At 45.0% G+C, this 60,948-nt stretch overlaps 1 protein-coding gene across 1 annotated transcript; it reads right to left on the bottom strand.

Moving 5' to 3' along the window:
- Positions 1-33,216: 33,216 nt before the first annotated feature.
- On the bottom strand, positions 33,217-41,297 carry LOC109745923 (uncharacterized). The gene is made up of 13 exons (XM_073509709.1): positions 41,113-41,297; positions 40,769-40,914; positions 38,974-39,142; positions 38,640-38,776; positions 36,563-36,594; positions 36,273-36,450; positions 35,976-36,185; positions 35,877-35,932; positions 35,514-35,554; positions 35,264-35,409; positions 34,536-34,704; positions 34,190-34,335; positions 33,217-33,588 (listed from the first exon to the last, which is right to left on the bottom strand). The coding sequence occupies exons 1-13, from the start codon at positions 41,263-41,265 to the stop codon at positions 33,372-33,374; spliced, it is 1,800 nt and encodes a 599-aa protein (XP_073365810.1). The 5' UTR covers positions 41,266-41,297; the 3' UTR covers positions 33,217-33,371.
- Positions 41,298-60,948: the final 19,651 nt, after the last annotated feature.

Consider the following 60,948-nt stretch of genomic DNA (forward strand, 5'->3'; position numbering starts at 1 on the left):
GTAGGTCGACCCATCCGGAGATTATGCTGTCACCCATGTTGGGTAGAAACTTCCCAAGCCACCCATTTCAACCACATACACACCGTGTTGAACATCAATTGGTACTCCGTTCGATGCAGCGTGGACCACATACGAACCTAGTGCAGTAAATAACATGCATAGGAGAAGAGATTTTTTCCATTAAAAACACAATAATTTTTCTACATAGCCAAAGCGACATATATAGTAAGGTAGACACTCCCACCCGTATTAACATACTAAACATACTAGATGATCCCCGCGCATTGCTGCGGTAACTTTGTTAAAAGATGCGTTAATAGTTACTAAAGAATAACTAAATCTAATGAAAAGAAAATATAAGCCTGAAAACATTAAAAGATAGTCTCTAATAATTGAATATAAACTTTTGAATTACTGTAAAAATATCATTTCGGACAAAAATGTGAAGGGTGACTAAATGCATGTATGATGTGGCAGCGTTACATGCATAGGCTAATGCAAAAATAATTGTAATAAGTTCGCTTATGTGGCAGATTTTGCATGGCTTAGTGAGTTCACTTATGTGAAAGATTTTACATGGCTTAGTGGGAGAGAGGACTTAAAAACATGGCCTTAGTGGGGACGATGAGGTGGACACTTTGCATGTATAGAGAATTGAGACCAACTTCTTAAGAATGTAAGATGTGGTATTCCGTCAAGTCAGAGACCATACATATTAGCAACACTTGTAGGCGGATACAAATTTGACGCTATTTGGATGACTGACCATGTAGAACACGCAAACTTGCATTGGAAGAAGACGTGTTTGATTGTCTCATCATGAGTACAAAAGCTGCATTTCTTGTTTCCCTTACAGTCGCGTCGAGCGAGATTGTCTTTACTTAGCACAACTTCTCTCCTCGCCGGAGATACCACATGAAGATCTTAACTTTTAATGGCATCTTCGATTTCCATATTAGTTTATTATTATTCACTGGAATATCTGAGTGCGATAGTGCACGATACGTAGAATCGACTGTGAAGGACCCAGATGTAGTTAGATTCCAGTGAAACACATCCCGCCCTTGTGTCAAGTTAATCGAACCCAAACGGGATAGAAGATGTTGCCATGACACAAGGCGGGGGGCAATCAAATCCCTCCTAAATGATACAATCGGCGGGGAGGAGCTGAGCACATGTTCAGGAGTATCATTTTTTATCGCGGACAATGCGGTACAAGACTGGTTACTGTTCTCAGAGAGTGGCATTTCCTAGCCACTTGTCCTCCTAGAAATGTATCTCAAATACGTCCTTTATCGTGAAAGATCCAAAGCGTAAAAGATATTTCTTTACCGCCATCACACCAGACCAAAAATACGAGTCACCAAAAATTGACGTATCAACTTCCTCCGAGAAAATTGGGACATCTTGGCCTGACATCCTTTCGATATGTCAGAGATCCCAAGGGAGTGTGCGAAGGACAGCCTGAATATCCTTCCCAGCTCTAAGCCGGTGAAACAGGCCTTGCAAAGGTTCTTGGAACCCAAGCATAAAGCTATGGCCGAGAAACTGGCTAAGCTTGTGGGGGCCATCTTTATCTGGGAAGTCAAGCACCCGGACTGGTTTTCAAACCTGCTCATGGTGCCAAAAAAGGACCAATATTTGCATTTTTGTGTCAACTTCAAGGACGTCAACAAGGTGTGCTGAAATGACTTGTTTTCTCTGCCACACATCGACCAGATCGTCGACACAATGGCGAGTCACAACCTCCTATGTTTTATGGACGCGTACTCTAGGTACCACCAGATTAAGATGGAGGTGGACGATCAAGTGGCCGCCACATTTAATATACCCTACGGCGCCTTCTGCTTCATCACAATGCATTTCGGGTCAAAGAGTGTAGGAGCCAGATACCAACGAATGATCCAAATGTGTCTGCAGTCACAGATCGGAACAACGCAGAGGCATATGGATGACGTGGTCTTCAAGACCAAGAAAACCACTCTTCTTCATGACAAACTTGCCCTTTTTATCGAAAGAAATATTACCATATATTTTCACAAGGAGTGCTAGATCTTCATTGAAATCATCTGGCCATTATTCATCAAAGACATCATCATGTTCTTCTTCTTCTTATTCCACCACACAAACATGCTTGGCTTTCAATGCTAGATTTTTCTATGTCAAACACCTTGTCACTACCATGAAATGCTTCCCATTGGTTATCTATTCCTCATGTTACACGAAGGTAGTCCAAACATCTTTGGGATTCATCTCCGAAAATGTTGTCGTGTCTTATGTCAAAAACCATGTCTCTAGAGTGGGGAGTAAGAGCAATGAACAACTTGTCCTCAAGAAACCTCTTCGTGATAGTGAATCCATCACTGTCCTTGTTACACTCAAAACTTTGAAGATTCACAATAAGATCCCTGGGCTAGGCAAGGAGAGATTGGGGCTTCTCACTTGGTTCCAATACAAATAAGTGCATCTCACTTTCATCCATTTCTTATCTATAGAGTTCAAGATGTGGTTCCAACATTTATGAACAATAAGCTATCCCACAACACCTTGGAAGAAGTGATATGAAGGTAGGGCCCATTGTCTTCATTGGAGAGCCCCTTTCTAGTCATGGTGCATGCAAAGGAGTTGAGTTGATCATCAAAATATTCTAGTGAAGTGAGGTTTTTGGGGTCAACGGGCTTGAAACCTCCAAGCACAACCCTCCATATTCCCACAGACTTGTAAGATGATCGTACATGTCATACTTTCAAAGTGAGATACACTTCCCGTTGAAAACAGGAGGGACGCCTTCATAATTTTGCTTGGGTTTTCATGGAAGTGATTTTAGGTAGTTCCAATCAATCTCGGCATGATTTCCACCCGAAGGGGAGGGGTGGTAAATAGCAAAAATAAGTCTAGTCGTCGGTGGTGCTCCCGTCACTCCTGGAGTGATGGAGGAACCACTAGAACTCACTTTTGCCAATCTTTCAGACATCTTAATTCAAGCATTTCCTTCATATTGGTGATGCGATCTCCCAACAACTTACTGATATCCAAGGTTCGGCCCATTTTGAGGTCAACAAGCTCTGCGGGTTTGATAAGATTTTGATTACCCTCTTTAGTCATCTCGTACTAGGCTCTGGTGCCAATTGAATTGAGATGGATCTACAGGAGATGAATAGGGACAACTACAAATTTTACATAGAGTATTAGCATGTTTAGGCTATGCAAATATATGGTGTGAGATTAAACAATGCTACGATGAGATATACAACCTATATGATTCTTGTAAGGTCAAGTGACCAAAGTAAACCACAAGTAAATGAGCAAGTGTTAGGAATAACATAACAACACAAAGAAAAAGATGTATCCCAGTGTTCACTTCCTTGGAGGAAATCTAATCACCGTTGAAGGGCTGGGTGTTACCAGGAAGTCACAAAACACCACGAAGTCTCACCCTATTCGCCTTGAGATATCAAGATGAAAGCGATTCTGTACCACTGGTGGTAGACCTTGAGGCAGCCTCCAAACCTTCACAAACTTTGAGGGGTAAATTGCATATTAGTTCCTTACCAAGACTCCTACTGTGCATAAATCTCCAAGTTCCATCAGTAAAAAGATCAAAGGGTAAAATTTGGAACTTGCTCTAGCACGATAAGCTTAGGTTAAAAGAGGGAGAGTACGTGCAGATCTATGCTTGTGAGAAATATCTCTCAAACCTCTTAAGAAACCTTTGATTAGGGTGGGGTCAAATAGAGGCACCTTAAATTGATCTACTCAAAGTGTCTCAAGTGTGTCCTCCATGCTGTGGGCGACTTCAGTCCCAACAACCATGGACAAAGCCAGGGCGAAGAGGAATGCGAAGATTGGAATTGGTTTGCTGGACAAAAAATCCATCAAAATGTATTCAAAAGAGAAATCAAGACATACCTCCACCTCCTCCTCATGGGCCTTTGGAGCTACCACAGAAGGGCAAGGAGAAAGGCCAAGGAGAGTAACAATGTGGAATGTTTCTAGGGGGAAGATGAAGTGACGGAGAAAATCTACAAGAGGGGAAATCTCCCTTTGTGATGCTTGTAGGTGTTGGGAAACATAGTACAAAACAAAAGAAAATTCTCTCTAGGATCACCCATGAATAATATGAAGATGAATAAGAGGTTTCAATCATGATTGTTACCAACTCCGAGTAGCAGCGGAAGTAGACGAGTCGGCGTAGATGGTACTTGGAGTCCCTCGAACCATAGATGAACAATCCCATGAATCGCTCACGAACAGTCCCTCGTACAGAAGACCGAAAGCAAGGCCTCTCTACAGATTGCAAACATACGGTCTTCACGATCTGGCAGCGCTTCGCCATCCAGAACTAATCGCCATCAGAGAATTAGAGGAGAAGATTAGAGCCACACGGGGCTTCTAATTATGAGGATTAGAGGAACAAGAACTAGCTTGTAACGCCCACGATGCGGCTATATCTCCCACGTGTCGAGGCATGACTTAGAGGCATAACCGCATAGTGGTTTTGTCGCAAGAAGGGTCATCTTCACACAATCCCATGTAATGAACAAGAATGGGATAAAGAGTTGGCTTACAATCGCCACTTCACACAATACATAAATATTATCCATACATCATCCAAAATACAAACATATAGACCGGCTACGGTCAAGATCCAAATGAAATAAGACAACCCCAAATGCTAGATCCCCGATCGTCCCAACTGGGCTCCACTACTGATCATCAGGAAAAGACACATAATAACGACCACGTTCCTCGTCGAACTCCCACTTGAGATCGACCCCATCATCTGCACTGGCATCGTCGGCACCTGCAACTGTTTTGGTAGAATCTGTGAGTCACGAGGACTCAGCAATCTCACACCCGCGAGATCAAGACTATTTAAGCTTATAGGAAAGGATGGTTTACTGAGGTGGAGCTGCAGCGGCAATAAGCATATATGGTGGCTAACTTGCGCAAAAGAGATCGAGAAGAGAAGCAACGGAACGGTCGTCATCTAGCAATGACCAAGAAGTGATCCTGAACACCTACTTACGTCATACATAACTCAGACCGTGTTCACTTCCCGGACTCCGCCGAGAAGAGACCATCACGGCTACACACGCAGTTGATGTATTTTAATTGGGTCAAATGACAAGTTCTCTACAACTGGACATTAACAAATTCCCATCTGCCTCATAACCGCGGGCACGGCTTTCGAAAGATAATACCCTGCAGGGGTGTCCCAACTTAGCCCATCATAAGCTCTCACGGTCAACGAAGGATAAACCTTCTCCCGGAAAGACCCGATCAGTCTCGGAATCCCGGTTTACAAGACATTTCGACAATGGTAAAACAAGACCAGCAAAGCCGCCCGATGCGCCGACAAATCCCGATAGGAGCTGCACATATCTTGTTCTCAGGGCACACCGGATGAGACATCCTACGAGTAAAACCAGACCTCGAGTTTCCAGGAGGGGGCCCCGCAGTCTACTCAGTTCGGACCAACACTCGAAGGAGCACTGGCCCGGGGGGGTTAAAATAAGATGACCCTCGGGCTCGCGAAAACCCGGGGGAAAAGGCTTAGGTAGCAAATGGTAAAACCAAGGTTGGGCCTTGCTGGAGGAGTTTTATTCAAGGCGAACTGTCAAGGGGGTCCCATAAATCACCCGACCGCGTAAGGAACGCAAACTCAAGGAACATAATCCCGGTATATCAGTAACTAGGGCGGCAAGAGTGGAACAAAACACCAGGCATAAGGCCGAGCCTTCCACCCTTTACCAAATATATAGATGCATTAATTAAATAAGAGATATTGTGATATCCCAACATATCCATGTTCCGACATGGAACCATCTTCAACTTCACCTGCAACTAGCAACTCTATAAGAGGGGCTGAGCAAAAGCGGTAACCTAGCCAAACCACGGTTTGCTAGGAAAGGATGGTTAGAGGCTGACATGCCAATATGGGAGGCATGATATAGCAAGTGATAGGTAGCGCAGGATGGCAATAGAGCGAACAACTAGCAAAGCAAAGATAGAAGTGATTTCGAAGGGTGGTCATCTTGCCTGCAAGGTTCTCAGAGTTGTCGAAAGCTTGATCCTCGTAAGCGTACTCAACAGGTTCCTCGTTCACGAACTCGTCTCCCGGCTCTACCCAAGACAAGAACACAAACAAACGGAACCACAATCAACCACGAGAAATGCACAAGCAACATGATGCAAAACATGTATGATATGCAAGATATGATATGCGATGCATATGCGTGCTCCGGAAGGAAAATGATGAACAAGGCAGTAACTTGGCAAACCAAACATGCCACTGGAAAGATGAGATGATTTTGGTCGAAATCGAGATAAAGATCACCGGAATCGGATGCACGGTTTGCAAATGGCAAGCAAAACAAGAATGACACGAATCTGCGATTAACTGCATGATAGCACTTAAAATACAACAAGTAACAATGCTACAGCACTCCAATATACCAACAAAGCACATGGCAGTAATCTACAGGAGATGCTTGACAAAAGATGAACACTGAGCTACGGCTAGATCACAACATATCAAGCTCAAACAAGCATGGCAAAAGTGCAAAAGATAACAGGATCACACACGGTGAAAAACTGGACATGGCAGAAAACAGCATCAGGTAGCAATGTTCAGAGCACGAAATCAACATGCTACAGGAAGTTAACATAGCAAAACAAGGCATGGCAGTGTTCTACTAAATGCACATGACAAAAGTCCCTTACTGACCATAAGCCAAAAAGGACCAGAAGATATGATGGCAAGCATGTAAACATAGCAAGTTTCGTTATCAGGTTTCAGACTTAGCAGAAAACAGAGCATGGCAGAAATAATAATATGTAGGCCTCTTTCTGAGCTTGGTGTACTCACTACAGAGCAATTCATGGCAAAAAGAGCATACGTACAGCAAGATGGCATGTTTATGAAGCTATCCATGGCAAGAACAAAAGAATAGCATGGATGGATCAACTACAATAAGCTTGGCAAAATTGCATATCATGTTAAGAATCTGCCAGAAATATTTTATAGCAAAAGTAGAGCAAGATTGATTCATGCTATGGTACTCCATAATTGCAAACAAGGGCAGGAATGGATCAACTACAACTATACCTACAAAACATCCTTACTGAACATCTCCAAAATATGCATAGATCTCTCTGTAGCATCAAGTTTACATGGCAACAAAATAACAGCAGACAAAGACTTAGAGAAATCACTAAGTCCCTGAAATTAGAAACATTACGGGGCCTAGTTTGCATGCTTGTGCTAGTCAGCACAGAGATCACAAAAATACATGGACTACACCACTTGAACGATGGCATGGCATACTTCAAAACAGATGTAGAGCTCATGCTCATAAGATGCACAGATTAAATGATACAAAAATGACAATTCTCCAAGTTCTGATAAGAACCAGAGAATAACAGCAACTAGCCCTCTTCCAACAGAGATTTTGGCATCAAGATGACCTCTAATGAACATGGTGCAATTGAACAAAATGAAGAGCATCACGAGGAGAACAATTTGACATATTACACGCGCGAATCGGAGCTACATGCAAGAAGTTATGGAGCTGTGAACAGGGGCAAATGCTGTGAAAAATCAGTGACTTGGAGAAAAAAAGGGGTTCGGGAAGTCAACCTCTACAGTGTCTTCTCGATCGGATCTGAGGATGGAGCTCGGGGAGCTCGCCGGTGGCGGTTGCCGACGGCGGCGCGGAGAAGGAGGAGGTGCCGGGGAAGAAGGGCGGCGGGGCGCGGCGGCACAGGGCGGCGGGCTCCGCCGGAGTTCGTCGCCGGCGGCAGGAGGCGAGGCGGCAGGCACGGCGGGGAGCGGGCGGCCGTGGCGGCGGTGACGCCGACAGAGAGCGCGGCGGTGCCGGCGACGGCGACCGGAGGCGCGCGGCCTCGGGCGCGAGGAGGAGGGCGGCGGCGGGCGCGCGGGCCGCGCGGGCCAGCTGCGGGCCGGGCGGGCCGCGGCGTATGGCCCGGGCGACGGCAACACGTGGCGGCGGCGGAGCAGGAGTTTCGTCCGGCGCCGGGCGGACGTGTCCGGCGTGTGGAGGGACGAAGCTAGGGTTTGGACTGAGATTCGTTTCGAGAGGGGATGGAGTTTTATAGGTAGAGGGAGCTAGGAGACTCCAAATGAGGTGCGGTTTTCGCCCACACGATCGTGATCGAACGACCTAGAGCATGGAGATGACTTGGAGGGGTTTTGGGCTGGTTTTTAGGGGGGTTTTGCTGGACACTCAAATGGACTTTGCGGATGCCCGGTGAACCGTTGGAGTACCAAACGACCTCCAAATGGAACGAAACTTGACCGGTGGTCTCCAGGTGGTGTAATAAGGCCACTTGACAAGCCTCGGTCCATTCCGAGAAAGTTTGACACCTGCACACGAAAGAAAACAAGAGGGATGCGCCAGAGGAGATAGGAGCGCCGGATTGCAAAACGGACAACGGGGAAAATGCTCGGATGCATGAGACGAACACGTATGCAAATGCAATGCGCATGATGACATGATATGAAATGCATGACATGACAAAATGCAAAATGCAAAACAAAAAACAAAACCCGACCACGGAGGGAATATCATAACACATAGCCGAAAATGGCAAGAGTCGGAGTTACAAATATGGCAAGTTACATACGGGGTGTTACAACACTCCACCACCACTCCACCACATACTGAAAGAACTCCGGATATTCGGAACGGAGATGGTCCTCGCGTTCCTAGGTGGCTTCCCGGTCGGAATGGTGCGACCACTTCACTTTCAGGAATTTGATTGACTTGTTGTGAGTCTTGCGCTCAGTTTCTTCAAGAATAGCAACGGGGTGCTCATAATAAGACAAATCTTCTTGGAGGTCAATCTCTTCGAAGTTGATAGTGCGCTCAGGCGTCTTGAAGCACTTGCGGAGCTGTGACACGTGGAACACATCGTGCACGTTCGCGAAGTTGGAAGGAAGCTCAAGTTGATAGGCGAGGTCGCCTCTTTTGCCAATGATCTTGAAAGGACCCACGTATCTAGGGGCAAGCTTCCCTTTGATACCGAAGCGACGAGTGCCTTTCATCGGAGAGACGCGGAGGTAGACATGGTCTCAGATCTCGAAAGCCAAATCACGATGCTTACTATCATAGTAACTCTTCTGGCGCGATTGCGCGGCTTTGAGATTTTCACGGATGACTTTACACATTTCTTCAGCTTCAGTGATTAAGTCATTGCCAAGAAGTTGGCGTTCACCGGTCTCTAACCAATTGAGAGGAGTACGGCACTTTCTGCCATAGAGAATCTCGAATGGGGCCTTGCCCGAACTCGCTTGGAAGCTGTTGTTGTAGGAGAATTCAGCATATGGGAGACAATCTTCCCATTTCATGCCAAAAGAAATGACACAAGCCCTGAGCATATCTTCAAGAATTTGATTGACTCGCTCGACTTGGCCACTAGTTTGAGGATGGAAAGCTGTGCTGAAGCGAATGTTAGTGCCCATGGCCTTCTGGAAGGAGTCCCGGAACTTAGAGGTGAAGATGCTTCCACGATCAGAAGAAATCAATTGTGGAATGCCATGCAAGGAGACAATTCTGGAGGTGTAAAGCTCTGCCAGCTGAGCTGCTGTGATGGATTCTTTGATTGGAAGGAAATGAGCCACTTTAGAGAGCTTGTCAATGACAACGAAGATAGCATCATTTCCGCGCTTGGACTTTGGAAATCCAGTCACGAAGTCCATTTCGATGTGATCAAACTTCCATTCTGGGATAGCAAGAGGTTGGAGGAGACCAGCTGGTCGTTGGTGTTCTGCTTTCACCCTTCGACAGACATCACATTCATTCACGAATTGAGCGATCTCTCGCTTCATTCGAGTCCACCAATACGACTGCTTGAGGTCATGATACATCTTCTTACTTCCAGGATGAATGGACAGGAGAGAATTGTGCGCCTCGTTCATTATGACTTTCCTTAGATCACCTTTAGGAACCACAATCCGGTCCTCGAAGAATAAAGTGTCTCTGTCATCAATGCGATAGCACTTGTATTTGGAAAGACCCTTGTCGATACCACGTTTCACCTTCTTCACCATGGCATCAAGGAGTTGTGCCTCACGAATCTGATCTTCCAAAGTAGGAGATACTATGAGGTTGGCAAGAAAGCCTTGAGGAACAACTTGGAGATTCAGCTTGCGGAAAGCTTCACAAAGATCCGGTTGGAAAGGCTTGAGAATTAAGCCGTTGCAATAAGCCTTCCTGCTTAAAGCGTCTGCAATGACATTTGCTTTGCCTGGAGTATATTCGATACTCGGATTGTACTCTTGAATCATCTCGACCCATCGAGTCTGCTTGAGGTTGAGGTTGGGCTGAGTGAAGATGTACTTGAGACTCTTGTGATCGGTGAAAATGTCCACTTGTCTTCCCAACAAGAGATGTCTCCACGTTATTAATGCATGGACAACTGCCGCCAACTCAAGATCGTGAGTGGGGTAGTTCTTCTCGTTGGGCTTCAACTGACGAGAGGTATAGGCCACAATTTTCTTCTCTTGCATTAACACAGCATCGAGACCTTGGAGAGAAGCATCACAGAAAACTTCAAACGGCTTGGATTCATCAGGAGGAGTCAAGACAGGAGCTGTGACTAGTTTCTCTTTGAGAGTGTTGAAAGCAACGTCACACTCAGGAGACCAGACATACTTCACATGCTTCTGGAGGAGGTTGGAAAGAGGCTTTGCAATCTTGGAGAAATTCTCAACGAATCTTCGACAATAGCTTGCAAGACCAAGAAAACTGCGGAGCTGCTTGACATTCTGAGGAGGTTCCCAATTCACAATTGCGGACACCTTCTCGGGGTTAACAGCGATGCCCTTGGCAGAGATGATGTGACCAAGGAAAAGAACTTCATCGAGCCAAAACTCACATTTGGAGAACTTCGCATAGAATTGATACTCTCTAAGCTTGTCGAGCACCAATCGCAAATGTCTGGCATGGTCCTTCTTATTCTTGGAGAAGACCAAGATATCATCGAGATACACCAGAACGAATTCATTGGTATAGGGGTTGAAGATGTAATTCATCATCCGAGAGAAAACTGGAGGAGCATTGACAAGGCCGGAAGACACGACAGTATATTCATAAGAACCAAAGCTTGTTCTGAATGCTGTCTTGGGAATATCTTCTTCACGAATGCGAATCTGATGATAACCCATACGAAGGTCAAGCTTCGAGAATACTTTAGCACCTTTGAGTTGCTCAAATAGCTCATTGATGTTGGGAAGTGGATACTTGTTCTTGATTGTCTTTTTGTTCAATGGACGGTAGTCGACACAAAGTCGGTCTGTGCCATCCTTCTTCTTGACAAAAAGAACACCACAACCCCATGGAGAAGAACTCGGTCTGATCAAACCCAGACGCTCTTGTTCATCGAGCTGTTTCTTCAATTCCTTCAGCTCGTTAGGTCCAAGCTTGTATGGACGCTTGCAAACGGGTTCAGTGCCTGGCTCTAGTTCGATAACGAACTCAACTGGCCGATGAGGAGGCATACCCGGAAGCTCTTCTGAAAGACATCTTGATACTCACAAACGACTGGAATTTGAGAGATGGCATTCAATTCGCCCTTCTCATTGAGAGAGAAAAACCGAATGGTTTCATCACGAGCGTCAAAAATAATCACATCCTCAGACGAGTGTGTCAATTGAATTTCCCTGGCTGCACAATCAAGTTGAGCCTTGTGCTTAGAAAGCCAGTCCATCCCGAGAATAAGATCAATATCCGAGTCACCAAGAACAATTGGAGAAGACTGAAATTTATAGTCGCCCATCTTGATGGAAACATCGGGAGCAACCAAACTAGAAGACAAAAGCTTTCCCGGAGAAACAACTTGCATAACTTTGGATAAAATCTCTATGTCAACATTGTGCTTCGATGCAAATGGGTATGACAAGAAAGAATGCGATGCACCAGTATCAAAAAGAACTTTTGCAGGAATATCATTAACAGGAAGATTACCCATTATCACATCAGTAGATTCCTCCGCTTGAGCTGCATTCATCATGTTCACCTTTGCAGACTTTGGATTATGCTTGACCACTGCATTGCTGGAAGATCTGACAGGAGGAGGAGGAGGAAGACGCCTTTTGTTGAGGATATAGACCTTACAGTCACCCGCCAGGAGGGGCCGGGTTACTCATATGGTCGTTGCCAGAAGCCCGGAGCCAAGCTTGAAGACGATGGGCCAGAGATAGGCTTAAGACCCGGATATGGCTTAAGGCCCGTAGTTACAATCATTATTATGGTAGAACTTGTAGTGTAAGGCAAGTATAGTTGAGAGTCCGAGCCGGACACTCTTATGAGCCGGCTGGGACTCTGAGGGCTGTTGGGCGTCAGCCTCCCTATATAAAGGGATGACCCGGCAGCGGTTTAGGGACAAGAACAATCTCGACGAGAGCCGGGCATAGCAGTTTAGCTCCCTGGTGATCGTAACCCTAATCAATACCACCCCAAACTTGACGTAGGCTTTTACCTTCACCGTAAGGGGCCGAACCAGTATAAACCCTCGTGTTCCTTGTCCCGCATTAACCCCTTCAAGCTTCCTAGCTGCGATGGCTCCACGACGAAGTCCTAGCTCAAGGACATCTGCCGTGACAATTCCACGACAGTTGGCGCCCACCGTGGGGCCAACGCACGGTGGATTTGAGTTCTTGAAGGGCAGCTTCGAAGGGCTCAAGGGATACGCTGTGGGCCGGATGACCAAGAGTCATCGCGGCAAGCTCTACATCGACGATGCAGACTGGGGCCCCGACGCCGGCTCAATTGAGTACGGGTACCGGGTCCCCTTCGGCCGAATTCACGTTTTCATTGGCAAGATTGGTGAGCCGGGCCCTGAGCCAGGTCTCTGCGCTGATCTCATCGAGACGGCTCAGCTTGCGCGACCCGCCCGGGCCCGGCCTGCCTTAAGGCATGCTTTTGTGGGGTGTATCCATGGAGGACTCTCCGACCGATCTAGATCTGGTGATGAGACGGCCGCCGGCTCTGACGGCGAGTCGGCCACCGATGAGTCAAACTCGTTGTACCAACTTCAAGATGGCAGGCTCATGGGTTGTTCCGATGGTGACAGCATTCCGGACCTTTTTGAGCCGCCAAGTGAGGTTGGAGTTTTTATGACTGGTGCGCAGCCTGTTCAGAACCCCGCTGCTGGAGCGGGAAACCCGGGGCCTTCTCCGGCTCAGGTGCTAATGGATCTCACGGACAAGATGACGGCCCTGTTAACCTCCACGGTTGACCCGGCGGATCAAGCTCAGCATGATGCGGAGGTGGCACAGTTAAAATTGGATCTAGTGAAGGCTAAAGAGGATCTCGCAGCGGAAGGGATCAGGCTGGCTGCGGAGAGGGCGGCTCTCGATGCCCAAACTCAGCTGATCCAGGCGCAGTCCTTCCAACTCACGATGGATCGGAACGCGGCCAATGAGGTCATGAGAAGGAGGCATCAAAAGACCCAATCTCGACTCTCTCCGGTTTACGATCCACGCAACCTCTTCAACACGGCAGGTGCGGGGTCTAGTAACCCGCCAGGGGTCATAGCGCCCGGGTCTGGACCCCTTATTCAGCCACGAGTGATGGGGCCTCCCGAGGTGCCCCCTGCCCCACCTCAGTACGTGCCAATACCCCCGGGTCATTATAATAACCCGTTGGAGAACATGGTCGCTGCGGCAGCACGGCTGGCGGCTCTCCGAGTTGACGGCGACTCCCCGACGGCTGTTGAAACCCGCCGGGTCAGGGAACTCCTTCAGACAGCGCTGGCGCAGCAAGAGGCGTACTCCTACAGCCGGGACAGGATCCACTCGACCCCTCGTCGAGGCCAGAGCCCGAGTTACAGCCGGCACATGGTCTCAGCAACCGGCTCAAGTAACGTCCGACGCCATGACCCGCCCCCTGGCCATGTCTTGGCTCATAATGGAACCTTCTATGCAGCAGACCAGGACAAAGTGCGGCAAGAGGCGGAGCAAGTGCCTCAATTGACGGCTTACCAGACCCCCCCCGGCTTATCCGACGACTTCCGTCGACGTGGGTATCCCTACCAGGACCGGGGGTGTCCCTTGTTTAGTTCCAGCTATCCGTAATGAACGTCTACCTAAGGACTTCAAGGGACCTAGGAAGGTGCCTAATTACACAGCTGACTTACAACCTGCAGCCTGGATCGAGAGTTATGAGATGGCTATGGAGCTGCTGGAGGTCAGTGAGGCGGCCATGGCCAAGTATTTCACCATGATGTTAGATGGAACTGCCCGCACTTGGTTGAAAGGGCTACCACCGAATTCCATTGGGTCTTGGGCTGAGCTGAAAGCCCGGTTCATCCAAAACTTCAAAGATACCTGTAGGCAGTCTATGTCAATTGTGGATTTGACTAACTGTAAGCAGCAGGAGGGTGAATCCACGACCCATTGGGTTCGTCGGGTTAAGGAGATCATACATTCATCAGATAAGATGGATGCCGGCTCTGCAGTCTTAATGTTGGAACAGAATTGTCGCTTCGTGCCCCTGAAGATGAAACTCGGGCGGCTTAAGCGCGACTGCAGTGATATGGGTACACTAATGGCGGCTCTTGTCAAGTACGCCGATTCTGATGGTACCAAGGATCCCCCTTCAGATGATGAAAGGACAGGGAAGGGAAAGAAGAACGGCAATGGCAAGGGTCCTCAGTTTAACCCGGGGAACCAAGGAGGAGGCAAGCGCAAGGCCGATGGCAGCCTAGAGTTTGTGGCCAACGCCAACTCCCAAGGTAATAACTAGCGACGCAAGGGGAGGCCCCCTCCCCGAGGCGGCGGGTTAGGTCCGACGCTAGAGCAGCTGTTGAATGAACCTTGTCCAAGGCATGGCTCTAGAGAGAATCCAGCGACTCATCTGTGGAAGGATTGCGCAATTATGAAGGCCTTTAAGAATTACAATGGCCCGGGCGGCGGCTCAGGCGCTGGCGGTTTTCATGGCCCGGGCGGCGGCTCAAATTCCGGTCCTCAGAACGGTCAAGGGGGCTTTAATCAACAGTCTGGCCAGGGTCATCAACAGCAGCAGGGGGGTTATCAGACCAATCCAAAGTAGCTTAACGGTGGATAGTATCACGTGTTTACCACTAGTCTGTGCAAGCGAGATCAGAAGCTTCACAAGAGGGCTGTGAATGCTGTTGAGCCGGTGGTCCCACGCTACTTGCGGTGGTCTGAGCAGCCTATAGTGTGGAGTAGGGAGGATCACCCTCCCCGGGTGGATAACCCGGGCCACTTGGCCTTAGTGGTGGCTCCTCAAGTGGGAGGATATAAGTTCACAAAGGTGCTCATGGATGGAGGCAGCAGCATCAACATCCTCTATTATGAGACTTTTCGCCGTATGGGGTTGGTTGATAAGAACCTCAGCTAGTCAAACACTATCTTCCATGGTGTAGTACCTGGTAAGTCGGCTTATCCAGTCGGCAAGATCGAATTGGAAGTGGCCTTTGGTGATGAGAACAACTACAGGGTGGAGAAATTGACCTTTGAGGTGGTCAAGATAAGAAGTCCATACCATGCTATGTTTGGACGGCCGGCTTATGCCAAGTTCATGGCACGGCCGTGTTATGTGTACTTACAGCTCAAGATGCCGGGTCACAATGGGACTATTACGGTTCACGGCAGCCGGAAAGTGGCTCTGGAGTGTGAGGAAGGCGACGCGGCTTATGCAAAATCTGTGTGTGCTACAGAGGAGTTGAAGTTTTACAAAGACAATGTTGACCCAACAGATATGACCTCTCTGAAAAAGCCAACCACAGAACAAGAGCCGGCAGTGAAATTTAAATCAGCTGATGAGACTAAACTTGTTGATTTTGTTCCAGGTGACTCATCTCAGCAGTTTAGCATCAGTGCAAATCTGGATCCAAAATAGGAAAGCGCGCTCATCGAGTTCATCCGTGAGAATAGGGACATCTTCGCGTGGAAACCTTCTGACATGCCAGGTGTACCTAGAGAACTCGCTGAGCATACTCTCAATGTTGATCCGAAATTTAAGCCGGTCAGACAGTTCCTCCGGCGGTTTAATGAGGAAATGCGGAAAGCTATTGGTGAAGAAGTAGCCCGGCTCTTGGCGGCCGGGTTTGTCGTTGAAGTCTTTCACCCAGAGTGGTTAGCTAACCCGGTGCTCGTACTCAAGAAGAACGGCACCTGGCGGATGTGTGTGGACTACACGGACTTGAACAAGGCGTGTCCGGCTGATCCTTTTGCCCTCCCCCGTATTGATCAAATCATTGATGCTATGGCGGGTTGTGCACGTTTAAGTTTCTTGGATGCTTATTCCGGTTATCATTAGATTAAGATGGCAGTTAAGGACCAGGAGAAGACGGCGTTCATCACTCCCTTTGGAGCCTTCTGCTATGTGTCTATGCCCTTTGGACTCAAGTGTGCACAGGCGACGTACCAGCGTTGTGTACAGAACTGTCTTCATAAACAGATTGGTTGCAATGTTCACGCTTACGTGGACGATATTGTGGTTAAATCCATAAAAGAGGAAACCCTGATAGATGATTTAAGGGAAACCTTTGATAATCTCCGGGTCTATAAGATGATGCTTAACCCGGCCAAGTGTGTATTTGGTGTTCCTGCAGGCAAACTCTTAGGCTTCTTGGTTTCTGACAGAGGCATTGAGGCTAACCCGGAGAAGATCAAGGCCATCACCTCCCTGGCTAAGCCGGCGTGTATAAATGACGTTCAGCGCTTGGCGGGTCGCATCGCTGCTTTAACCCGGTTTATAAGCCGTTTGGGTGAGAAGGCCATGCCCCTATATCAGTTGATGAAGAAAACTGATAATTTTGTCTGGAATGATGCAGCTAATACCGCCTTTGAGGATTTGAAGAAGTAGTTGGCAGAGCCCCCAGTCCTTGCCGCTCCGGTTGATAAAGAGCCCTTACTACTGTATGTGGCGGCAAACGCACGAGCCGTCAGTGTGGCCATTGTGGTGGAGCGCAAGGAGGAGGGTAAGGAGCATCCGGTTCAGCGGCCGGTTTATTATGTCAGCGAAGTGCTCATTGAGTCCAAGCAGCGGTACCCGCATTGGCAGAAGCTGGTATATGGTGTGTTCATGGCAAGCCGGAAACTTAAGCATTATTTTCAGGGTCATCCCATCACTGTGGTCAGTTCTGCCCCCCTTGGTGATATCATTCAAAACAGAGAGGCCACAGGGAGAATTGCTAAGTAGGCTATAGAACTTGGACCTCATGGTCTCAAATATGTGCCACGCACTGCTGTTAAGTCTCAGGCCTTGGTGGATTTCATCAATGATTGGACAGAATCACAAGTGCCCGAGCAAAAGCCGGATAACACGTATTGGACTATTCATTTCGATGGGTCCAGGCAGTTGGAGGGCTCGGGGGCCGGCGTTGTATTGGCTTCCCCTAAAGGTGACAAGTTCTATTATGTGCTACAATTGATGTTTCCTTGCACTAACAACGCGGCTGAGTACGAGGCCTTGCTCCACGGTCTCCGGATGGCTAAGGAGATGAGCTTGAGCCGGGTAAGGTGCTTTGGTGACTCAGACTTGGTGGCTCAACAAGTATCAGGCAAGTGGGATTCTAAGGATCCTCTCATGGCGGCTTATCGCCGCGAGGTTGATGCCGTTGCTGGGCACTTTCAGGGCTACCAAGTGGAGCACATTGATCGCAGGAAGAACGAGGCGGCTGATGCTCTAAGCCGGCTGGGCTCTCAGCGAAAGCCGGTGCCGCCTAACACTTTCCTGGACGTCCTGTATAACCCTTCGGTTAAGTTGCCTACAGAGGAAGACTTGGCTGTCCCTGACCCGGAGGAACGACTGGTGGCGGCTCTTCATGTCATACCAGACTGGACAATGCCATATCTGGCTTATATAACCCGGGGAGAGTTGCCTGAGGATGAAACTTTGGCCAGGCAAATAACCCGGCGGGCTAAGTCAATGATCGTTATCGATGGCGAGTTGCATCATCGCAGTGTTACAGGAGCATTTCAGCATTGTGTCTCCCCTGAGGAAGGTCAAGAGATCTTGCGTGAGATCCATGAAGGGGATTGTGGCCATCATGCCGGCTCAAAGTCCCTTGTGGCCAAAGCTTTCCGTCATGGTTTTTATTGGTTGACGGCTCATGCTGATGCAGAGGACTTGGTCAGTAAATGTGATGGTTGCCAGAGGTTCTCACGACGGGCTCATGTGCCGGCTCAGGAGTTGAGGATGATCCCAATCACTTGGCCCTTTGCGGTCTGGGGGCTTGATATGGTTGGGCCTTTTAAAAGGTCCAAGGATAAGAAGACCCACCTCTTGGTGGCAGTTGATAAATTCACAAAGTGGGTGGAAGCTGAGCCAGTTAGCAAGTGCGATGCAGCCACGACGGTTCAATTTATGAAAAAGGTGATTTTCTGCTTTGGCTTTCCGCACAGCATTATAACTGACAATGGCACCAATCTCTCCAAAGGCGCCATGGAAGAGTTTTGTCAACGAGAGCATATCCGACTTGATGTTTCTTCAGTGGCTCATCCTCAATCCAATGGTCAAGCTGAGAGAGCTAATCAGGAGATTCTGAAGGGCATCAAGCCCCGGCTTTTGGTCCCTTTGCAACGGACGCCGGGTTGTTGGGTGGAGGAGTTGCCCTCCGTGTTATGGAGCATCAACACTACTCCTAACAGGTCTACAGGCTTCACGCCTTTCTTCATGGTTTATGGAGCAGAAGCAGTCCGCCCCAGTGACATCCGTCACGACTCACCTCGCGTGGCGGCTTATGTTGAGGCGGATAATGAACAGGCGCGCCAAGATGCTCTTGACTTGTTGGACGAACAGCGTGATGTGGCGGCAGCCCGTTCAGCGATTTACCAACAAGACCTGCGCCGTTATCATAGCCGCCAGGTCAAATCCCGGGTCTTCCAGGAAGGCGACCTTGTGCTCCGGCTCATCCAGGATCAAATAGATGCACACAAGTTATCCCCACCTTGGGAAGGGCCCTTTGTGGTCAGCAAGAACTTGCACAACGGGTCATATTACCTCATTGACATTCGGGAGCACAAAGATTCACGTAAGTCGGAGGAAGAGACCCGTCGGCCGTGGAACATAGCTCAGCTTCGGCCTTACTACACTTGAGCCACCGGCTCTCGTGGTGTACATATTTCTCCCAGTCATGTATATATTATGATAAGCAATTAAGCAGGACCTCTGTCCTTTTTTCTCCTCCAAATATGCACGTGTTGTCTTTATTACAAGATTCCATGATGACTTAAAGGAGGATCCGGCTTATGATCGTATTCGAATCTAGCCGTAAGCAGTAAAAGTCACTTGGGGGCTTCCTGTTCAAACATGGGTCGTATTCGAACCAAAGAGAACATAGCTGTCGATACCCATTTGATTGGCAAAGTGTCGAGCTCATTGGGAGGTTATCTTTGGTCATATTTGAATCATAGTTTAACCCCTCTGAGAACCGACGTGGATCGTACTCGAATCAGCGTCGTTAAACAATTTTAAAAATCACTTGGGGGCTTCCTGTTCAAGCATGGGTCGTATTCGAACCAAAGAGAACATAGCTGTCAGTACCCTCTTGATTGGCATCGCCACACCCACTGGGGGCTATATGATCGTATCCGAATCTTAGCGTAACCCCTTTGGGCCGGGTCTCTGGTCGTATTCGAACCGGAAGCCCCTAAGTTCTTCTGCTTTATCACAAGTTTACTCTGATTATGTCAAGGTGTGCACGGCCGGGTCTCACTTTGCCGGCTTAACTTTGGTTTACAGTATTAGTTGAACATCCTGGGTGTCATCAAGGCAAGTAAATCGGAGTTACGATACCAACCTTGTTACCCGGGCTACCTAAACCGGAAGTATGCTTACAGGCTGATAAGTGTGTTATTATGGCTGTATTCAGGATACTATTGAAGACAAGTCCTTTTTGATTCATATTCCGGGTTATCTAAAATTTATGATTCTCAGGACGGTAAGACGCCTCGAGACTTGTGATTTTCCTTTCTTTGCAGGATAATTCAAGGCACCTCTTTGAGGTTAAGAAAAACAAAGGATTGATTATAACCCACAGAAATAACAAAGAGACAACTTCAAAAGGCTTTCGCATTCAATACGTGCGCGATGGCACGGCAGAGATGAACTGTTGCACCTACTCTATTACAAAATTCATCAAGTCTAAAAAGGGTGGAGCTTTGTTTGGTAAACCGCCAGCCGAGTCACGATGCCCGCCGAGTTGAAGTCTCCGGCTCGTTCCTATCCTCTCCTCCGGCTGATCCCAAGACCTCGAAGGTTGATGACTTCCAGTCGATGCCGCTGAGAGCTTTGAATTGGGCTTCCTCGTCAATTAACCCGGCCGGGTCAATCTCCGGGGCGAAAGTGTGCTGACGAGCCGGCGGGATCAAGTTGAGAGCTTCATAGCGAGGGGTTGGAATCCTCTGATTCTCCGCATCATAACCCGGCTGGTACTTGGTCAGATCGGTGTCGTTCCCGATAAGGGTGGCCACCGGGCGTACGGCCTTCACGCAAGCCGCGAAGTCCTTCTGATCGAAAGCTGAGCCGTCTTCCTTCAGGCTTGGATAGCCAAGGGCGATGTCCGCCGGGTCTAACTCCGGCAGGAATGCCTTGGCCCGGCTCAGCGCAGCGATCGCTCCGGCTCTCGCAGAGGCCCGCCGCAGTTCTTGGATCCGCTGAGGCAGAACGGCGAGCCGGCGTAGGACTTCTGCCAGGTGAGTCGGCACTTCGTTGGATAGGGCCACCACAGCTAAGGCACGCTGTGACCCGGTGTAGAGCTGCTCCACCAGGGTATACACGGCCTTTAGCTTGGTGACCACGCTCTGGTTGAGGTTGGCACTTCTGGGACCTGTTTAACAGAATCAGATAAGCCGGCGGCAAAGGATGAATCATGAGGTATAAACATTCTAAGCTTGATGAAAGCCGGTGAGGCGACTTACCGAAGATGGCGGCCACCATTTGGGAAACCTGACGCTTTAGGCCGGAGAGCTCGGTGGTCTTCTCAGAGAGAGCCTTCTCCGCCTGTTCCGCCCGGGTCACCAGTGCGGCCTTCTCTTCGGCCCAGGCTTTTCGCTCAGCATCAAACTCGGTCTTCAACTTTTCTTGAGTGGCGATGCTGGATACAAACTTGGCGTTTGCCTTCCGGGTCTCCATCTCCTGCATCTTCAGCCGGCTCTTGAGATCCGCAAGGTCCGCCTCTAGCTTCTTGCCAACAGCCTGTATAAATTTCCGGGTTATTAACAGTCATTATATAAGTCCCAAGCGTTTTCCAAGCAAAGACACTTGGCACTTGGGGGCTAATGCATATTGAACGTATCTATCTACATACTGCCGGTTCAATTGAGTAAGCCGGAACCTAAGTCTACAACGTATTCAATCATAAGTCGTCGACTTGGGGGCTAGCATGGCAAAGGTAACTATGCAGTAAGTAAGAAGACAGCAGAAGGATACCTCTGATTTTTGCTGGATCTGGTTTACTATGGCGACCTCCGCGTCCCGGCTCTTGTGCACTTGGCTGATGTAGCCAGAGACGAGCTCTCCAATGCTCAAGTTGGTGTAGTCGGAGAGGTCCAGGTTCACCCGGTGGGGCTGCAGCAACTCCCCCTTAGTGGAGCACTTGGCCAGCACGGTCGGTCTCCCCGGCTCAACAAACTCCGTCCGGGTGATTACCACGTCCGGGTCGTCTGCTGGTGGAGCTGAGCCGGAGGCCTCCGGGTTAACTGAAGTTTCTGTAGTGGCCTTGGTAGTTGGGGCAGTGGCTTCAGGTGCCGTGTCCTTTGGAGTGGTAGCTTCGGGGGTAGAGGTAGCTGGCGGTTCTTGAGCCGTCACCTCCGGTTTAGGTAAATCCGGCACTCCGGCTGACCTGGTCTTCTTCGCTCTCTTGGTGAGCTTTGCCTGGGCGCTGAAAGGACAGAAACATTCAGCACAAAGAAAGTAAGTACAGACAAATATAATATGAGATGGTTGTCATTACCCGGGCGCGGTCTTGAAAGTCGGAAGGCTCGACTGCATAGAGTCGCCCGAAGAAGGGGAGGTCTCCTGATAATTGGAGTCAGAAGAATTGAGTGGCTGACGGATAACACCGGCCAACGGATGAAAAGGGTACAAGTGGGAAAAAACCTCAGTTCGGCGCTTCCTTGTTGCGTCGGGTAACCCGGCGGAGAGGTCGGTGTCCTTGTTGGTCCGGGTGTGACGCCGGCTTTCATGAACCTGTCGCTTCAAAATAAATTGAGGGTCTTGATAAGCTAAAGGATGTGAAAAGCTTACTTTCCGGGTTACCCTTCGGACTTTCAGCTGTGGCAAGGGCTCCGAGTCGGAGGAAAGTGACATTACCTCTTCAACCACCGGGTTACTGGCGCCGGTGTCATCCTGTCAATGACCAAGTGTTGATAAGGCGGACAGCAACAAACAGCAAATACAGCAAGAACTTAAAGGCTTAGGGGTTACCTCTGACTCGGAGCTGTCGCTTAATTGCATCAGCTCCGAAGCAGTAGGCCTGCTCCCTTTTTTACGAGGGGCGGCTTTCTTGGCGGCTTTCTTCGCCTTCCTGGCCTTCTTGGCCGCCTCATGGTCATATTTGACCCGCCAGAACTTATCATCAGCCTGAAAATTACAATGATGAATTCTTAAAACGGTTCAGATGAAGGTTATATGCAGAAGAAGATAAAAAGTTAAAGTCAGCGGCTTACCGCTGGGGCTGGGTTGGTCTTGCAGAAGGGGGCTAACCCGGTCCTTCCGCAGTCTGCCAGGCTCTCGTTTAAAAGAGCCTTGGTCATTTCCTCTGCAACGTCTTCTGGAAGATCATTGCGGCTGTGTCTCTGAGGGTCATCCTTTCGTCCGGTGTACTCACACATTAAGCCGGGGCGGCGGCTCAATGGGATCACCCGCCATGAGATCTAGACCCAGACCAGGTCGATTCCGTTCAGACCGTTGCCCAGGAGAGCCTTGATCTTATTGATAGTTGGGAGTAGAGGCTGGCGCTCCGCTTGAGTCAGCTTGTCCGACAGTGGGTGAGTCGGCTCCAGACATGTTGGGCGAAAGCCGGGCAGCGGGCTTTCATCAGCCGGGGACGTATCTTGGCAGTAGAACCAAGTCATGTTCCAGTCCTTTGGGTGGCTCGGCGGCTCTGCGTAAGGGAAAAGACAGTCCCTACGCCGCTGGATGGAGATGCCACCTAACTCCAGACTTGGCCCATTGGCACACTCATTCTGACGGTTTACGTAAAACAGCTCTCTGAAGAGCAGCAGACTAGGCTCTTCTCCAAGGTAAACCTCGCAGAAGACTTGAAAATTGCAGATGTTGGACACTGAGTTGGGCCCTATACCTTGAGGCCGCAAGTCGAAGAAGTTGAGCACGTCCCTATAAAACTTTGAGCCGGGCGGTGCGAAGCCCCGGCTCATGTGATCTGCAAAAATCACTACCTCCCCATCCTTTGGCTGTGGCCTCTCTTCTGACGGGTCAGGGGCACGGTAGGACATGATGTCTTTCTTGGGCAGGTATCCTGACTTAACAAAATCAGCTAGGGTCTCGTTGGTCACATTGGACCTCATCCAGTTGCAAGTGATGGGAGCTTTGGGAGGCATGGTGAAAGTCGGCAGTCTATGACAGAAAGGAAAAAATGTCCGGATTAATTATAAGCCGGAGATCTACAGTTCAAAACTAAGGTGGCGGCTTATGAAGGGGACTAATGGTATATACTCAGGTACAGTGGGTTATTTAAACCGCAGGGACATTCAGAATAAATTGATTATCTACGGCCTTATCACAGTTAAGCCGGAGGATTCTACGAAGCATGGTTTCCTCTAAGCCGGAAGATTCTACGTCACGTGGTTTCTTTAAACCGGAATTGTAAGCCGCCAAGATTCAATGGTTGCAGTTTTTACTAAGTGTGGTAAAACAGGTTTCACATATTGCAATAACTTTATTGGATCAAAATGGTCGGGCAAAAGAAAATTTCTAGACCTAGAAACAGAAGTGAGGGAGTTCTTGGGCTCGAACAAAGTTCTTATGCAGTACAAGGAAGGCTACTTGCGTGTGAAATGGATCTTAAACAACTACCGCACTAGTTCTATGCAGGTCTAAGATCAAGTAGGGGCAGTAACTATGAGAACTACCGAAGCTTGCGGGCAATGCTGACGAACACGAAGAACGTGGATGAACCCTACTGCAGATCTGCTCTACGGGATAGTGAGGACTTACCGGAGCTGAAAAGGTGCGGGGGCGCCGCCGTTTGTCTGGTCCGAGTCCGGGTGATGCAGCGGCCAAGGTTGACGAAGACCGGAGGTGAGACGACGGCGGCGGAGTGCGAGCTCAGGCAGAGAGGCAGCGGCGCGAGGAGGAAGAAGAGTGGCAGAGAAGCCCGTCGGGCCGGTCTATTTATAAGGCAAGCTCATAAAGCGGGCGCGAGAATCAAGGAGACTGTGGCGTGGTTATCTCCCCCCCACGACGCCTCGATTTTCGGGATGACAGTAAAAGCAAAGATCCGTTGCGGATCTGGTGGAGTAAAAAATGGGCTTAATGGAAGATGACGTCACGGCGGATTATCCGGAGTCCGGAGGATGACGTCACGCCGGGTTATGGCCTTCACATAAATGGTAAGCCGGAGTTTTTTCCTGCCGAAGAATTGAAGATTGACATGAGCCGGCTCAAATCAATCTGGGGCCTAATGTTGAGGATATAGACCTTAGAGTCACCCGCCAGGAGGGGCCGGGTTACTCATATGGTCGTTGCCAGAAGCCCGGAGCCAAGCTTGAAGACGATGGGCCAGAGATAGGCTTAAGACCCGGATATGGCTTAAGGCCCGTAGTTACAATCATTATTATGGTAGAACTTGTAGTGTAAGGCAAGTATAGTTGAGAGTCCGAGCCAGACACTCTTATGAGCCGGCCGGGACTCTGAGGGCTGCTGGGCGTCAGCCTCCCTATATAAAGGGACGACCCGGCAGCGGTTTAGGGACAAGAACAATCTCGACGAGAGCCGGGCATAGCAGTTTAGCTCCCTGGTGATCGTAACCCTAATCAATACCACCCCAAACTGGACGTAGGCTTTTACCTTCACCGTAAGGGGCCGAACCAGTATAAACCCTCGTGTTCCTTGTCCCGCATTAACCCCTTCAAGCTTCCTAGCTGCGATGGCTCCACGACTAAGTCCTAGCTCAAGGACATCTGCCGTGACAATTCCACGACACCTTTGGTTGAAGCACTTGTTAGCATAGTGACCCTTCTGCTGACATTTGTTGCAAGTCACCTCTGAGAGTGGACGGTGATAAGGAGCATTGGACTTTGGAGCTTGATTCTGAGACTTGTTCTGATAGCCAGAGTTGGAAGAGTTGAAAGAACCATGGCCACCTTTGTTCTTCTGCTGATAAGGCTGACGAAACGGAGGAGGAGGAGGCAACCAGAACTTCTGTTGCTTAGCTGTCACAAGTGAGGAAGAAGAAGACTGAACTGCGTCCCTGACTCTCTTCTTAGAAGCCTCACACTTGAGCTGAGCAGCCTCTTGCTTCAGTGCCATATTGTAGAATTGATCAAACTGAGTAGGCTCAACAAGAACGAGAGCTAACTGCAGATCCTCTTTAAGGCCACCTCTGAAGTGATAGATCATGCTCTTTTCATCAGGAACGTCTTGTTTAGCGAAGCGAGCAAGTTTCTGAAACTGGATGTTGTATTGATACACAGACATGTTGCCTTGCTTGAGATTGCGGAACTCCTCACGCTTGCTCTCAACAACACTTTGTGGAATGTGGTGCGCTTTGAAGTCCCGACAGAAGTCAGTCCAAGTGATCACACGACCTCCTCTGGAATCTTTGTATTGCTGAAACCAATCAGCAGCTTGGTCCTTGAGCTGAAAAGAAGCGAACTTGACATAGTCCTCAGGCCTGACATTGCTACATTCAAAATGCTTGTTGATGTCCACGAGCCAATCATCGGCATCCGTGGCCTCGGCACAGTAGCTGAAAGACTTGGGCTGATTTGCGAGAAACTGGTTGAGAGTGGCAAAGTGAAGCTGATTGTTGCCTTAACTTGATTGCCTTGATTGCCTTGCCCTTGAGTACGTTCTTGCAAGAGTTGCAGAATCATCTGAGCATTGGCGTTGGTGGCTGCCATGATAGCCTGCCATGCCTCCGGAGGTGGAGGTGGTGGCGGAGGGTTCGCTTGACTCCCTCCATTGCGATCCGGATTCTGACGCGTTGGCGGAGCCATCCTGAAGAGGATGACATCCGTTAGCATCTTGATAGACAAATAGATAAGTAGAATCAAGGGATAGAAATTGCAACATATAGTCTTCACAATAAACATTCAAACGAAGATGAACGAATGAATTCCGTAGTAAATCATCACACTTCCATAAGTTGAGAAGCCACTTGAAAAAGATATGAAACAACATATGCCTTCGAAGCAACTCGAATATCACAATACAAAACAAAACAAAGTATTGGCTTGCAGAATAAGCCGGAACAAACATATGATAGAGATTTCATCCGAAGTTTTCGTGGTGGGGCCCACACGGGCTCAATCGTACAGCACCATCATGTACAAGGTTGTGCACGTGACATACGAAGCGTCCCCGAGTCGGCATAGCCAAGGACTCTTTAAGACACTACGAGACCACTGTAAAATCAACCGTGTACAGGCGGACCACTAGACGTCGAACCCCAATCTCATATCATGCGTCTGTCGGAAAGATGTCCTAAGGCTACTTGGATTCCCACTTATAAACTCCCAAAACTTTCTGGTTATGCAATCTGGTGTAGGGGATACAGGGGACACAAAATATATCACCCAAACTAGCAATCTCTAGATCCAGCTGTATCCATTCGTCAACACATAACCAAGAAACCTTCGGAAATCGTTTACCTCAACCTTCGAAAAACATCCGTTATACAAGTTATGGCAATACTCCCGAACTCCCGCCCCAGTACTGGGTGGCGTCGAGGTGATCTCACCAACAACTGCATAAAAGAGATTTCGATGTCGGCGAAACTCAGGTATTCCAGAACTGCAACGATAAAATTGTGACGACAACACCTCGGAGCTCAACTCCCCGGGACACTGCCACAACCCCTAAATGTCAGGAGGCACCAAGAACATTGTTCTCGTCACAAAACCATCGGAACGATTCCAAGATACCTGCGTGATCCTAAATTTTTTTTTAGTGAAATTTGAGGAGAGAATAGTCAAAACTTCTACGTCAGGAGACCTCACCAGAGCGACGAAGGGACTGAGGAGTAAAAAGAATCCTACTCTCCGATATATATAATCCTAAGACTCAAAACATTTTTGTTCTAGACTCAACAACGCCAGCGATTCGATCAAGCAGGGGGCTCCTAAGTCGGGGATGGCTCTGATTACCAACTTGTAACGCCCACGATGCGGCTATATCTCCCACGTGTCGAGGCACGACTTAGAGGCATAACCTCATAGTGGTTTTGTCACAAGAAGGGTCATCTTCACACAATACCATGTAATGAACAAGAATGGGATAAAGAGTTGGCTTACAATCGCCACTTCACACAATACATAAATATTATCCATACATCATCCAAAATACAAACATATAGACCGGCTACGGTCAAGATCCAAATGGAATAAGACAACCCCAAATGCTAGATCCCCGATCGTCCCAACTGGGCTCCACTACTGATCATCAGGAAAAGACACATAATAACGACCACGTTCCTCGTCGAACTCCCACTTGAGATCGACCCCATCATCTGCACTGGCATCGTCGGCACCTGCAACTATTTTGGTAGAATCTGTGAGTCACGAGGACTCAGCAATCTCACACCCGCGAGATCAAGACTATTTAAGCTTATAGGAAAGGATGGTGTACTGAGGTGGAGCTGCAGCGGCAATACGCATATATGGTGGCTAACTTGCGCAAAAGAGAGCGAGAAGAGAAGCAACGGAATGGTCGTCATCTAGCAATGACCAAGAAGTGATCCTGAACACCTACTTACGTCATACATAACTCAGACCGTGTTCACTTCCCGGACTCCGCCGAGAAGAGACCATCACGGCTACACACGCAGTTGATGTATTTTAATTGGGTCAAATGACAAGTTCTCTACAACTGGACATTAACAAATTCCCATCTGCCTCATAACCGCGGGCACGGCTTTCGAAAGATAATACCCTGCAGGGGTGTCCCAACTTAGCCCATCATAAGCTCTCACGGTCAACGAAGGATAAACCTTCTCCCGGAAAGACCCGATCAGTCTCGGAATCCCGGTTTACAAGACATTTCGACAATGGTAAAACAAGACCAGCAAAGCCGCCCGATGCGCCGACAAATCCCGATAGGAGCTGCACATATCTTGTTCTCAGGGCACACCGGATGAGACATCCTACGAGTAAAACCAGACCTCGAGTTTCCAGGAGGGGGCCCCGCAGTCTACTCAGTTCGGACCAACACTCGAAGGAGCACTGGCCCGGGGGGTTAAAATAAGATGACCCTCGGGCTCGCGAAAACCCGGGGGAAAAGGCTTAGGTAGCAAATGGTAAAACCAAGGTTGGGCCTTGCTGGAGGAGTTTTATTCAAGGCGAACTGTCAAGGGGGTCCCATAAATCACCCGACCGCGTAAGGAACGCAAACTCAAGGAACATAATCCCGGTATATCAGTAACTAGGGCGGCAAGAGTGGAACAAAACACCAGGCATAAGGCCGAGCCTTCCACCCTTTACCAAATATATAGATGCATTAATTAAATAAGAGATATTGTGATATCCCAACATATCCATGTTCCGACATGGAACCATCTTCAACTTCACCTGCAACTAGCAACTCTATAAGAGGGGCTGAGCAAAAGCGGTAACCTAGCCAAACCACGGTTTGCTAGGAAAGGATGGTTAGAGGCTGACATGCCAATATGGGAGGCATGATATAGCAAGTGATAGGTAGCGCAGGATGGCAATAGAGCGAACAACTAGCAAAGCAAAGATAGAAGTGATTTCGAAGGGTGGTCATCTTGCCTGCAAGGTTCTCAGAGTTGTCGAAAGCTTGATCCTCGTAAGCGTACTCAACAGGTTCCTCGTTCACGAACTCGTCTCCCGGCTCTACCCAAGACAAGAACACAAACAAACGGAACCACAATCAACCACGAGAAATGCACAAGCAACATGATGCAAAACATGTATGATATGCAAGATATGATATGCGATGCATATGCGTGCTCCGGAAGGAAAATGATGAACAAGGCAGTAACTTGGCAAACCAAACATGCCACTGGAAAGATGAGATGATTTTGGTCGAAATCGAGATAAAGATCACCGGAATCGGATGCACGGTTTGCAAATGGCAAGCAAAACAAGAATGACACGAATCTGCGATTAACTGCATGATAGCACTTAAAATACAACAAGTAACAATGCTACAGCACTCCTACATACCAACAAAGCACATGGCAGTAATCTACAGGAGATGCTTGACAAAAGATGAACACTGAGCTACGGCTAGATCACAACATATCAAGCTCAAACAAGCATGGCAAAAGTGCAAAAGATAACAGGATCACACACGGTGAAAAACTGGACATGGCAGAAAACAGCATCAGGTAGCAATGTTCAGAGCACGAAATCAACATGCTACAGGAAGTTAACATAGCAAAACAAGGCATGGCAGTGTTCTACTAAATGCACATGACAAAAGTCCCTTACTGACCATAAGCCAAAAAGGACCAGAAGATATGATGGCAAGCATGTAAACATAGCAAGTTTCGTTATCAGGTTTCAGACTTAGCAGAAAACAGAGCATGGCAGAAATAATAATATGTAGGCCTCTTTGTGAGCTTGATGTACTCACTACAGAGCAATTCATGGCAAAAAGAGCATACGTACAGCAAGATGGCATGTTTATGAAGCTATCCATGGCAAGAACAAAAGAATAGCATGGATGGATCAACTACAATAAGCTTGGCAAAATTGCATATCATGTTAAGAATCTGCCAGAAATATTTTATAGCAAAAGTAGAGCAAGATTGATTCATGCTATGGTACTCCATAATTGCAAACAAGGGCAGGAATGGATCAACTACAACTATACCTACAAAACATCCTTACTGAACATCTCCAAAATATGCATAGATCTCTCTGTAGCATCAAGTTTACATGGCAACAAAATAACAGCAGACAAAGACTTAGAGAAATCACTAAGTCCCTGAAATCAGAAACATTACGGGGCCTAGTTTGCATGCTTGTGCTAGTCAGCACAGAGATCACAAAAATACATGGACTACACCACTTGAACGATGGCATGGCATACTTCAAAACACATGTAGAGCTCATGCTCATAAGATGCACAGATTAAATGATACAAAAATGACAATTCTCCAAGTTCTGATAAGAACCAGAGAATAACAGCAACTAGCCCTCTTCCAACAGAGATTTTGGCATCAAGATGACCTCTAATGAACATGGTGCAATTGAACAAAATGAAGAGCATCACGAGGCGAACAATTTGACATATTACACGCGCGAATCGGAGCTACATGCAAGAAGTTATGGAGCTGTGAACAGGGGCAAATGCTGTGAAAAATCAGTGACTTGGAGAAAAAAAGGGGTTCGGGAAGTCAACCTCTACAGTGTCTTCTCGATCGGATCTGAGGATGGAGCTCGGGGAGCTCGCCGGTGGCGGTTGCCGACGGCGGCGCGGAGAAGGAGGAGGTGCCGGGGAAGAAGGGCGGCGGGGCGCGGCGGCACAGGGCGGCGGGCTCCGCCGGAGTTCGTCGCCGGCGGCAGGAGGCGAGGCGGCAGGCACGGCGGGGAGCGGGCGGCCGTGGTGGCGGTGACGCCGGCGGCGGCGACCGGAGGCGCGCGGCCTCGGGCGCGAGGAGGAGGGCGGCGGCGGGCGCGCGGGCCGCGCGGGCCAGCTGCGGGCCTGGCGGGCCGCGGCGTACGGCGCGGGCGACGGCGACACGTGGCGGCGGCGGAGCATGAGTTTCATCCGGCGCCGGGTGGACGTGTCCAGCGTGCGGAGGGACGAAGCTAGGGTTTGGACTGAGATTCGTTTCGGGAGGGGATGGAGTTTTATAGGTAGAGGGAGCTAGGAGACTCCAAATGAGGTGCGGTTTTCGCCCACACGATCGTGATCGAACGACCTAGAGCATGGAGATGACTTGGAGGGGTTTTGGGCTGGTTTTTAGGGGGGTTTTTGCTGGACACTCAAATGGACTTTGCGGATGCCCGGTTAACCGTGGGAGTACCAAACGACCTCCAAATGGAACGAAACTTGACCGGTGGTCTCCGGGTGGTGTAATAAGGCCACTTGACAAGCCTCGGTCCATTCCGAGAAAGTTTGACACCCGCACACGAAAGAAAACAAGAGGGATGCGCCGGAGGAGATAGGAGCTCCGGATTGCAAAACGGACAACGGGGGAAATGCTCGGATGCATGAGACGAACACGTATGCAAATGCAATGCGCATGATGACATGATATGAAATGCATGACATGACAAAATGCAAAACGAAAAACAAAACCCGACCACGGAGGGAATATCATAACACATAGCCGAAAATGGCAAGAGTCAGAGTTACAAATATGGCAAGTTACATACGGGGTGTTACATAGCTCTATTTATCTTAGTTAGAACTAGTACTAGAGAACTAGAGGAGGCTCCAAAACTTATATGTCCAAATAGCACCAATGCCTCTAGTATATATAGGTTGGAGGGGGAGGAGGGGCTGCCACACAAGGAGGGAAATCCCCTCCTTGGTGCGCCGGCCTTGCCAATTCGGCCTCCCCACAACGGAATAGGGGGCACCTCCCCTACATGGGCCATGGTGGCCCAATTCTCCTTCCACCACTTGGCCTTTTAAGGCCCGTTGATATTAAATTAAATATAAAAGCCTCCTAACAATTGCGAGAGCCTTTTATTATTAATTTAACATCACCGAAATCATTTTCCACCTATATATTATTTATCGGGAGTGCCCGATATTGCCCGATAAACTCTGAAACCCTCTCGAAACTATTTCGAATATTCACTGAATTATTTCACAAATAAATCATTGATACTCTCATCCTACTAACAGTCAGCAGATCATGATTACCTTAAGCTTGTGACCTTGTAGGTTCGGTAAAACATAGACATGAACGAAACCCCTTCGTTGAATGACCGATAGCAGAACCGTGGACATCCATATCCCTTGAGATATATCGGTATCCTCTTGAGTCATACAAATGCTCACTATACCAGTCTCCCCATTACCGGTTTTGTTCTTCTTTCTCGTTGACATGTTGTGGAATCCCTGTGAAGTAGTCACCTGTGTCTGGCCAGACGATGATGGATGTTGTCACACCAAGAGGGCCCTAACAATATATCTCCATCGCTGGAGGAAAAATTCCACTCTCGAGCTATCTAGTCCATTGTCAAACTTTCCGATGCACCTGTAAGTTGTCGTTATGATCATTGTGTTACAAATGGCATTTGAGCAACCCCAAAGTTCATCCTATGGTGAGAAGTGGCAACAATGCTCTCATGGTATAAGGAACTAAAACACATGTTAACACTCTGTGTTATAACAATTGACTTCTGACGATATTATGTCAAAGTATAACAAAGAATTTTGGGTCGATTCAATATGATTGTTCTTCTAAGGTCATACCCTCAATGTTGTTTTGAGACTATCATTACACTTAACGGTATCTCAAGATCCGTAAAGCGTGATCACGAACAACACTTCATCCAGTCTTAGAGGCGATACTAGGAATTTTACCGTTTATCATTCCACACGTGCATATGAGTTTTCCACTGAATCACATATTCCAGGATCATAGCAGTTATACATAGAATATAAACTCTTATTATGAAAAAAGAAATATAATAATACACTATTATTGCCTCTAAGGCATATTTTCAACATTAGGTATCTTATGCACCCTAATTATGATTTCTATCCTTTGACTATGAAGCCCAACAAAAATGTATACTGGGTGTCTCAGAGAATGCAAAATGAATTACAAAATGGACTAGAATACCATTAAACTATAAAATAAGAAGATGAGTCAAATTTGAAAAATAATGAAGCTAATGGTGTCATCTAAATACAACTTTAATTTACAAGTTGTCAATGCATGTAGTAAGTGGAAGAAATCAGGAATTAAAAAACTAGAAATGTATTTAGTAAAAACATGCATATTAGTACTAAAACCACATAAAGATTAATTGTAATATCCATAACAAAATAATAAATAGTAGAAAAAAGCAATATGGTTCACTCTCCCAAAACAGTAGCTGGGAGATAATTTATTCAACAAGATATTATTCTTAGATGCCAAGCCCTTAAGAAAGTAACCAAAATGAACAATGTTTTTCATGGTAAGAACCGGGCTAGCAACAGAGTTCACAATCTAAAACTTGGGTTCAGGTGTTCAACATCCCCAAGGACGCGAGATTGTCATGCACTAGAGCTATTCCCCATTATCCACGGTTCGGCAATTTCAAGCCCTAGATCGTTGATGCTGTAGCGCCGCCTTAGATTTTTTCTCTCTAGCCTCTTGAAGTACTTATGTGCGTGGCTTGAAACCTGCACAGGAGTCTTGGTGGTGACAAAATCCTTGGATATTTCCTTCCATTTCCCACGGCCATAGAAACTCAATCCATCGAGAAAGTTCCTTGAATAATAAAGTTCGAGATGGGCAAGTTAGGTTATGAAAGAGCTACACATAATTCATTCATTTTTATGAAACTTCTACCTAATAAACATGGTTATAGATATGTGTGGAAGCAAAAGTTATCTTTTAAAGTTTAGTAAACAAAATAGTTGGACATCTAAATACCATAAGCTATTTCCATATAGAAACATTTGCACTCATTCTAGTCATGTCAATGACAACTATTATTTTTATAATAACATGGACATATTGTTGTCTAATATCCATATCATGGCTATACTTGCAATCATAACATTTTATTGTGACTAAATAGCTTATGCATGCTATCCATTTAGGAGAAGTGCCAATGCCACTAAATTTAAAGGGAAAGATAACTATCTAGTGAAAAATTATATCATCATCTAAAATTTTCGTCCTTAAATATAAAGCTGTTAAGATAAAAATGGATAAACAAAGTACACCCCCAAAAATACATTCTGCATAAATGTGAAAAAGATTATGGGATGATAATTTTTGTGTCATAATTCCCAAATGATGACTAATTGGTACACTTGTGTTGAAGAAGTTCATGACTAATTAGGAAGTACACAAAATCAATTACCAATGTTCCTCCTTGGTCCAATAAATTCTGGCGCTTGGTGCAATTACTGGTTGACGGATGGACATCTCGTTCTCTAGCACCTCAACATTGTTATCCTCTGACATAGCTATCACGTCCTTGCTTTCCTCCATCACTCGCGTACCCTCCTATACGCAGGAAAACCCACAAAATTGGTGTAAAAATTGTGAGTTGGTGACCCCTTACTCCTTTGGTGCCACTATATAATATTTGCAAGTTCATACATGGTATAGATGATTCAGTGTACTCTATTGGATCCACTTAAATCACCCTCTTAACACAGCATAACATGCATATCCACTACAAGATCAACACAGAAGTACATTACCTGTTGCATGCTCTCGCAATGGTACTGCATGCGGAGCTCTGTGTCGGGCTTGTTATTGTACTTGCTAATATTTTCATCAACAGGGCTACTTTCCTTGTTGTTGAACCCTGTGATGATTGACCCTGGCTCCTCTACACCAACTCTCGCATTCATGGCATACCAGAGAGACCTGGGTGGCATAAAACAAGTAAAAGTATGAACTCTGAAGGTTTGTATGGGGAGGGCAAGGAGGGGGGTAATGTATTTGTCACATATTGAAAGTGGAATCCAACTGTCGCTATAAATTTGGTTAGTTAGAAAATATTTCTAGTTATGTCATATCCAATATTCAATAATAAATTCATACACATAAAGAATTAAATTGGATACCCAACAATAATAAAGTGAACAATTTCTTCTTGTTGTTTTTTCATACTTATCACCAATGTGCTATAGAACATATTAATTAAGGTGACTTTCTGTGATAATGCTTGTGTCACGGCTAGCCAAATATGTGGCTTGTCAGACTTATGTACTTGATGTAATCTACATTAATGTTTTTCATATGTTTATAGGTTCAAATTTAAGATGTTGCAAGCATATCAACATATGATGAAAAATGAAGGTACAATCATTTAAAGAACATTAATTAACATCAAAACTATAAAATTTCCAATGCATCTATTATGTTGACAAAGGTACTATGAATGGAGCTTTGGGTCCCCCAGACCTAAGGGCTCTGGCAGCACCGTACCAATCCCAGGAACTGAGCGACCTTGGGACAGAACAAGGTGAGGGTGCAGGAAGGCGTCCCTGACTTTCCACACAAGCAAAGAGGACCTCCTAAGACATGGTCCAACGAGACCTCCTGGCATGAACCGGCCTGATCACCAACCTGAACCAAGTAACCCTAGCTCGATTGAGTATATACGGAAAGCTAGGAGACCTTTTAGGGTAGATCCAACACCTTTAGGAGCAATCTTGACCTAGAGTTCACACCGAACCCATCTTCATCCTATCCTCCACTGCTAGGCCATGAGCTTGTTACACAAAAATAGATCTTCATTGATTATCATGATTGTTGGCAGGCACTCAAGCAATACAGAACTGGATGCAAGAGTATGGTCTTACCTCCTTCCGGAGGGCCTAAGCCTGGGAAAACTCTCTATCTCTCATCTTACCATCTCGACATGCCACTCATACGCCCCTCTGAACAAATTTGTCATCCTCGATTGTGTTGTGGTTATGAAACACCAATAGTTGGCACGCCAGGTAGGGGTTGGGCATGTGGACCCTATCAGTAGATCTAGATAGCACATCCGACCCCCGGAATCAGTGGTTCCTCGACGAGCTAGGGCAGACCTCTTGCCCCCTTTGCTTTGTCTTCGATGAGGCTATAAGAAGAATCCTTGCCATCCCTGTCATCAGTGGCAGCATGCAGAAGATGGTCATGTATCGTACCACAGAACGGCCAAACCCTCTTGAGTGTGTGATGCCTCCTCCATGGTCTGAGATCCCAACACATTTGAGATTGTGCAGGTTCCTCTGTGCATGTCATGTAGGGAGCGCCACACGACACCGTGCACCACAGAGGGGGACAGTGGCGAGAAAGATGGTGGCACAGGAGCCTTGACCAAAGTGGTACGATCAGGAAGCAGAGCAAGGGCAAGCCTTGTGATATCGACGATCGTAACACTTTAGAAATGCTCTTAAACACCTAAGCACTCTGACTCTCAAAGTGCTCTTAGTCTGAGGAACCTTTCTGAACGAACATGGCAACCCCTTCTAGGAAGGCTGCATCTTGCGGGAGGCACATGAGTCACCAAGGGAAGAAGAAGCATTGAGAGCGGGCTTAATATCACCCACACCAACGTCCTCAACAAGGTGAGCGCGCTCAGGCCCTGATAGATTTTTTCGGTTCCAGTTGTCAGCATCCCTGATGATGAGAGATTGTCATGCACTACATTATTCTCCATTATCTAGAGTTTGGCAATTTCGAGTCCTAGATTATTGATGTTGTAGTGCCGCCTTAGATTTCTCTGTCTAACCTCTTGAAGTGCTTATGTGTGTGGTTTGAAACCTGCACAAGAGTATAGGTGGTGACAAAGTAATTGGATAATTTCTTCCATTTTCCATGGCTATAAACACTCAACCCATGGACAAAGACCAATAGTTGGAGCACCAAGTAGGGTAGGGTATGTGGACCCTATGAGCAGATCTAGATAGCCCATCATATCCCTGGAATTTGTGGTTCCTCGATGAGGCAGGGAATCCCTCTAGAACTCCCTTTGCTTCGTCTTTGATTGACAGCAAGACAAATCTTCGCCATCCCTATCATTGGTGGCAGCAAGGAGGCGATGGACAAGTACTGCACCATGCGATGGCCTAACCCTCCTGAGCAAGGAATGCCTCCTCCATGGTCTGAGATCCCAACACCATAGAGAGAGTACATATTCTTCCCTGGATATCATTTAGGGAGCACCACATGACACCCCAAAGAGGGGGAGTGGCGGCAAGGGGGGTGGAGGCCCAGATCCCTTGACCAGAGTGGAAGGGTTGGGAAGCAGACCAAGGGTCAAGCCTTGTGATTAACGACTGTAACACTGTAGAAATGCTCTTCAACACCTCGAGAACTTTAACTCTGAAAGTGCTCTTAGTCCAAGGGACCTTTCTAAACGAAGGTGGCATCCCCTTCTAGGTGGGATGTCCCTTGCAGGAGACACATGAGCCAACAAGGCGGGAATAAGGCCTCTTCCAATGCATTGGTGCTTAGGTGAGGTGCTAATAAGTGCATTTAAAACCTTAGCAACTAATCTCCACAATGCAATGGTGCTTAGCTTTTGTAGCTAAGATTCCCTCATTGAATTGTTTAATAATTATATTACTTCATGCATTGATTGGTAGGTATTTTACATAGGTCCACGTGCTTAGCATCGTTTCTTCCTAGGGTCACCATAATGCTCACTCTCCTCTTTAATTTCTTTGCCACATCTTTTTTTGCCTATGTGGCACCCTTAGCACATGTACAACTAGGAGCATTGGGAAGGGCCTAAGCAATCAGAACGGGCTCAATGTCACCCAAACCAACGTCCACGACAAGTTGAGTGTGTGGCCCTGATACATATCAAATGTGTGTGTATTATAATTGCATAGTTTTGTCATCATTTTTTATTTTTCTAGACTAACCTATTAATTTAGTGACCACATAGTTATTTTTTCTGTATTTTGGGTTCTAGGTATCAGCATCCCCCGATGATGAGAGATTGTCATGCACTAGAGCTATTCTCCATTATCCATGGTTTGTCAATTTCAACCACTAGATCATTGATGTTGTAGTGTCGCCTTAGATTTATTTTTTCTCTGGCCTATTGAAGTACTTATTTGTGTGTTTCAAACTTCCACAAGAGTACTGGCGGTGACAAAGTACTTGGATATGCACATGTCTTTTATGTTCATGACAAAAGCACGCTTTAAAGATTTTAGGGTTTATAACATTAAAACCCTATTTATGGTGAATGCAAATAAATGCATGTGTAGGTGATGAACGTAAATGATATGAGCTTATTGGTGATATTTTTATGAACATTTTGATATCTTATTTGAATTCTTCTGAGTTCATATGAATTTGTTATGAATTTTCAGAGTTTCGGTCAAACAACTTTGACCAGCTGGAAGGGCATTCTCGTGACCTAAAATGCTTTTTAGGGGCAAATTTGAGTACATCAAAAACTTAGGGGTAAATTTAAGAGTGGGCGCAAATTAGGGGCATAAATGAAAATGTCCCTTTTTTAACTGTGACCAAACTGTTAATGCATGCTATCCATTTAGGGGAAGTGCAAGTGCCACACCTTTAAAGGGAAGTAGAATTATCTAGTGAAAAATTATATCATCATCTAAAATTATCATTCTGAAATATAAATTTGATTAAAAAATGGATGAACAAAAGATGACCCCAAAAAAGACATCTCCCATAAATATGCAATAGGTGCTATCTATATATTCGAAAATACATCACAAAAAATTATCATCCCATCTCATGAAAGTCGATTCCCACATGATGACTAAACTGGTACACTTGTGTTGAAGAATTTCATGACTAATTAGGAAGTATGCAAAATCAATTACCAGTGTTCCTCCTGGGTCGAATAGTTTCTGGCGCTTGGTGCGATCACTGGTTGATGGGTTGACATGTTGTTCTCTAGCGCCTCCACCTTGTTCTCCTCTGTCATAGCTATCACGCCCTTTCCTTTTTCCATCACATCCTATGGAGGAAAAAGACAAAATTGGTGACCTATATGGTGAGTTGGTGACCTCTTACTCCTTTGGTGCCACTGTATTACTTTTGCAAGGTCATACATGGTCTAGGTGATTTAGTGTGTTCTATTGGATCCACAAAATCTCTCTCCTAACACGACATAACATGCATATCCAGTACAAGATCAACATAGAAATACATTACCTGTTGCATGGTCTCGCAAGGGTACCACATGCAGAGCTTAGTGTCGGGCTTCTTATTGTAGATGTTTTGATTGGCACCATCAGAGCTACTTTCCTTGTTGTTGAACCAAGTGATTATTGACCTTGGCTCTTGTACACTGACTCTCTCATTCACGGCGGACCAAAGAGAGCTGGGTGGCATAAAACAAGTAAAAGTAAGAACTCTGAAGGTTTGTATAGGGAGGGCAAGGAGAGTGGCAATGTATTTGTACCATATCAGAAGTGGAATCCAACTATCGCTATAATGTTGATTAATTAGAATATAGTTCTAGTTGTCGTATCCGATATTCGGTAATAAATCCGTATATCTCAAGAATAGTTGGATATCCCACAGTATATAGTGAACAATATTTTCCGTTTCATAACTTATCAGCAATATGTCTAGAACGTATTAGTTAAGGTGGCTTTCCGTAATAACGCTCGCATCATGTTAGCACCACGTGACACCCGAAGAGGGGGAGCGGCGGTGAGGGAGACAGAGGACCAGACCCCTGACCAGAGTGGCAATGTCAGAAAGTAGACCAAAGGTCAAGCCTGGTGATAACCGACCATAACACTGCAGAAATTCTCTTCAACACCTAAAGCACTTTGATTCTGAAAGTGCTATTAGTCCAAGGGACCTTTCTGAACAAAGGTGGCATGCCCTTCTAGGCGCGATGTCCCTTGCGGAGATACATGAGCCACCAAGGCGAGAATAAGCAACGAGAACGGGCTTAATGTCACCCACACCAATGTCCTCGACAAGGTGAGCTTGTTCAGGCCCTGATACATCTCAAATGTGTGTGTGTGTGTGTATTTCCATAGTTTTGGCACCATTTTTATTATATTTCTGGACTAATTAATCTATTAATTTGGTACCCACATCTAGTTGTTGTTTGTTTCTTCTGCTTTTTGGGTTCTAGGTGTCAGCATCCCCAATGATGAGATTGTCAGGAACTAGAGCTATTCTCCATTATCCATGGTTTGGCAATTTCAACCCCTAGATCGTTGATGTTGTAGTGATGCCTTAGATTTTTTATGCTAGCCTCTTGAAGTACTTATTTGTGTGGCTTGAAACCTCCACAAAAGTACTAGCGGTAACAAACTACTTGGAAATTTCCTTCCATTTTCCACGACCATAGACACTCAATCCATGCAGAAAGAGCCTTTTGACTTAACAAATTTCAAGATGAGCAGGTTAGGTTAGGTTAATGAACGAGCTACCTGACAAACATGGTTTTAGATATGTGTGGTACAAAAATCTATCTCTTAAAACTTAAAATTTATTAAACAATAGTTGGAGACTTGAAAACAATAAAGATATTTTGACATAGACAAATTTTCACTCATTCTAATCAATTCAATGACAAATTTTTATTTTTATAATAATATGGACATATTGTTGTCTAATATTCATATCATTAGTATGCTTCAATCATAACATGTTTTAATTGTGACCAAACTATTGATGCATGCTATTCATTTAGGGGAAGTGCAATTACACCCCTTTAAAGGGAAGCAGAAGTATCTAGTGAAAAATTATATTGTCATCTAAAATTATCGCTCTTAAATATAAACTTTATAAGAAAAAATGGATGAACAAAATTTGCCCCCAAAAGGACATCTCCTATAAATATGCAATAGGTGCTATCTATATATTAAAAAATACATCACAAAAAATTATCATCCCATCTCATGAAAGTCGATTCCCGCATGATGAATAACTGGTACACTTGTGTTGAAGAATTGCTAATTAGGAAGTACGCAAAATCAATTACCAGTGTTCCTCCTGGGCCCAATCATTTCTGGTGCTTAGTGTGATCACTGGTTCATAGGTTGACATCTTGTTCTCTAGCGCCTCCACCTTGTTTTCCTCTGTCACAGCTATCACGCCCTTGCCTTTCTCCATCACTCGCATAGCATCCTATGGAGGAAAAAGACAAAGTTGGTGTCTTGTATGGTGAGTTGGTGACCTCTTACTCCTTTGGTGCCACTGTATTACTTTTGGAAGGTCACACATGGTCTAGATGATTGAGTGTGTTCTATTGGATCCAGTTAAATCCCTCTCTTAGCAGTACATAACATGCATATCCACTACAAGATCAACATAGAAATACATTACCTGTTGCATGGTCTCGCAAGGGTACCACATGCGGAGCTTAGTGTCGGGATTGTTATCATGGTTGTTGTGATTGGCACGATCAGAGCTACTTCCTTTGTTGTTGAACCTAGTGATGATTGACCTTGCCTCCTCTACACTAACTCTCGCATCCATGGCGGACCAGAGAGAATTGGGTGGCGTAACACTAGTAAAAGTATGAATGCTGAATAGGGAGGGCGAGGAGTAGGCCATTTATTTATACGACATCGGAAGTGGAATCCAACTGTCGCTAGAAAGGTCATTAATTACAATATATTTCTGGCTCTGGTATTCGATATTCGACAATAAATACATAAATCTCGAGAATTAAATGGGATATGCAACTTTGATAAAGTGAACAATTTGTTTTGTCGTCTCCTAACTTATCACCAATGCGTTCTAGAACGTATCAATTAAGGTGGCTTTTGTAATTATTTTTTGTGTCATGGCTAGCCAAATGTGTCTTGTCAAACTTCTGTACAATGTAGTATTGCTTGCTCTCTCGTAAGAGTTGTTTGGATGCCCCATATGTAAGGGTGATGTAACCTAGCAGTAAGTATTTCCCTCAGTTAAACAACAAAGGTTTATTGAACTAGAAGGAGTACCCCAGCAAACAAAGCGAGTGGCACTTGCACACCAAACACAAACAAACTTGTCCCCAACCTGGCAAGAAGGTTGTCAATCCCCTTGTCTTGCTAGTTACAAGATTAAGCTGTAAGTGATTAATATAATTGGTAGCAAAATAATAGTAAAGGCAGCAGGGCAGGAGAGAAAATATTGGTTTTCGGTAAAGGAGAATAGCCTAGGGGGGCATAGGTTCACTAGTGGCATCTCTCTTAAGCAAGCAAGTGGTGTGGTGAACAAATTACAGTTGGGCAACGATTAATATTGCAATATTATGACTATAAAAATTCATGGTATAATACCATATAGGAATTACATCCAGGATAAGTCGACCATTAATCCAACAACATCTACTACTAATACTACACCCTAAGACTACTATCCAGCATGCATCTTGAGGTATTAAGTTTACAAGAAACAGAGCTTTGCAATAACCAAGATGACATAATGTAGACAGTAAAACATCAACCAATATGACGAGGCACTATCATTTTATCCTTAGCGTCAACAATAGAATACGTGCCTTGTCCCTTTCTATCACTGGGATATAGAACACCACAAGATTAGAACCCACTACAAATCACAACTCCCTCTAAAAATAATGCCATCAAACTTGGCCAAAGAAGATAGATAGATCGGAGAGCATACAAAGCTATTAAATTATACATAAAAACCCCTCAAAAGATTCAATTGATTTCAATTTACAATCTAATCATAAAGTACCTATCCATCATATCCCAACAAAGACATCCACATATTATATCAAATTGATCATGATCATGTCAGGTAGCTCACGGGAACATGGTATTGAAGATCAGAGAGAGAGAGAGAGAGAGAGATCTAGCTACTGTTATGGACCCTAAGGTCCTAAAGGAACTACTAACACATGGTTAAGGAGGCAGCAAGGTTGATGAAGAATTCTTTGGCAATGGTTTCCCCTTTCGGCAGAGTACTAGAACATACCTTCAGATTGGATCTCATGAAACAGGATATTGCAACGGCAGAAAAATACTTCTTCAAATATAATAGCACCAATGGTTCGTAGTGCTACCTCTTGAGCACTGCGTTGGTTTTCCCTTGAAGAGGAAAGGGTGATGCAGCAAAGTAGCGTAAATATTTCCCTCAGTTTTTGAGAACCAAGGTATCAATCCAGTAGGAGGCTACGTGCGAGTCCCTCGCACCTACACAAAACAAATAAATCCTCGCAACCAACGCGATAAGGGGTTGTCAATCCCTTCACGGTCACTTATGAGAGTGAGATCTGATAGCTATGATAGGATAATATTTTTGGTATTTTTATGATAAAGATGCAAAGTAAAATAAAAGCAAAGTAAAATATGATGAAGATAGACCCAGGGGCCATAGGTTTCACTAGTGGCTTCTCTCAAGAGCATAAGTATTTTACGGTGGGTGAACAAATTACTGTTGAGCAATTGATAAAATTGAGCATAGTTATGAGAATATCTAGGTATGATCATGTATATAGGCATCACGTCCGAGACAAGTAGACCGACTCCTGCCTGCATCTACTACTATTACTCCACTCATCGACTGCTATCCAACATGCATCTAGAGTATTAAGTTCATGAAAACAGAGTAACGCCTTAAGCAAGATGACATGATGTAGAGGGATAAATTCATGCAATATGATAAAAAAACCATCTTGTTATCCTCGATGGCAACAATACAATACGTGCCTTGCTGCCCCTACCGTCACTGGGAAAGGACACCGCAAGATTGAACCCAAAGCTAAGCACTTCTCCCATTGCAAGAAAGATCAATCTAGTAGGCCAAACCAAACTGATAATTCGAAGAGACTTGCAAAGATAACCAATCATACATAAAAGAATTCAGAGAAGATTCAAATATTGTTCATAGATAAACTTGATCATAAACCCACAATTCATCGGTCTCAACAAACACACCGCAAAAAGAAGATTACATCAAATAGATCTCCACGAGAGAGGGGAAGAACATGGTATTGAGATCCAAAAAGAGAGAAGAAGCCATCTAGCTAATAAATATGGACCCGAAGGTCTGAGGTAAACTACTCACACTTCATCGGAGGGGCTAAGGTGTTGATGTAGAAGCCCTCCGTGATGGATGCCCCCTCCGGCGGAGCTCCGGAACAGGCCCCAAGATGGGATCTCGTGGGTACAGAAGGTTGTGGTGGTGGAATTAGGTTTTTGCCTTCGTATCTGATCGTTTGGGGGTACGTAGCTATATATAGGAGGAAGAAGTACGTCGGTGGAGCAACAGGGGGCCCACGAGGGTGGAGAGCGCGCCCTGGGGGGGTAGGCGCGCCCCCCTACCTCGTGGCCTCCTGGAAGCTTCTCTTACGTAGGGTCCAAGTCTCCTGGATCATGTTCGTTCCAAAAATCGCGCTCCCGAAGGTTTCATTCCGTTTGGACTCCGTTTGATATTCTTTTTCTGCGAAACTCTGAAATAGGCAAAAAAACAGCAATTCTGGGCTAGGCCTCCGGTTAATAGGTTAGTCCCAAAAATAATATAAAAGTGAATAATAAAGCCCAATAATGTCCAAAACAGTAGATAATATAGCATGGAGCAATCAAAAATTATAGATACGTTGGAGACGTATCATGTAGTAAAGGCCTACCAAGTATTATAGGACAAGATGGATTACGTTCAATACCAAGCACAATAAAATCCATGGGCACATAATTTCTATTATCAAGTATGAGAACATCATTTATTCTGCCCAAGGGTTTCTTAATGGTTGAATCCACTAGATGCAAGTTAAGGGAATATTCATCCATATCAGTGAGATCTAGCACGTCACATAAAGATTTTGGTATAGTAAAGACGCTAGCACCTAGATCAAAAAAAGCATTACATTCATAATCTTTAATCTTAACTTTAATAGTACGTTTCCATTCATCATGCAATTTCCTAGGGATAGAAACCTCCAATTCTAGACATTCTTCATGAGCTTTATTTTGTTCATAAGAATTTAGGTGAATTTATCATGGATTACAACAACGAAATACATTTAACCAAAGAACATTTATCATAATTAAAGTCCTTGTAATCCAAAGTAGTGGGCACATCACTATTTAAAGTCTTGACCTCTCCAAACCCACTTTTATCATTTTTATCATTAAGATCATCACCTTCCGAACAATTGGGACACCTTCTAGCTAAAGTTGACTCATCTCCAGTCCCTTTGTCATCAAGTTTTATTTTACTAAACAAAGATTCAATAGGTGAGACACCAATCATTTTAATATCCTCATCATGATTACAATAAAATACGGACGGAATAGCCTTTTCTAGAAATTCTCGCATAGCCCTCAACCTAGCGGTTCTCTCCTTACTTTCAATAATGGAGACTTGGATAGACTTTGTAAACTCATTAATATCATGCTTAGGTGGCAAAATTCGATCCATGTTTCTAGCCGTATCATCAACTTTATGTAGTTTTTCTTCTACCATAGGAACTAAATCTTTTCTAAACTAATAAATTATTTAATGTTGTTCTCAAGTTCAATAGGTATCCCATTATTGTTATTGTAAACATTTCCATAGGAATTACCATTGTTATTAGAGGAATTATCGGGATACGGTCTAGGGTTGAAATTACCTCTATAAGCATTGTTGTTGAAATTATTTCTAAAGACAAAATTCACATCAATAGCCTCATTATTTTGCTCAATCAAAGTAGATAGTGGCACATCATTGCGATCAACATAAGCATTTTTACTAGAAAGCATTTTCATAAGAGCATCCATTTTATCACTCAAAGTTGAAACTTCTTCGATAGAGTTTACCTTCTTACCAGTTAGAGCTCGTTCAGTGTGCCATTGTGAATAATTTGTCATTATATTATCAAGGAGTTTTGTAGCTTCTCTGAATGTGATTTCCATAAAAGTTCCTAGAGTCTAGAAGATTTTCAACACAAAGTTTAGTCCCGCATAATTTTTTGTATTATCATCCATAAGCTTAATCCATGAGTGGGACTATTTTTATTCATTAATTTCACTCTCTCACAAGACTATACAACATGTTCATGCTCAATTTTGCCTAAAGTTCATGATTTGATTTCTAAGAGAAATAATCTTAGTGGGAGGAAAATACTTGGCAATGAAAGCATCCTTACATTTATCGCAAGAATCAATACTATTGCAAGGCAAGGATGAAAACCAAGTTTTAGCATGATCTCTTAGCAAGAAAGGAAATAATTTCAACTTAATATATCATTATCCACATCTTTTTTCTTTTGCATATCACATAATTCAACGAAGGTATTAAGATGGGATGCAACATCCTCATTAGGATTTCTAGAAAATTGTTCTTTCATAACAAGATTTAGCAAGGAAACATTAATATATACGACTCCTCCCTACTGGCGGGAGGAGCAACTGAAGTACTAATAAAATCATTATTAGTAGTATTTGAAAAATTACACAACTTAGTGTTCTCTTGAGACCTAGCGACAAGCAAGCAAACTTACAAAGTAAAATATTTTTGTGTTTTTATTTTTTAGAGAAGTGGAGGGAGATGAAAAGAGAGGCAAAAAAAATTAGAGCGAGTAGATGACAGTTTGAAGGTACTTGATAAGATTTGATGATGTCTCCCAGGCAACAGTGCCAGAAATTCTTTCTGCTAGCTGTGAGTTGCGTTGGGATTTTCCCTGAATAGGAAGGGTGGAGTAGTATAGTAGAGATAAGTATTTCCCTCGGTGAGAACCAAGGTTATTGAACCAATAGGAGAATCACACAAATCCCAGTGAACAACACCCTGCACACACAAAAGCAAATACTTGCACCCAACACAGGCAAGAGGGTTGTCAATCCCCTTGAACTGGTTACTTGCAAGGATTAAATCTTTTAGTAGTAGATAGATAAATTACGAAACAAAACTAAAGCAAATAAATTAGAGCAAGCTATTTTTTGTTTTCGTAATATGATTAAAGTAGACCCATTGGCCATAGTTTTCACTAGAGGCTTCTCTCTTGAACACATAGAATACGGTGGGTAAACAAATTACTGTTAGGTAATTGATTGAAAAGCGCATAGTTATGACGTTATTCATGGCAATGATCACACATATATGCATCACGTCCGTGACAAGTAGACCGACTCCTGCCTGCATCTACTTCTATTACTCCACCAATCAATCGCTATCCAACATGCATCTATGGTATTAAGTTCATGACAAATAGAGTAACGCTTTAAGAAAGATGACATGATGTTGACAAAGTAAACTCAAGAAATATGAATAAACCCTATCCTTAGTAGGAACAATACAATACAAAGCACCTCTCCCACTGAAGAATAAATCAATCTAGTTGGCCAAATCAAACGGATAGATCTAAGAGAAATACAAAGTTATCATAATCATGCATAATAAAGTTAAGAAAATACTCATTACTTTTAATGAATAATCTAACCATAAACCCACAATTCATTGGATCCCAACAAACACACCGCAGAAAAAGATTACATCGGATAGAACTTCATGAAGATCTTGCAGAACATTGTATTGAAGACCAAAGATAGAGAAGAATCCATCTAGCTACTAGCTACATTGAGGAATGCAGCAGAGTTGTCATCTTTGAGGCCACCGATGCAGAGCGTCCCCGAATGTCAACTCGTAGAAATCCGCAATTGGTCATCAAATGGGCGTTACAAGAAATGAAATCTCTAATCCGGGTTCAAAGAGCCTGGTGGGGTTGTATCCTTGGGCTAATGCCACCGAGGATACCACCACCACCATATTTGGCCGACATTGTTAACTTGTAGTATATATGCTTGTTAGTACTATGTTCTCTACTAGTATGCATAGATCAATTAGAACTACCGAAAGGGCATCCAGCTATGTGTACGTACTATGTGATGTAGTTAACTTTGTTAACATGTTGTATTGTGTGATAAATTGTGCTGAAATATGCTATTAACTGTGTTGAACTGTTTAGGACAATCCGTTGAATACTTTTTCATTCTGTCGATTGCTACCAGCAGAATTCACGCTAACCCAGACACTGCAAACTTAGTCACGTTCGGCCAGGTTCACACTGCCGCTGTCGTAGTGCTAGTAGCATTTATTCCAAACGCTGCTATGTTGGAATCTATTAGCAGCGTCCACGTTAAATGCTGCTAGGAGTCTTCTATCAGCGGCGTCGTACTAGCAGTGCCTCGCTGTAACAACCAAGATTTGGTAGAATCCAAGTTTCTGCGTTTATTATGCTATCCCTGGATCGTAGCTAGCACACACAACAAGTGTGAATATTAGTGAAGCATATATCATTTTACTACAACGATAGATCCAGTATTATTTAAATGCATACCTTAGGCACAAGTAAAGCTGGCACATAATACAACAAAATAATATGTAATCGCTAAGTTAGGGCTCATCAACACCATTGGGCTTGCTGAGTGTAGACAGTAACCATATCATCTCTTAATCTGTCGAGATCTCCACATGACATGTGTGGATGAGTACGTGAAATGTACTCAGAAGTTGCAAAGGAAATTATAACATAATACATATGCAGGGTAAGTATTGGTGGAAGTTTGGTTTGCATAAAGCCAATTTTCTCCTGTACTAATTTTTTATAAGATTTCTTTGAAATCAAAAATAATTTTTAGTATAAAAGTTAGGAGTAAGACATTTGGATATATGCACCAAATCTCATTCTCCGATTTACGTAAAAACATACATAGGGTTGAAGTGAAACACATTCCCTATGCTCAATCCTCAACCTATACCCTTAAAACAGATTTTTTAGAAAAGAGAGGGGACATTCTTCTTCAGTCCAAGCCTTCAGTTGCTCAAATTTTCCTGTAACCGGGGCACGACTAATCGATTAGGTTAAACTTTCTACAAAGATCATACATGTTCCCCTCATGACACAATCAACCCCGTTTATCTTTACACACTTGGTGCGCGACTAGGAGGAGATTGTGACGAAGCCTTTCAGTAACAGCCCCCTATATCGCCCAAGCTGCCCGCAACTTAGGCACGAAGGCCTCTATCCGATGGCTGTCCTAGGGTAGGATTTCCTGTTAGTACTAAGCTAAGCCAGAGCCATAGTAGCATGCGACTGTATTGGAAGCTAGATCAAACTGTACTCGGAAGATCTCGGTCTCCTGGACGGCAGTGCCCACCAAAAACCTGTGTGCAAGACCCCAGTCGGGCGCATTCACTACAAGACCCCGATGGGTGCAATCATTTGTAGACGCTCCCGTCAATACCATTCCGCACAGAGAGTAGTAGTAAAATAGTATATAATTTTGTTTTTGAAAAAAATCACAAGATGTTGCTCCAAAAGAGAGCAAGTTTAATGTTTAAAACTCGTTTGATTTTCAACCCACCCATTTTTGCAAGCATGGCCAAGCATAGATATGAATTTGAACCTAAGGCTGTAGCTAGCAATAATACTTTGCAAAACCTTTTAGTAAAATATGCATACTATGAAAAGTTAAAGAGTTTATGCATTCTACGAAAACATAGGACAAGCAATGATCAAGTTGCGACTTGCCTGTGTCTTGAAGTTGATTCCTACTTGTTATTGTCACTCCTCCACTTTACGACATATCTACTGATAAACGAAAATACTTCAACATGCAAGATATTCAAATAAAGATCCAATAAAGTAATTTATCTAGTAATATTGCTAAGATAATAGCTAAGCATGGCCATGGGTTTGGATAGGGAGCTCAATTTGAATGGAGATATGACATGAGTCATACTCTAGGGTTTGATCTATTTGACATAAGAAAAGATCATGGATGTAGTCCGTCCAGTTTAACAAAAGGGTTCAGGAATATGTTCCAACTCCTTTGTGCTTTGAACATATGAAATGCCAAAGTTAATCATGAGATTAAGATCATATCATGGTCCAATCCAAGTTATTATTTGAACCCAAATTCCATGTCGAGGTCCATATTGGGTTTTGTAGAGATTTGAATATAACCATATGGTGTTCCGCCTAAATTCAAGTGTCGGTATCAAGACATTGTTGTGGAGCAAGATCATATAAATAAATTCCTATGAAGAAATCCTTTGGAAATTTTTGCTTATGATTTACTATATGGTAATTGGAGTTGGACGGCATGAGGGTTTATGGTAAAGAAATTTGTCTAAACATTTCCTAAGTCCAAATTTGGAAATTACGATAATATGGCCAGAGGGGTTTCTAAGGATTCTCTTAGTAAAATTTAGTCAAGAAAAAAAGTTTAAACGAATGATGGAATTGGATTACGATAAAAGAAATGATATATGAAGTGTTGAGGCCAAACAAGTAGCTAGACATAATTTAAAAATTAGGGAAAGTGCTTTAAGAGAAAGGTATGGTCCTCCGGATAAGTTCTTATGAAGGGGACATTTCTATTTGACTTGTATATTAAACGTCATACCAAATTTACTCAAATTAACCTATTAAATTTGAATCAAATTCGAAATTACTAAAAGTGAAATATGTTTGCTCCATCATAAGTACAGGTTCCAAGGAATTCGGGGATATACAATTTGTCAAATTCGGACATATGGTTTAGGAGATATGAATTTTTGAAGTTTGGATATTTTCTGAAAATAAATACTTCCTCTGTCAGGAAATATTTGTCGGTGAAATGGGTGTATCTAGACATATTTTAGTTCTAGATACATCTATTTTTATCATTTTTGCGACAAGTAATTTCGGACGAAGGGATACGAGATAAGGAATTGGGCTGCCACGTGCGTTAAGTTCAGTGTTTTTTTAGACGCGGGGAGAGAGAGAGAGAGAGAGAGAGAGAGAGAGAGAGAGATGGCCGGAGTTGGTCGAGGAGGCGGCCTGCGGCTCGGTTATCGCCGGCGTCGTACTTCCGTTGGCCTCCAGCGAACAGGGTGAAGTAGACAGAGGCGAGTAGAGCGCCCTCGGCGTTGGAGTTAGGCCGCCGGAGCTTGACAGGACTGTAGCGATCGTCGGACTTGAGTCCTCGCTCATTCGAACAAAATAGCATATCAAAGAGATGCGCCATGGAGAAATAGAAAGAAAGGAGGTTAGAGTACCCAGCGAACGTGGCGGCGGATATATTTCGAAGTTTGTGATGCAACCTTCAGCGAACGTGGCGGCGGATATGAACTCCGAATTACTATATTTTTTGAACAGTTACAGAAAAATGTTTAATAATCCTTATTACTTGCAAAATCTTTGGAAAATTGTCCCAATCGACAGATAAAAAATATCAGATTTGCTAGGGCAGATCTAGATGTGCCCTAAGTATTGCACATCTAAGTTTTATACTATTAATTTTACGTGAAGATTCGTTCGGATATTTTTTCTAATCTTTTTTTTTCTTTTTAGTTTGATTGAACCACCTAGATGTGCAATAACTAGAACACATCCAGATGTGCCCTAGACAAACCCAATAAATATTTCTATGAACTTACTTAATAATAAATTATTATAAATTCCAAAAATTGTTTTAGGGTTCTATAATACCCAAAGTAACAAGTAAGCAATATTAAATATTACCAATGATGATTTTGGAGAAGTCATATTATCTCCTCTCATATTTTATTTAATAAATCATTCGAAATATTTCAATAGATTTTAGATGCAATCTAACTCCAAATTCTAAAAAGGGAATCTCCAATTTCAAATAAATCTCTTTGTGAAATATTCTTCCGCCGCAATTGAGAAAGTCATTTTATTCTCACTCATCTATTTCACTACTGGGAAAGGGCTTATAGGTGAACCCTAATGAGTGGCGGCGAGGCGGGGTCCCCGCCAAAGCTATTTTGAAAAGTTTGCAGTGGCGGGTAATAAACAACGCCTGCCACAACAAATTGAGCAGTAGTGGCGGGCACGCACAACTGCCCGCCACACGTAAAATGTTCCACATGGGCTATTTTGCATAACTCAGCTATGGCGAGCGTCAATAGGTGCCCGCCACAGTTAAGTGTAATAGCAGTGGCGGGCATCTCGTGACAACCGCCACTAGTTGGCAATGCCCGATGCCATCTCATGGCAGAATATATGTGTGGCGGGAACCGGGATATACCCGCCACAGCTAAACCAGTCAACAAAAGTTTCATTTCCCCCCAAAACTACCACTTTCCCATCACAAAAAGGCAGTTAAAAATCTTGTCGATTCTCCGCCGCCGCCACCCCCCTCGGCCACCGAGCCATGCTCGTCGGCACGGCTGTCCTCCTGCGTCGCTCCTCTGCCGCCGCGTCTGCACTCATCATCGCGCGCCTCCTCCGCCGCGCCCCATCGCCGGCGCGACCGCCTCCTACGGTGCGTCTGCCCTCGTCGCCGCACCCCTAAACCCCTGCTTCCCTTCTCTGCCGCGACCCCCTCGTTTGTCGGGGTACTCCTCTCTCGTGCCCCCGTCGTCACTGGTGGACCCTAGTCATCAGGCCTACTCCGTCGTCGGCACCTAGTCTCCATGTCTTCCTCAGCCAACAACGGGGGCATGACGCCGCCGCCAGCCGACTCCTCCAACTCTGTCGCCACTACCAATTCCTCCTCTGCCTCGCACTCAAGTAGTGCACGGGTAACTACTGTGTATACATTGTAGTTGAATATTACTTAGTAATAGATTCACGTATGTAGATGAATGTTACTGTTTATAAATTCTATACATGCATAGATAAACATATTTATAGATTATAAATGTGAATGTTAGTGTTTAGATTCACATTATTAGATCTTCACATTATTATACTCACATTAGTAGATTTGATTCACACATTTATAGATTCACATTAGTACAGACTCACATTAGTAGATCTTAGCATTAGAAGATTTGATTCACACATTTATAGATTCACATTAGTACAGACTCACATTAGTAGATCTTCACATTAGTAGATTTGATTCACACATTTATAGATTCACATTAGTACAGACTCACATTAGTAGATCTTCACATTAGTAGATTTGATTCACACATTTATAGATTCACATTAGTACAGACTCACATTAGTAGATTTGATTCACATAACTGGTAGCCTTTTAATCTGTCCTTGTCTTATTCGTATCAATATTCAAATACATATTTATTTAGAGTGCTCCAACAATGCAAGGCTTCAAAAGAGTGTAGAAAATATCATGAAACGTTGATTAATTTCTGTTTCGTGAGATTTCATACACTCAATGTTTCATTTTTTAGCATAAGTCATGCCCAATTTTCCTGTCCATCCATACCCTTTAATATTTGTTGATGTTTAATATATTTATTCATAATTTGTAGCCTTTATGTCTAATCTGTATCAATATTCACATGCATATTTTTTTGGAGTGCTCCAGCAATACAGGGCTTCAAAAGAGTGTAGAAAATATCATGAAACGTTGATTAATTTCCATTTTGTGATATTTCATACACTCAAATTTCATTTTTAGCATAAGTCATGCCCAATTTTTCTGTCCATCCATAGCCTTTAATATTGGTTGATGTTTAATATATTTACATGATTGGTAGCCTCTTATTCTATATATCCATGTCTTCTCGGTATCAATATTCACATGCATGTTTATTTGGAGTGCTCCAACAATACATGGCTTCAAAAGAGTGTAGAAAATATCATGAAACGTTGATTACTTTTTGTTTTGTGAGATTTCATACACTCATTGTTTCATTTTTTTAGCATAAGTCATGCCCATTTTTTTGGCACATGGGAACACGCGCTCCTGGTTTTTAAATTGTGTTTTAAACATATTTTGAAATGGAAAAAAAATTCCAAACAAAAATTGGCGCGTACATCTCGATATTGTACATATTCACAAAGTCGTTTCGCGAAAAACCAACAACTTATGTGTCGCGTATGAAAAAGACAAAATTCGGTATTAAAAACGCTTTTCACAAGACATCCTTTTGTCTTTTTTAGACTAGCCACGAAAAATATCTGTTTTCTCCGAAACTTGACGTGCACACATATAATGTCGAGCTGTATGCGCCAGATTTTTGTTTGGAATTTTTTCACACTTTGAAATATTTTTTCACGTGCAGAAGCGCGTGCTCCTAGGAGCACCAATGGATTTCCGCATGATTGGTAGCCTTTTATTCTATATATCCATGTCATATCCATATCATTATTCACATGCATATTTATTTGGGGTGCTCCAACATACAGGGCTTCAAAAGAGTGTAGAAAATACCATGAGACGCTGATTAATTTTCGTTCTGTGAGATTTCATACACTCAATGTTTCATTTTTTTAGCATAAGTAATTAATGCATAATTTTTCTCCATCCATAGCCTTTAATATTGGTTGATGTTTAAAATATTTACATAATTGGTAGCCTTTTATTCTACATATCCATGTCTTCTCGGTATCAATATTCACATGCATATTTATTCCAAAACATGAGCATAGGAAATGAACGAAGGATGCCACTTCTGTGGCGACAGGAGGGTAGGCGCATGTTTCAAAGTTCACCTAACTTGCAATGAGATATGTGTTGATCTTCATGTGGACTCCGTGGAGTGGGCAATATGTTCCCTTTAGTAAGTGTTATAGCTTGTGGTTTGGTAATGTTGCGCCCACAATTGTCTTATTTCTGTTTTCTTTTTATCATTCTCAACGTATCCCTTGTTGGCGAAGGGAGGAGTTCATGCATGTGGCCAACTTGGCCATTGATAAGGACTGGACGATTCAGTTCGACATGATGTTATTAAAAAATGGCATTCCCTTTGTTGGGGAACGCAGTATTTCAAAATTTCCTACGATCACGCAAGATCTATGTAGGAGATGCATAGCAACGAGCGGGGAGAGTGTGTCCACGTACCCTCGTACACCGAAAGCGAAAGCGTTTATCAACGCGGTTGATGTAGTTGTAGGTCTTCACGATCCGACCGATCCTAGCACCGAACGTACGGCACCTCCGTGTTCAGCAAACGTTCAGCTCGATGACGTCCCTCGTACTCTTGATCCAGTTGAGGCCGAGGGAGAGTTCCGTCAGCACGACGGCGTGGCGACGGTGATGATGAAGTTACCGGCGCTGGGCTTCGCCTAAGCACTCACTACTAGGGAAAAGCCTAGCAGCAGCGCGGGTTTCAGGCCTATCAGTAGCGCGAGACAATGCGCTACTGATAAGGCACTACAGCTAACATGTAGTAGTAGCGCCTGTCGTCCCACGCTACTGCTATACATTGATAGCAGTAGTGCGCTTTGGTGAAGAGCGCTGCTGATAATATCTGCAACGCTTTTTACAGGGAAGCGCTACTGGTAAGGCGGCGCTACTGCTAACTTTGTTCCCCTCGCTACTACTAGTTTTATTAGTTTTTTTCCTGCATATTTGTTTTGTATTTGCACTAGTAGGAAAAGAGGCTTTTACCCCGGTTCATAAGGGCCTTTAGTCCCGGTTCCGGAACCGGGACTAAAGGGTCGTTACTAATGCCCTAGCCCTTTAGTCCCGGTTCTTACACGAACCGGGACTAAAGGCCGTCCACGTGGCCGGTGCGGGGAGCCCAGGCAGGAGGGCCTTTGGTCCCGGTTGGTGCCACCAACCGGGACCAATAGGCATCCACGCGTCAGCACCTGGCAGGAGCTGAGGTTTTTGTTTTTTTTTTGAAAGGGGGTGGTTTAGGGGTTTTGGGGGGTTAATTTAGGTGTTTCATATATTGTGTTAGCTAGCTATATAATAGAGAGAAGTGTCCTCTCTTATCTCCGTGCTTTGTCGACGCTACGTACTATATACGTATGGAGAGGAGTAGACACGCTAGCTAGTAATCAAATGAAGGAAACAGAAGATCGTCATGAACATATATATATGCATACAGAGAGAAGTGATATTGACCACCTCTCCTTCTCCGAGATATTGGTCGAACAAAAGTTCTCGTATATCTATCCGACACTACCGGCTACATATATACAATAATTATCTCTTACAATACAATCTCCTAATTATATTGTAGGAACACAGGGTCCACATACTATTCTCCGTTTTCAGCGATCACGTGGTCAAGGAAGAATGCCGCCAATTCCTCTTGAATTCCTCGCATACGATCTGGTGCTAGGAGTTGATCCCGCTTCCGAAAAATCTAATTTGAAGAAGGGGGTCAATACATATATATATGAATAAATGAAACTCAACACAAATGATGGTAATAAAATAAAATTGTGAATATTATTGCTTACGCACTTCATATTGTTCTTCAGTGTAGCCCCGCTTACAGGTATGGTAGCGGATGGACTCGCAAATGTAGTATCCACAGTAATTATTCCCGGGTTGCTGCCACAACCACTTTACAAGAAATAGAGGTCAATCAAACTGATAAGCAAGCATGCTAAATGGTATTGATCAAACTAGCGCTTGAATCACTAGGAGATGCGCGGAACATGCTACTATAGTACTTACTTTCCGGTGTCTAAATTGCAGCTGGTTCGGCAGTCCCGGGGCTTTTGAGGTGAATTTTCTCCAAACCCTGCCAGACAAAGAAAACAATTACTTGATATCAGGAAATGAACAAAGTTGCTGATATGGTGGATAATGATCGATTTAACTTACTTCTGGAGCATTTGAGTCATGTTCGCATAGTCCTGGGGTTCTTTTCGTCTCGAGTCTAAGACGGTTACTACTCCCGGCTCAAGCTTAATCTCTAGGAGAATATAGTGGAAGCTGCGCATGCATGCATAAGTCATCAATTACATTACCATAACCTGGACTAATAAAGGGAAACCGAATATGCAGAAGACAGTAACACTCACTTGAAGTTGTAAGGAAAGAGTATTATATCTTTGTTTTGATTTATTACCAACGATTGTAGCAAGTTGGCCTCGGCTTCTTTGGCATGAAATTTAACCTGAGTTGCATCTATGAAATTTGTGTTAATGAACCCAATATCACCGATTTGTCTTTTCTTCAATTCGGCGATCTTCAATCTGCATAATATAGTGAGGATAAGTATAAATACATGCAATGAAAGAGCTGACCTATATAGAGAGACTTAATGACAGAAGTAGTACTACTTACAGACAGTAGCAAGTGATCGTTGTTTTATCGAGGGGCATTAGATTGTAAAACTGGAAGAAATCCTCAAATGGAACATTCAGCAGTTCAATTCCAACGAGGTCATGCTCCGGTTTAACTCTCAGCGTTAAAGTACTCATCCCATCAGACTCTCTGCAGGATTTCATGTACCAATCATGTAGTCTTTGCATCATCGTGCTTAGAGATTTGACATCTTTGACGAGAGGCTTCCCGTAATGGTATTTGTGTTCGTCCACCTCCATGATTTCATAATGTACATCGTTGGGCAGGTAATCTCCAAGATCGGTATAACCGGGCACCATACCCGGATCATTAGCGACGATGTCTTTTGACACCTTGAGCGGGGGGCACGATTGGTTCTCTTGTTCGCCGAGCTGGGCAATTTTTTTCCCAGCTCGTCGTTCTTTCATCCTTTTATCACTGACAGTACTTCCCGACCGCTCCGCTTCGGCATATGCCTTTGCAAGAACGCGCTCATAGTTGCCTTTTGGCGGAGACTTTGGTGGTTTTGTCAGGGCAGCCAGAGTGCGCTTTGCTTTCACCGGATCTACCTTCTCCTCCGGAGGTGGATGTTTCTTTGCTTTGTCCCCTTCAAAGAAGTTCTTCACTTCGGCTCGCACGATCTTCGCGTTCTCCTCCTCGGTCCTCTCATATGGTAACTTCTCTGGAGTCTTCAGAGAAGGACCGAATCTGTATTGCCTCCCGCCTCTGGTAGCTGTACTGCTAGACGCCGGCAGAGCAGACGGAGCGGCTGCGGCTGTCTTCCTTCCTTGCTTACGAGGTGGAGGAGAAGGACTACGACGCGCCGGAGCAGCCGCAGCGGCGGCGGGTCTCTTCCGCCCTTGCTGACGAGGCGGAGAAGGAGGAGGCTGGCTGCTCTGGCGCGCCGGCGCAGGCGGAGAAGGAGGCGGAGTGCCGCCACGCGTCGGAGAAGGAGGCTGAGTGCCCTGATCACTCGCCAGAGGAGGAGGCGGAGGAGGAGGCGGAGTGCCCTTACTCGCCGGAGCCGTCCAATTCGGAAGCTTGATGAGCTCCTTCCGCCATAGGCATGGAGTCTTCAGAGCTAAACCCAGCCGAGTCTCCCCTTCACCGGTAGGGTGGTCAAGCTGGAGGTCCTCAAATCCCTCCGTTATTTCATCCACCATCACCCTAGCATATCCTTCAGGAATCGGCCGGCAGTGGTAGGTTGCTCCGGGTTCAGTAGGTAAAACAGAGCCAACAGCCGCCTTGACTTTCACGTTCTGCCATTCCGCCATAAGGTGGCAATGTTGAGAATCCGTGATAGCATCCACGGGGTAGCTAGGAGTAGCCGCATGCTCCAGCTGAGGCATCTCGGTGGAAGCCACGCTGCTTCTACGCTGAGATGGCGGTGTAGCTTCGGGGGCAGTTTCGGCATCTCTATTGCTGTCTCGTTCCTCTAGCACTTGAACCCTTTCGTGCAGACGCTGAATTTGGATCTGCTCCACTTTTTTCCTCCTCTCCTGGGTTTTGTAACCGCCCGCGTCCGGAAAACCAGCCTTCCACAGAACGGAGCCTGGCGTGCCTCGTGTCCGTCCAGGGTGCTTAGGATTCCCGAGGGCCATTGTGAGCTCATCGTTCTCTCTGTCTGGAACGAACGTCCCTTGCTGCGCTGCATCGATATGGTGCTGAATCTTCTTGGCGGGTATTGCAAGTTGCTCGTCCGTCCAATGACACCTCCCTGATACAGGGTCCAAGGTTCCGCCAGCCCCGAAGAACCAAGTCCGGCAACGGTCTGGCCAATTCATTGTCTGTGGTTCGATCCCTTTATCAAGCAGATCCCTCTCAGACTTGGCCCACTTAGGCCGGGCTTTGAGGTAACCACCTGACCCCGTGCGATGGTGAAGCTTCTTCTTCGCAGCATTCATCTTGTTTGTCGCTGACATCTTCTTACTCTTTTCCGATGTCTTGTGGGCCACAAATGCGGGCCAATGATCTCTGATCTTCTCATACCGGCCGATGAATTCAGGTGTCTCTTCTTTGTCGACAAACGTTTTCAGCTCATCCTTCCACCTCCTGAATAGGTCTGCCATCTTCTTAAGAGCATGAGACTTGATTAATTGCTCTATAACTGGCTTCTCCGGATCCTCCTCTGGCGGTAGGGTGAAATTTGCCTTCAGCTCAGTCCAAAGATCATCTTTCTGCATATCATTGACATAAGACACCTCAGGGTCTTCCTTCTTAGGCTTATACCATTGGTGGATGCTGATCGGGATCTTGTCCCTAACTAGAACCCCGCACTAAGCAGCAAAAGCATCCTTTGTCCGGAGGGGTTCAATCGGTTGGCCGTCGCGCGCGATTGCTGTGATCTCAAACCTTTCATCCGAGCGCAACTTTCTCTTCGGGCCTCATCTCTTTACCGAAGTTGTGCTCGATCCGGAGGGCTAGAAAAACGAAGAAAGACGAGTGTTAATTAATATGTGTACATACCCAAACAATGAATGCATCAATTACCTAGTCAGCACAGGCTTAACTAATATATTTACCTGGCCGGACTCTGTTCGGTCACCGGAGCCGTCACCACGGGCTCCTTCTTGCACCAGCATTGGGTCACCTGAGCCATCATAATCATGTCTTTCCTCCTCCACTCTTTGATCACCGCAGCCTGCTTCTTCACCCTGTTCTTCCAGACCATCATTGTCGTTAAGATACGACAAGATATCACCTCCGGCTAAGATTATGTCCCCCAACACCTCTTCTGCTTGCTCATCTCGTCCGTGCTCCATTGTTTCTGCAAATCTTACAACATGGCAATTATTACACAAACATGACAGCAGGTGGATATATTAGTGCAAACGTAGACCTAGCTTATTCCGGGTTTGGGGTGGCCTAGGCAACGCTTCAAGGGTAGGGGCACGGCGGGAGGGGATAGGAGACCGACATCATTTTTTTCTAGGGTTTGGGTGTCCTCGAGAGTTTTGGTCGAGCGAGAGGGCCGGGGGGTGCTCCCGTGGTATAAGTTATCACGGTCGAGAGGGGGTATACATATCGACCGTCCATCATGTTGAAGTTAACTGGGAGGGAGTTATATATATCGACAACGACGACATACATACACGGGAAAATAATGTTATCGGGGAGGGGGTATATATCGACCCCCCCCCCCCACGTGTTGAAGTTATCGGGAGGGGGTTTTATATCGACAACGACGACATACATACACGGGAAAATAATGTTATCGAGGAGGGGGTATATCGACCCCCCCTCGTGTTGAAGTTATTGGGAGGGGGTAATATCGATAACGACAACATACATACACGGGAAAATAATGTTATCGGGGAGGGGGTATATCGCCCCCCCCCCAACGTGTTGAAGTTATCAGGAGGGGGTTATATCGACAACGACGACATATATACACGGGAAAATAATGTTATCGGGGAGGGGGTATATCGACCCCCCCCTCGTGTTGAAGTTATCCCCCCTCGTGTTGAAGTTATCGGGAGGGGTATATATCGACGACGACAGACCCGATAAAACATAAGAAAACAAAGAAGAAATAAAAGGAGGAGAGAAGAAGAAAGGGATAGAGGAGAGGATTGAAGAAAAAAAAGAAGAAAAAAAAAGAAGAAAAAAGAGGAGAAGAAGAAAAAATAGAATATTTTCTATTTTTTCTTCTTCTCCTCTATTCCTTTCTTCTTCTCCTCTTCTTTTTCTTCTTTTTTCCTCTTCTTATTTATATCTCCTCTTCTTCCTCTCCTCTTCTTCTTTCTTTCCTCTTCTTATTTTCTTCTTTCCTATCCTTCTTTTTCTTCTTCTTCCCTTCCTAGCTAGATATATAAAACTTTTCTAAAATTGTAACTTTTGCATATATAAAACTTTTCCATGTGGATCATCATTTCTCATATATATCGAATATATATCCATTGTCATATATAAAAACTTTCTATATATGAACAAAAAACTTTCTATGAACAAAAAAACATTTTTGACATATATATTCATACATTTTGAACATCTACATACATACAATTTTTTTTTGTTCACGTATACATTATAGCCACATACACATATACATCACATATGAACAAAAAAATTAAACTAATAAAAATAAGAAAACAGAGCCGGGGCGGCGGCTCTCACAGCGGGGGCGGCTAGGACGATGGCGACGGCGGGGGCAGGGGCGGCGAGGGCGCCGGTGCACGGAACCGGGACGGGGCGGGGGCGGCGAGGGCGCCGGCGAGCACGCGCGGGCCGGGCAGGGTGGCTCAGGGCGCCGAGGCGGCGCGCGCGAGCT

This window comes from Aegilops tauschii, chromosome 2 (assembly GCF_002575655.3).
Source record: "Aegilops tauschii subsp. strangulata cultivar AL8/78 chromosome 2, Aet v6.0, whole genome shotgun sequence".
NCBI classification, from domain to species: domain Eukaryota; kingdom Viridiplantae; phylum Streptophyta; class Magnoliopsida; order Poales; family Poaceae; genus Aegilops; species Aegilops tauschii.

Bases quoted from the DNA above. Each gene is read 5' to 3' on its own strand.
- LOC109745923 (XM_073509709.1), bottom strand. From the start codon at position 41,265: ATGGATGCGAGAGTTAGTGTAGAGGAGGCAAGGTCAATCATCACTAGG. The intron at 36,595-38,639 runs GTAATTGATTTT...ACTCTTGTGCAG, and splicing joins TCGACCCAGGAGGAACACTG to GTTTCAAACCACACACATAA. The intron at 34,705-35,263 runs GTGCTGCCAGAG...TATGCCACCCAG, and splicing joins CAGTTCCTGGGATTGGTACG to GTCTCTCTGGTATGCCATGA.